The 51464-nt window shown below is 45.7% G+C and overlaps 1 protein-coding gene and 1 long non-coding RNA gene across 2 annotated transcripts; one reads left to right on the forward strand and one right to left on the reverse strand.

The window, feature by feature from the left end:
• Positions 1-12791: 12791 nt before the first annotated feature.
• On the reverse strand, positions 12792-34767 carry LOC116104457 (cytochrome P450 4F3). The gene is made up of 13 exons (XM_031390949.1): positions 34733-34767; positions 34220-34415; positions 27412-27556; positions 26456-26509; positions 26236-26363; positions 23332-23453; positions 20407-20677; positions 18010-18076; positions 17689-17818; positions 14170-14303; positions 14017-14081; positions 13395-13477; positions 12792-13074 (listed from the first exon to the last, which is right to left on the reverse strand). The coding sequence occupies exons 2-13, from the start codon at positions 34412-34414 to the stop codon at positions 12897-12899; spliced, it is 1572 nt and encodes a 523-aa protein (XP_031246809.1). The 5' UTR covers position 34415; positions 34733-34767; the 3' UTR covers positions 12792-12896.
• Positions 12934-14692, forward strand: LOC116104458. The gene is made up of 2 exons (XR_004123916.1): positions 12934-13558; positions 13910-14692. It is a non-coding gene; the product is annotated as an uncharacterized LOC116104458 (long non-coding RNA).
• Positions 34768-51464: the final 16697 nt, after the last annotated feature.

Below are 51464 nucleotides of genomic sequence, written 5' to 3' on the forward strand. Positions count from 1 at the left end.
CCCCAACAGGTCCCCTTTTCTTGTATACAGAAACAAGGCATACTTGGGGTGGCAATGTCTACATCAACTTGGCCCTAGGGACTCCAAGGGGACTGAGCCTGACTTAGGTCAGAGAGGTTGTAAGGATGCCCAGAATGGTCTGACCCATCATAGGGAGGAGCCCATCAACTTAGCCGGGTTCCCCGTCTTAGGTTGCCCATCACTGGCTTGCCAGTCCATCATGCTGGAAAGGTGAAGAGCCAAGCATGAGCTGGGTTATTTTAAGAGCTGTTTGTAAGAATGTCATCAAAACCATCTCCCAGATCTGACATTGCCAGCTGGTGGTAATCTACAAAGGCTGGGCCTTAATTGCATCTACCTGTCCCTTAATAAAGGCCATAATTTTATTTAAAAGAAAAGGTCCTAGTGATGATAGAATTACTAAGCCAAGCCCTGGGCCAAGGAAGGGGAGAAGACAAGGCAGAATTTCATTCCAGGTGCTCTACACGATGTTATCAAAGAGTTCCTGACATCTCTAATTCTTGTTGATGTTTTCAGATTCAGTCGCACACCATTCTGGACTTGTTTGCATAAAAACAGCACTTTTCCTGTAAAACCAAGCAGATGCCTTCCTTGTCGGTGGTAAGTAGATCTAGGCCACGTCTATTTTGGAGAACCACCTCAGCCAGGGGATCTACCTGATCCTGCAGGTCTTTGACAGACTGGTAAACCATATTCACATCTTGGGGTTTTTTGTTGTTGTTGTTGTTTTTGGTTTTTTTCAAGACAGAGTTTCTCTGTATAGCCCTGGCTATCCTGGAACTCACTCTGTATTCCAGGCTGTCCTCGAACTGAGAAATCCACCTGCCTCTGCCTCCCAAGTGCTGGGATTAGGGATAGCTTATTGTAGGTATCTGCAGCTACCCCTTTGCCAGCCGAGCTGGTGGCAAGAGCTCCAGATATCCCGAGCCTGATTAGAAGGGGGATAAACAGCATTGTCTTCCTATGCCTGGGGGAAAAGGTATCAAAGCTGGGCAAGGGAACAGGCTGATCTCCTGGGAGGATCTTAATGTCTGGTAAAAGCATCGCAGGGAGGCAGGACCCAGTCCAGTTTAAAGGGAGAAAAGGATAGGCCATGTTGTCTCCACACACACAAAGATCCTACCTTTATCCAGGCAAATTGGCTCAGAAATAGTAATATAATAAGTACAGGAGGTAAATACTACCAAGCCAAGATCTATATCAAAACAATTACTTTTATAGGGGCTAAAGAAGCATGTAGATGCATTAAAACCAGTTGGTAGTACCCTGAAGGGCCTTAGAAAGTTACAATCTTCTTTTTTCGAAATAAGGGACAGAATCAATAAGCTAAGGAACCACTAGGGGCCAGGAGGCACCCAGTGCAAGGCACAACCATCAGTCGTTAGCTAGAGAGGGACTGGAGACATTTAGGGCAACATGTGTAGCTGCAATGATTTCAGAGTTTTGGGGATTCATATCAAAGCATCTTGGTTTGGGCAATAAAAGGGAGTGATAATGAAGACAGGGTACAAGGCTATCAATTTGGGCAGATTGTGCCCAACAAGCCTGTCTGACTATTGGTGCATGGCAAGGAGCTTGTGCATACTTCTGTTCTGAGCCGAGCACCTGAGGAATAGTGTACCAATCTCCACCAAAGGAGCCCAAATATTTTTTGAGGTACAGCAATAAAATAGGGCACTCCATCTCTGGAAGTATTCTGTGAATGATGTATAACAGATGCCATTCATTTGATCCACAAATGTACAGTCCTTAGGACATTTGTCATTCGGTAGAGCAGGCAGAGGCTTTGGCTTTGAGACACAGACCCAGTTTTGGTGAAACTTCCTGACTGTGGAGCTGTGAACGCCCAAATAGACAGTCTTATCTCCACAGTCAGTGGATTGATAATAACGTAGAGGAGGAGCCTGACTGTCTCCTTGACAATCGCAGGAGTTACCATATAATGAGGTCAGGAGCTGCTGCTTATCAAAGGGTCGATCGAGTCTACCCTCAACCTGTTTTATCATCAGAAGTAGTCCGAGGGTAATCAGCAATCTCATTTTCTTTTGCTTTTCCAGTAGAGTGAAGAAGAGAAAGGTTCTCAGAGGGAGTTTTCCCCTCTGGAAGAGGCTTGTTAAATTGTCTCACGAGTCTTTCAGGGAGTCACTTGGCAGAGTGTGCTTTTTTAGAATAAACAAAAACAGACTCTCTTCCCCAGATGAGCACTGGGTCTGGGCCGTGCCAGGAATTATCTAAGGGATCCCTCCACATAACCGTGGAGAAGTCAGTTTTGGGATCTCTCTGCCAAAACTGAGAAGCAGCCGATTTTCCTTCCTGGTCCGAGGTCAGGCAATTTATGGTGAATAATTCATGTACCACAATATTTCGTGGCATTCCTCGGGTCGGATACCATTCTCCTCCCTTTATTCTGTTAACGGTGTTTTTGAGGGTGAGATGGGCTCTTTCAACAATACCCTGTCCTTGTGGACTGTATGGAATGCCTGTAATGTGGACAATTTCTAAGGTAGCACAAAAATCTAGAAAGGCTTTGATGGTGTAGCCAGGACTATTATCAGTCTTAATCTGGTGTGGCAAACACCATTACAGAAAAAGCTGCAAGGGGCTGGTGAGATGGCTCAGCAGGTAATAGCACTGACTGCTCTCCCGAAGGTCCTGAGTTCGGATCCCAGCAACCACATGGTGGCTCACAACCACCCATAATAAGATCTGATGACTTCTTCTGGTGCATCTGAAGACAGCAAGCAAGGATGGAGCAAGCGGGTTTGATTGGAGCCAGCAGAGGTCCTAAAATCAATTCCCAACAACCACATGAAGGCCCACAACCATCTGTACAGCTACAGTGTACTCATATACATAAAATAAATAAATAAATCTTTTAAAAAAATAATAATCTCAGTATAGAGGTCTCTAGCCAGCCTCTACCCTATTCAGTGAGCTCCAAACATGGTAGTCTCAAAACATGAGGTGAATGGCTCAAAAAAAAAGAAAAAAGAAAAGAAAAAAGACAAAAGAAAAAAGAAAAGAAAGAAAAGAAAAGAAAAGAAAAAGCTGCAAGATGACTGAGAACATGTTTAGAGGGCTCTCCCGATTGGACAGAGGCAAAGATAAACCCAGAACAAGTATCAGTAATTACATGAACATATTTGAAGTTACCAACTCAGACATATGAGTGACTTCCATCTGCCAGATGGCATTACGGACAAGGCCACGAGGGTTGACACCTAAGTGGGGTACAGGGTCATGTCTTATGCAATTCTGACAACTTTCAACAATATGGCGAGCCTGTTCTCTACTTATCTTATATAACAGGCATAAAGAGCATGCATTAAGATGATGCAGAGAATGAGCACTCTGAGCCGCTTTTAGACCCTGTGTTTTGGAAAACTCAGAAGAAACCAGAAAAGCTAAACAGCGTGTGGCCTGATCTGCTAGATGATTACCAGCAGATAGGGCCCTGGGAGCCCAGAATGAGCTCGTAAATGTCCAGTAAAAAAGGGAAATTTTCTGGATCTGATAAGGGAAGCTGGTTTCTGAAACAGCACACTGGCTTGGGGTCCCCCTTTTATTTGGCCAACTGTCTCTAGCAAGGGGATAGATTGGGCAATATAAGCACTACCAGTAAAAATATTAATGGGACAATCGTTAAAGGCTTGGAGAGCTGCCATATCAGCATGAAGTTCAGTAATCTGTGCAGAGAAAGAATTGGTTTGGAAATTAAAAGCTTGATCTCTCCAGGCATAGGCTACCATCCATTAGCTGAACCATCTGTAAACACTGAAAGGGCTCCAGGGATGGGAGTGGAGTTAGTCAATCTTGGAAAAATGACTTCTTGCCTAGTGACAAAATCAGTGAGTTTATTTGGTGGATAATGATTATCCAGAGTGCCTGAAAAGCCAACCAAGGCGAGAGGCCAGTCATCTGTGGTCTGCATTAACCAATCAACCTGATCTTTGGGATAGGGTTGTATAATATAATCAGGCTCTTTTCCAAAACAAACTTTTGCTTGTTTTCTGCCTAACATTATACTATCGGAAACAAGTTGATACTATGGATTCAATACTCTTTGGGGGCTAATAGGCAGATGAAGCCACATGATAGGCACAGTCTGCCAAAATAAGGCAGTGGGAGTGTTCAGTTTTACAATTAGCCATAAAGGTTCATCAATTTTTATAGATTTCATTTGTTGATTTTTGAATCGATATCTTAACCAGCTTAATAGCCTATCTGCCTTTTTCAGTAAGAAAGTGAGGAGATTCAGGATTCCCATTAAGGATTTCATAAAGGGGCTTTAATTCATCTTTACAATTTTAAATAGGGCAACAGCCAATTGATATCTCCAAACAATTTTTGAAAATCACTTAAAGAGCAAAGTCCATCCAGTCTGAGAGCAATTTTCTGTGACCAGATATTACCACCTGATCACTTAAAACCCAAATAATGAAGTTTATCAGGAGCCACTTGTAATCCACTATCTGAAAGGGTCCTCCAAAGATCTTCATAGCAAGAGAGAACCTCTACATCTGCTCTTCTTGCTAATAAAATGTCATCCATACAATGGGCCATGGAAATGTCAGGCCAAATGAGCCTAACTTCCTTTGTGGTGGAAACAACAAAGGACTGACAAAGGGTAGGGCTATTAGCCATCCCCTGGGGGAGCACCCACCATTGAAAGTGTTGCATCAGGTCCGCAGAAATTAGGTTAGGGGAGACTAAAGAAGAAGCACTTTTTATCATCAGGGTGTAAAGGAATGGTAAAGAAACAGTCTTTTAAATCTATTACAATCATATAATACCCCAGGGGTATGGCGGAAGGTGAGGGTAGCCCAGGTTGCAGGGCCCTCATTACCACCATGGATTTATTAACTGCTCAAAGGTCTTGGTGCAGCCACCATTTGCCGGATTTCTTTTTAATCACAAATATAGGAGTATTTTATGGGGAATTGCTGGGTACTAGATGGTCTGCCTCAAGCTGCCCCCTGCACCAGCTGTCTGACAGCATCAAGTTTTTCTGAAGTAAGGGGGCCATTGAGCAACCCAAATAAGATCATCTGACAACCAAGTAATTTTGTCAGCATGGGTCACAGGAGAGTCAACAGCCCCTAGGAAAAATGTCCAAGACCCAGACGATTATGATATGATAGAGATAGGCTCAGTGATACCATCTTCATTTACTCCTCAGCCCTTACCAGGCATATGCCTCTTTTTTATCATCTGGAGAGTAACTATATCATTAGAGCTACACATTATCATCCCCAACTGAGAAAGATCTCGGCCCCAAAGATTTACAGGGAGGCCAGGTATAACATAAGGCTGAATTTTTCCAGAATGTTCCTCATGATGTTTCCAAATAAGCGGAACTATGCTCCTCATGGGATTGGAGCTTTGGCCTAGGCCTTGGAGGTGAGTCAAGGTGACTTCTGTGGGCCAGGCTTTAGGCCACTCAGCCACTCGAATGATTGCGACATCTGCTCCTGTATCTACAAGGTCAGAAAATATTTTACCATTTAATGTTAAAATCAAAGTGGGCTTATCCTTGGATATAGCCTGGATCCAAAAGGCATCAGAGGAGCCAGGGCCATTTTTGGGTTTAACTTTTTAGAGACTTATGTGAATTTGACTGAAAGGGTAAAGGAAGCAATTGAGCAATTCTTTGCTTCAGAGGAGGCAAAAATAAGAATCTCCCTTTGAAAATCATTATCAGTAACTCCTGGAAAAATATGTAAGCCTTTCAAAAATGAACTGCATTGACCCAAAATAATACCAAACCTGTCTGGGGGCAGCGGTCCATAAATTCCAGTTTTAATGGTCTGGACCCCCATTTCAGGAGGTAAGGTTACACAGGAGGAGGCACAGAGGTCCAACCCTGGGCTGCGGGGTGTGGCTCGGTAGAGTTCTGAAATGAGCTGTGGCTTGGTGGGACAAAGCTCACTGCCCCAAATGGGTTTTTGTTTTTCGGGGCCTGGGGCTGTCCCTGCCGCAGTGTCTGCCCCTGGAGATCTATCTTAGCTCAACAGTCATTAACCCAGTGGCAGCCCTGTTTGCAACGAGGGCACAGGCTGGGAGCTAAGGGGCAAGAAGGCCCAACACTGCCCTGTCTTTGGGGGCAGTATTTTGAGAGATGGCCAGCCTGTCCACAAGAAAAGCATTTACGTTGGTCACAGCGGAATTTATCTTGGCATGCAAGGAATTGTTGGACTGTAGTACCTTGCATGGCCAACCCTTGTTGGTATGCCCTGCCAATTTCAGAACACAGACAAATATAATCAGAAATATCACCCTTTTTACGATGGGGATGAATAGCAGCTTAACAGGCAGCATTAGCATTTTCAAAGGCAAGTTGTTTAATAAAATCAGAACAATCTGTATTTCCAAAAGTACATCCCGCAGTCATGGTGAGGTGATGAACAAAATCCTTAAAAGGCTCACCAGGTCCTTGTTTAACACTAGTGAGGGGCAAGCCCACGCGTTCTTTAGAGGGCAGGTGTTCCCATGCCTTAAGAGCAGCAGACCAAATCTGCGCAAACAAGCCTGGTTGATAATTAAGCTGTTGTGCCTCATCCTGATAATCTTCTATACCAAGAAGCATATTAGCTGTCCAGGCTACCCGTGCCTGGGCATTTCTATGGCCAAATCTTTGCAGGCATCTTTATAATCACCCTCCTATAGATGAAAATCTCCCCCTCCAAGGGAGGATTGGGCAAGGGTACACCAATCTTGGGGTGTAAGCCATCTTTCAGCAACTGCCTCAATTAAAGCCAGAGTATATGGTGCTGTGGCCCCATATTGAGAAACTGCCATTTTTAATTCTCTGAGCACACACATTTCAAAAGCAACATGGTGGTGGACAGGTCCTGCATTTCCGCCCTCCCGGGGCGGGTGTCTCCACCACTGGGAACACAGTAATCAGAGGAGAGACCTGAGTTGGGACCACAGAATGAGCTAACTGAGGGAGTATTCGAGGTTGTTTACGTTGTTTTAAGAGTTCTTGGTGTTCACATTCAAGACAGATTTGATCTTTAAGGTCTTGATTTCGCTTTTGAAGGGAAGCCAAATTTTGTGCCAGTGGTGGAGCCAACAGGATAGGGGCACAAGGAGGTGGCAGCCTCCGAAGAGGAGGCCGGTCAGAATTATGATACTGAGCGGCTGCTTCATCTATAGATCTTTTCACTCGCTGTCACTGAGGTCATCTACTGGGATCGCCTTTTTAGATTTTTTTTTTGAAGAGTGGATAAATTCTTTTAACCTTAGGGTGAGTGTCTGTGGAATTTTTTTTTATCATCTTTAGAATTTGTAAAGGAGTAGGACTACATTTTAAATTATTTGTGGAGACTTTTGTAGCCCTGATATTTTCCTCAGTGTCACTATCAAAGGACATCAAGTCCTTGCCTGCCTGTTTTGGTGGCCGAGAGATCAGCACCTCATCATCAGGGGCATTGCCCTTATTAGAGGCAACAGTAACAACACTCTTTTTAGCAGCAAGGCATTTTTCTCTCTCTTTAACAACTTCTGCAACTGAGGGATCAGATGGTTTAAAAGAAAGAACTTCCTTAATAAGATTCCAAAAGGATAATGTCGTTACCAGGAACTTTTCAGGCCCCAAAACTTTACAATAATCTTTAATACCACTACCTACACATTCGCATCTATTAAGATCAATGGTACCTTCAAGAGGAAACCATGCGCAAATCTCTTTAACAAAATCAAAAACTGTAAGCAAATCATATATTTTAACCTTTATCCCTCGATCCTTTAAAGCCTTTTTCAACCCTTCCACAAATAATTCATGGCTACTCAATGCCTGTCCCATGATCACCGCAAACTTACCAGGATCCCTAGTCCAGGCGGCAGGCTCCTGCCCAAGACATCTTCCACACAGAATTCGTTGGTTGACCAAAAACACTGTGATGATCTTCACTGGTCCCACATACTCAAGCCCCACGGCTGGGCACCAGCTGCCCTGACCTGCAGGACTTAAACTTCAGGGGTCTCGAGGAAAGGGAGCAACAACAACAAATTGGGATCAGGAGACTCAAAGGAAGGAGACAAGACAAAAAATTCTGTTCAAGTCTCAGTTTACTCTAGAGAAACAAAGGGCTTATAAACCACAAAGGTATTTGCCCAGGTGCACAGGCCAAACCGGTATTATCGCTTGGTTACACAATAACAAAAATGGAATGCCCTCATTGTAAAAAGTTGGAAAGGAATGCCCCCATTGTAAAAAGTCTGGAAAGCCCCCTATCCTAAAATTTCCTGAGTCAATTATGGGAACAGAAGCATGATAGTGGAAGAAACAAAAGAGTGTTAGTTAATAGATGATGGGCCAGGGACAAGATGGAGACTGAGATGCCAGGGGCTTTGGGGCCCCAACACTTATTCACTTTACATCCCACTCACTGCCTGCCTCCCGGTCAGCCTCTCCCACAATACATCTCCCCTCCCCTTCTCCTCTGAGAGGAGTGTATTCACCCACTCTGGCACACCAAGTCTCTGTATGGCTAGGTGCTTCCTCTCCCACTGAGGCCAAACAAGGCAGCCCAGCTAGAAAAACATATCCCACAGACAGGCAACAGCTTTGAGATAGCCCCTATTCCAGTTCTTCAGAACCATGTGAAGACTAAGCTGCACATATGTGTGGGGATACTTAGGGTTGGCCCGTGTATGTTCTTTGGTTGGTGGTTTAGTCTCTGAGAGCCCCAAGGGTCCAGGTTAGTTGATTCTGTTGGTCTTCCTGTGGAGTTCTTAACCCCTTAAGAGCCTGCAGTCCTTCCTCCTATTCTTTCATAAGAGTTCTCAAGCAGCTGGGTGGTAGTGGTGGCGCACACCTTTAAATCCCAGCACTTGGGAGGCAGAGAAAGGCAGATTTCTGAGTTCAAGGACAGCCTGGTCTACAGAGTGAGTTCCAGGACAGCCAGGGCTACACAGAGAAACCCTGTCTCGAAAAACCAAAGGGGGAAAAAAAAGAGTCCTCAAGCTCCCTCTACTGTTTGGTGTGGTATTTTTATTAACAAGCTGCAGACCTAAGCTGGGCATGTTCTGAGCTACTGTAACCTTCTAAACTATTAATGTCCCAGCCACAGGCCCCATGTTACTTGCAGTTTGAGTCTCGCCCTGGGTTCCTGTGCTCCATGTGTATCCTCATGGTGAATGCCTTGGTGACCTGTTCATCACAACTCCTCCTGGATTCTCTGCCTCGTGGCCACCTCTCCCTTCACCCTCATGGTCCTGCTCTACCTCCTCTTCTCTGTTCTCTCTGGGATGCCCCTCCTCCAACTAGAATCAGAAGTCCCTCCCTATTCTCTTCGGACCAGCTAATTAGCTAATTCAGCTCTTTACTGACCAACCAGAAGGTGATGGAAAAGAATGTTTATGGAAACACTGAGGCAGGTGATGCTTCATAAAAATAACAATACCTGAGTCTGGATAGTAGTCAACTCTTTGCAGCTATAGATCTCAGCATTTGAATAAAGCAAAGACAACATCTGCACAGTGCACAAAGAGATTATCCCTATACATAAATATATGAGAATCACGTAAAAAATATTTTATATTACAAAATACTAAGCAATTAAATGGCTATCCCCAAAATGAAATAAAATGAATAATAATCATATAAAATACTAAATAGCAATAAATTTATTTACTATATTCTATATGCAGAACCACCAAGGTAGGGAGCGTGAGTCAGCAAGCATTAGACAGCCTGCCTTTGAGGTTTGTTTTTTTTTTTTTTTAAGTGCAAAGAGTCAGGTTTATGATGGCCACTTAAACTTCCCAAGAGTGGAGGTTACAACAGCTCTGTTTGCTGAGCACTTGTTATGTACCAGGCACAGCTCCAAGTGCTCACTCATCAGGATTGTGTTCTATTTCTCCCTGTTATGTGATGAGGAACCTGAAGAACAGAGAGAGGGACTAACCTGCCCCAGTCACACAGCAGAGCTTATGCTTGCAGCCAGCATCTTCCAGGTCCCTGGCTCTTCAGAGGTGATTTTTTTTTTCTTCCCAGTCATCTAGTTTTAAATCTCAGGAGTCAAATGGAATGGCTCTGAGGCCCTCCCCCACCATTCTACCCCAAGATTGCTCTGTGCAGAGACGAAGACAGAGAATTCTGAAACTAAGAGGGGGTGGGGGAAGAGGAGAGGGCACACCCTCATGACATTCATAAAGGCCCTGGGCAGACAGTTAGAGTTGCCAGCCATGCCTGGCCAGCATGTAGCATCAGAGGCCCAGAAAAGAAGTGAACAGATCTCTGAGGGCAGAAGGAATCACAGATCCAACTGAGAGGAGCCAGCAAAGGGACAGCAAGAGCTGGAAAGGAGCCATCTGTCCTCTACTGGCCAAATCTGAACTGGCCAAAGACTCCTGGGGCCAAATGGTCCCCGGATGAGCCCTTTGTGAGCTTTCCTTTCTAAGGCAGAGGCTCTGACATGCCCTGTTCCTTGGTTACATACTGCAATGGCTATTCCTGTTTGTTCACTTGACTACATCTGGAATGAACTGCAATCGAGAAATGGAGGGTGCACCTGTGATCCAGATCCTGAGGCTAGAAAACACAGGCTTTTGACCTAAATCTTGAGGCCATGAAAAGTTCAGGCCCAGGCAAGGTGGCACATGCCTTTAATCCCAGGAGACAAAGGCAAGATTTCTGAGTTCAAGGCCAGCCTGGGACAGGGCAAATTCCAAGTAAAGAACAGTTAGGTCCAGGCATGGTGATACACACCTTTAATCTGGTTGTATTCTGTTGGAGGCCTACATAAGGACAATGAGAAAATGTAAGGGTTCCTTTGAGTGGAAACTTCTAGTTCTTTGGAAAGTCAGTTATGCCAAATGGTGGTTTCCTGGGGCACACAGGTGAAAGGATGTCTTGCTAAAGCAAACAGGTGAAAAACTGTTTTCCTGAAGCAGACACAAGTGAAAGGATGCTTGGATAAAGCTGTCATATGAAAGGACACTTGATGAAGGAGTATAAATGTGACCCCACAGACAGTGGGAGACGAGCACTGAGCTTTGGTTTGATTTTCTCTGCCTCGCTATTCTTCAGTAACCACACGCATGTGTTCACCTTACATAAAGTCGTTGAGCTCAGCATATGATGACACTGACATTGAGAGAAACTCACCAAAGAACAGCTCTTGAGGTCCCTATGGCAGCTTGCTGCTTCTGCGGCCTCACCTTGAGCCAGTCGGCGAACCTGGCGATTTCTTTAGGATTGAACTATAGCTACCTGGTGTCTGCTTGCTGAAAGGCCTGGACTGTAGCTGCTGGTTCCTGCCTGGTGTCTGCCTGCCTAGAGGACTGCTCTGTATCTGCTGAGTCGTATTTAGTGTTTGCTATGGGACTGAACTGCTGCCCAAGAAGATTAAGCTCACCACCAAAGAGCTATTGCTGAACAGGTCCACTTCCCCCATATCCTAGTAACTTTTCTCTTTCACTACCTCTGCTGGGTGGTGGACTAGAGGAGAGGTTGAACCCTTATTAAAAGTAGGTTGCAAAAAATGTATGCTTACGTTCCTTCTTTGCCTGCCTGCACTTACTTGCCAGCACATCTGTTGGAGCGTACTTCATGATTCCAGCTTACACAGAAGACCAGCTGAAACAACCAGTCTTGTGGGACTGAGCAACTACTAGACTCTTGAACTTCCCATTCACAGCTGCCCATGGTTAGGTTAGTTAGGACTGTAATGCTGGGGAACGGTTGAACCCCCAAAACACAGACAGGAGCGGATCACAGCAGGGTCTTTATTCTATTTGACCTAGCTCGGGCCCCTCCAATGCTCCACTGTCATGCAGGACAGTTTTGGTGGTGAGCCTTGAATATCTATGGGGTAAGGCTTAATAGTAAGCAGCAAGGGGCTGGGAGATGTGTGTGCCATCATCTAACTGGAAAGCTATTGTGGCCTTTAACATAATTGGCACGTGTTGGGAATCACATCATAAACCTAATTTCTGCTTCCCTCAGAATTGGTGGTCATTAGGCAGGGGGTGGGTTTGTAACCTGGGGATGTGGGTTTGTTGGGGGGAATAACCTGGAGATGCTGGTCTTGTTGGGGATTAGCTCAGAGACTGGAGCTAGGCTCGGGCTTTTGTTGGAGGCAGCTTGGAAACTAATGCTAGGTGCCAGCCCGTTAATTTACCTGAGTTCAAACTTAGGTCAGGTTCTCTAAAATGGAGTCTGAACTTAAAAGATTTGGCCTCTCAGTACTACAGACTGTAAGTCATTCCAATAAATCTCTTTAATATATAGAGACATTCCATAAGTTCTGTGACTCTAGAGAACCCTGACTAATACACATGCCCAGTTGCTGTAATGACACACCCTCAAAAGCTAAGGGACTGTGGTGATTTGGATAAGGATGACCCCTAAGCTCATGTGTTCAGATGCTTGGTCCCACATTGGTGGAAATGTTTGGGAAGGGTTAGGTAGTCTGGCTACCGTGGCCATTCTTGGTTTTCAATTTGACTACATCTGTAATTAACTAAAACCCAATCTGTTTGGCACATCGCTAAGGGATTTTTCTTGATTAGGTCATTTGAGATGGGAAGAGCAACCTCTAATCTAGGCCACACTTTTTTCTTTTTTTATTTTTTTATTTTAAATTCAACCCAGAACCAAAATCCCGGTAATGGCGCCACCTACAGCTAGGATTAGGACGGATCATTCCACTTCAGTTGATTTATCCAGATAATCACTCACAGGTGTACCTTGCCTCCTGAGTGACAATATTAATCTTTATGTCAACCTTCCATGGCTCCCTGTGGCTCACATAAGGCATGTAACCTGGATGTCTGGTGAGGCTCAGACAAGGTGACAAGAGATTTTTATTCCTGGAAATGCACAGGCGGGTGGATGGAGGGGCGGTTCCACGCCAGCTCTGGGATCACTGCGCGCCTGCGCTGAGCGGCTCTACCTTCAACCACAGCCCGCCCTCTGCGCGCAGGATCAGTTCTGGCTTCCTGCGGGGCTCCTTGTCATCCGGCAGAACGCGGAAGCGCTGCAGAGTCAACGCCAACGCCACTTTCATCTCGTTCATGGCGAAAGTCTGTCCTATGCAGTTCCTGCAGGAGGGCGGGTGGGAACTCTTGACTGTGCCCTAGACCCTACCCAGGGCCAACACAGCACTAGAACCTGGCCCGAGTCTGAGGTTTCTGGGACCACGCATGGGCATAGACATCCTCAGAGCCTAGCCCAGATTAATAACCGAACAGGTCAGGGCGGGATTCTGAGCACAGAGAAGGACTCTTCACCTTCTCCTCCCGGGTTCCCCAAACCTTTGCACAATTCTGTGCAGGGCGGCAGGAAAGAGACGCTAACCTCCAAATACCCGAACTGCCCTCACTGTCAGCCCTGAGCCCCTCCCACTCAGTTCTAGCCTCACCTGGGCCCAGCCGAGAAGGGAATAAAAGCCAGGGGTGACCTGCCCTTGACGTTGTCTGCCTCAAAGCGGAAGGGGTCATAGACCTGCAGGAGACATAGAGCCATGGCGGGTGAGGACCAATTGCCAGCGAAGCCAGGAGCAGAGTCCTCAGTGTGCAGTGGAAGGTCAGAGTTGATTTATCTACCTCCTGGGATGTAGTGAGAAGTAGTTGGAAACGCTAGGTTCCATCCCAGCACCAGCATAAAACTGATGGCCGCAAACCTGCCATCCCAGCAGGAGGCAGGAGGATCCTCTCCCAGTCAAATGCTGTACACGGACTTCCAGGCTGGCCTGGGATACCTGACACCCTGCTTCATAAAACCCTTTCCTGGGGCTGGGGAGGTAGCTAAGTTGAAAGAGCAATTATCTAGTAGGCAGGAAGTCCTGGATCCCATCCCCAGCACCACACCTGTCATCCCAACACTGAGGGGATGGAAGCGGGAGGATCAGAAATTTATGGTTATCCTTGGCTACAGGTTAAGTTGAAGCCAGCCTGAGCTACATAAGACCTTATCCAACAAACAAGCAAAAAGACTGTCCTCTTGAGAACTGCAGCCCATAACAGAATTAAGAGGGACAGCACCTCCGGGTCTGGCCACACAGCTGGATTGTGATGTGTTCCGAAAATACTTATTCGGCAGATGACACCTGTGGGGAAAAGGAAGCAATGAGGACAAACTGCTGCAACCTGGATCCTCTGTCTGTCCAGAACCCTCCTCCTGGTTGCTTCCGGCACCTTTAGGGATGATCCGGCCATCTGGGAGCGTTATGTCCTGAGTGCAGCAGCGGGAGATTGCCGTGACCGGAGGATGTAGCCGTAGGCTCTCCTTAATGCACATGGTGAGGAATGGCAGCTGGGCCAGGTCGTCCCTGAGGAAAAAAAAAAAAAAACAACAACTAATAGTTAACCAGATCAAAAATGAGAGAACTTCAGAGAACTTCATCTCCTCTGTGACCCAATGAAACCTGCCTGTTTTAAGTGCTAAGATGGATGAAGTACTTGAGAACTGGAAAAACACAGGCTGACTAGATGGCTAGGAGAGGAAAAGAAGCTGCCAGTAAGTCTGAAGACGAGTTCAATCTCCAAGAAAGACATTAATTAACTAATTAATTAGTGCAATTAAAAACAAAAACAGAATCCCAACAATGGAAAGACAGAGACAGGAAGGATTATGAGTTCCAGTCCAGCCTTTGGCACACAATGACACTCTTGTCTAAAAAAACATTCATTATTAATAAACAGTTGGTTAGCTTACTGACCAGTTCGTTTAATTGTGTCATTCTTAGTGACTAACTTATTAATCAAAAGCTTTTAAAAATCAGATAATTAAGAGTACCAAAGAAAGGTTAGCCAGGTGGCTTTAAAATCTTTATCCTGAGAGAACAAAATTGTAATGCCAAGGGTATAAAAGTTAACAAATGGGCAGGACAGCTGGCTTAGTGTTTAAGAGGACCTGAGTTCAATTCCCAGCACTACAGGCAGTTCACCACTGGCCCATACACCCTAATTCTAGAGGCTCTGACTCACTCTTCCGGCTTCTGCAGACTCCGCACTCACACACAAGTACGCACACACATACACATATATAATTTTAAAATAAACATAATTTTAAAAAAAGATTTATTTTTATGTATATGAGTACACTGTAGCTGTACAGATGGTTGTGAGCCATCATGTGGTTGCTGGTAATTAAACTCAGGACTTCTGCTCACTCGGGCCCCACTTGCTCAGGCCCAAAGTTTCACTCACTATTTATTTATTTATTTACTTATTTATTTATTTTGGTGGGTTTGAGACAGGGTTTCTCTGTATAGCCCTGGCTGTCCTGGAACTCACTCTGTAGACCAGGCTGGCCTCGAACTCAGAAAACTACCTGCCTCTGCCTCCCAAGTGCTGGGATTAAAGGTGTGCACCACCACCGCCTGGCTTCACTCACTATTTATTATATGTAAGTACTGTTGCTGTCTTCAGACACATCAGAAGAGGGCATCAGATCTCATTACAGATGGTTGTGAGCCACCATGTGGTTGCTGGGATTTGAACTCAGGACCTTCAGAAGAGCAGTCAGTGCTCTTACCCTCTGAGTCATCACTCCAGCCCAAATAAAAATAATTTTTAATTTAACAAGTGGCATAAAAATTATTCGTTCTAGAAAAAAAGAGAGAAACCAAACTACAAAACAGTAGAAAGAAGATAACTAGATCTAAAGCTTTGCTTTTGTCATCATTGCACTAGAGACACTAGAAATGCAATTAGCCAAGGAGTGGGGAAGGAAAGAAGGAAGGAATGCAGCTTGCGGTGTAAGGGTGCATGTGCCCTTGCAGCAGAGAGGGGCACTGCAGGTGCTTGTTTTGGTTTCCCTTTGTGTCTTAGTTAGGGTTTTACTGCTGTGAAGAGACACCATGACTAAGGCAACTCTCATAAGGATATCACTTCACTGGGGCTTGCTTACAGCTTCAGAGGTGCAGTCTGTTATCATTGTGGCAGGAAGCATAGCAGCGTCCAGGCACTATGGCACTGGAGGAGCTAAGAGTTCTACCTTTCGTTCTGAAGGCAGCTAGTAAGAGATTGGCTTTCAGGAAGCTGGGACAAGGGTCTTAAAGCCCATGCCCACAGTGACACACTTCCTCCAACAAGGCCACACCTCCTAAGAGTGCCACTCCCTAGGCCAAGCATATTCAAACTACCACAGTTTGTTTAGTTTTGGTTTCGTGGTACTAAGGATCTAGCCCACGGCCTTTTACAGTCTAGGTGAGTGGTCTACCACCAAGCCACATGCATAGCTCCAGGCAGAGTCCATGGGAAAACATTAACAACCAATGAGCCAATGATGTAGCTGAAATCTTTAATCTGTCTTCTTTTGGTATGTTGTGATTATTTAAAATTTTAGGACCTGGTGCTGCTAAATCTGCAGCTGAAAAACCCCACAGCACACCACTCTCTCCTGTGGCCAGCACCCCACGTCTTCCCCAAAGGCTGCCTGGCTGCTAGCTTTTTGTTTCTTTGTTTATGTATCCCTCTGTGATGGTTTGTATAAGCTCGACCCAGGGAGTGTTACTATTCGAAGGTGTGGCCCTGTTGGAGGTGTGTCACTGTGGGTGTGGGCTTTAAGACCCTCATCCTAGCTGCCTGGAAGCCAGTATTCTGCTAGCAGCCTTCAGATGAAGATGTAGAACTCTCAGCCCCTCCTGCACCATGCCTGCCTTGATGATGATGGACTGAACCTCTGAACCTGTAAGCCAGCCCCAATTAAATGTTGTCCTTATAAGAGTTGCCTTGGTCATGATATCTGTTCACAGCAGTGAACCCTTTAAGACACCCCCTAAGGATGCCTCTTTGTTTTGTTTTGTTTTTGCAAGTTTTAAATTGTGTATGTGTGTCTGTGTGTGTGAATGTATACATGTGTACACGTGTTTTTATGCAGGTGCCCAAGGAAGCAGGTAGCATTGAATCATCTGGTGCTAGAGTTACAGGCAATTGTGAGCAACCCAACATGGGTTCTGAGAACTAAAGTAGGGTCCTGTGCAAGAGCACTGTGTGTTCTTAAGCACAGAGCCATTTTTCCATTTTTGTTTTTTTGTGTTTTGAGATGGACAGGGTCTTGCTATGCTTCCCAGACGTATCTTCAATGCTTGTTTCAAGGGATCTTCTCGCCTCAACTTCTCAAATGAAGGGACTAAAGGTGCTCCCCAAGACACACAACTCACCTGACGCTTCTAAGAAACTCCAATAAACTAAGTTAAAGATTTTCTGGAAGACTAAAGACTTGTACAGTTAGGTCAATCTGAAAATGAAAGATTAAGGAAAGCCCTGAAGAATCCTCCAAGGACCTTTATGATACACACAGCTGACCTGCCTCTCCTTTGCTCAAACACTTCCCCTGGCTCCCAGTTACCCTTGGGTTAAAATCAAAGTCACTAACATCACCTTTCCAGTCAATTGCCACTGGCCTCAGTTGCTGCCATCTTGATTCATCACAGCCCTACCACAGGAACTCATGTACAAGAACACTCACATGCACGCTCACACACAGGCACGCGTATGTACATGCATACACGTGTGTGCACCTGCACACCTTCTTTCTGTCTCCCACCCCTTCATTCCATCTCCTCCCTCTTCACCTCCATCTCTCCAAGCCTTTGTACCCCATGCAAATGCAGGCCTGCTCTTCTCTCCTTTCCTCTGCCATCTTTCCTCTTTGCTAGAGAAAAGAGCCAGGAATGGGGCTCTGAAGCACTCCAGCACCCGACTTACCATTCAATCTCCTCAGGCTCACGGTCCCTCAGGAGCTCCCGCACCTCCTGCCGGCAGCGCTCCTGGTATTCCGGATGCCTTGCCAGGTTGTACAGGGTCCAGGAGAGCCCACTGGCCGTGGTGTCATGACCTGATAGGCAGACAGACTGCCTTGGGGTCTCTAAGCTGCTTCAGCACCACCAAGAGGACAGCAACTAAGGTGGCTCGCCCCACCCCCACCCCGCCAGGAAGGACTCAGAAGGGGAAGAAATAGAAGGATCCAGGGTCCACAGCCCGAGACATCTGCCCTCTCTGTAACAGTTCACAGGAACACTCGCTCACCTCCAAACATAAAGGTGTCAGCCTCCGCCCGGATGTCCTCGTCCGACAGAGCCTTTCCATGTTCATCCTGAAAACGAGGCAAGACACCAAATGGCACTAGTTGTAAGGGCTCCTGCATCTAACCCAGGGCAGTCTCTGAAGACCCCCGATTCTTCTGGACACCCACACCCACTACACCCCTGCACCTGTGTTCATCACCAGAGTCCCCACACCAGTAACACCACCCCTGGCTGCCAGCCTCCAGTTCTGACCCTAGTTAGAGAAACCAGCAACTCGTCAGTGTCCTTTATCCCTGTGCTACAAATGTCTGGAGACATGAGTGGGAATCTGGGATACAGGAGTTGGACAGGGATTGCCTTTGAAGTCAGCAGCAAAACTTTACTCCAAAGAAAATATACCAGAAAGCTCCTGTGCAGATCCAGGAAAAGACCAGTGAGAGGGTTCTGTGCATAAAGGCTCTTGCCACCAAGCCTGAAAACTTGAGTTTAATCCCTGAGATCTACATAGAAGGAGAAAATCTATTCCCTCAAGTTGTCCTCTGACCCTGCTATGTGCACTGCACACATAGGCAACCCACACACATAGTCACCACAATTGATGGTAGCCACTGCCTGTGAACCTGGCACTGAACAAGTGGAGATGAGTGGATCCCTGGAGCTCATTAGCTAGCCAGTGTAGATGATCTGTGAGCTCCAGGTTCAGTGACAGATCATGCCTCAAAAAACCTGGTGAGGTAGCTCAGCAGGTACAGTCAGTCAGTCACCACCAACCCGGAAGACCTAAGTTAGATACCAGGAACTCACTTAATGGAAGGAGAAAAACAACACTCTCAAGTGTTCTCTGACCTGTGAGCACAGACACACATGCACCCATGTGTGTGCACATGTACACTTTACCAACCAACCAACCTATCAAATAAAATGCAATCGAAAGGCAAGGAGGAGGGGCTGGAAAGATGGCACAGTGGTTCACTTGCTGTTCTTGCAGAAGACCAGGGTTCAATTCCCAGCACCCAGTTACTGGCTCAAACTCCAGTAACAGGAGATCTGAAGCCATCTTCTGACTTATGGACATGCAGACAAAACATTCATAACATAAAATGAATAAATCTAAAGCCATTTAAAAAAAAAAAAAAAAGCAAGATGAAGAACAATGAAGGAAGACACCCAGGGCCAACCTCTGTTCTCTGTATGAACATGCACACATGAGCACAGACCCTCCTACACATACATGCAAATATGTGCACACCTTTAAAAAAAATGCCACACACACAGGTGAAAGTATTGCACTGCCCACTAAGGGGACCTTGGAATGGGTTTGTCATCCTCCTAGCTGCTGTTACTGCAGAGACAGCTCTTCTGACCCTGGGCAGCGAGGCTACTGTTCACAGTGCTGTAGGAAGGTGTACATACTGCACAAAGACTCTGGCTTCTAAAACCCAAAGTTCTCCAGAGCTTCAGCTCTGGAGGTTCCTGTACTATCACTGCTAAGTACAGGGATGCATGCTGTCCCCACGCCCCTGTCCTCAGATACCTCCTGTGGCTGCCCACTGCCCAAGATCCACCTCTTTTCTTTCCCTCAACTTTTTTTCTTTTTTCTTTTCTTTTTTTTTTTAAAGGGTCTCACATAACCCAGACTGATAGCAAACTCATTCTGTAGCCAAGGATGGCCATGAACTGCTGATCCCCTGCCGCCAACACAAGGGATGACCAGCAGGAGCCACCAGGCCCTGCTTACCAAGTGGTGGAATGGAACCCAGGGCCTTGTGCATGCTAAGTGAGCACAATACCATCTGAGTCCTGTCCTCACCCCCAGAAGAGTGGGGGATCAGCTCTCACTGTCACGTCATATGTGCAAAACTCTGTCCCTGGCTGTGGTAGGAAATGTCACTCACCCATCATGACTGGGTCTCTCCTTCTGATGTATGACCCTCTCTAGTTTTTAACCTTAACAACATCAAAGGCAGGTCACTCTGGACTTTATTCCCTTCTCAGCCAGCCCCAGATGAGTCCAGGGACTTGGGGTGATAGCTAGGGTCTGGGCCTGACAAATGGGGGTAGGGAGAGTTGGCATGGTTGGTATTCAGGGTCTCCATCCTGCTCTCTGTGAAGGGTTTGTGCAAAGGGTTAGACTTAGAGTTGGAATGTTAAGAACAGCCTCCCTGGCCCAGAGCCCCTCCCTAGTCTGAGTTGGCTCAATGGATGTAGATACCAACGCAGAGTTCCAGACACCTTAGCTTGCCAGGTGATGAAAGGCTTGGGGCCAGGTTCCAGTGAGTGGAGCCTACATAGGGTCTAGGACATAGTAAGGGCAGAGCATGCTCGACTTTGTCATGTCACGTTGTCATTCCAGCCCCAGCATCTTCCGACCCCAGTCTGCCCCGCTTTAGGACCCCACCTTGCTCAGCAGCAGCACATCAATGAAGTCCAAAGTCTTGGCTTTGGCCTTAGCCTTGAGGACATCATCACCACCCTGATCAGGGAGGGTGTGGCGCCGCTCCCGGATGACAGCATCAGTGAAGTCATGCACTAGACGGCAGGCCTTCCGGAAGCGCATCCCATCGCCGGTGAGGTGATAAAACAGGTCCACATGCAGAAGCAGGTTCTGGTGTCTTCTGGCCACTAAGGCACTAAGTTCTAAGATGGCAGCGATGTATTCACTAGGCTTCCTGGAGGGTGTGAGCAGAGCAGAAGTGATACTTTAACATACGTTGTGAGCTACCGTAAGGGTGTTGGGAGCTGAACACGGGTCATGCACAAGACCAGCAAATGCTCTTAACCATTGAGCAGTCTCTCCATCACCCACAATTTATTACTTTCTTTGTTCTGTTATCATAAAAACTTCATCAAATTGTTGTCATGGAGTTTGGGAAAACCTGAACCTGTTTCCAGGCCACGATCATTTTGCCTCATTGGTCTCACAGAGGTGAACTTTATTAGGGTCACACTTTTGTCTGTCCTGAGTGCCCACCTTTGGGGAAGAGGTTTTTGGTTGAATCTCCCAGGGAAAAAGCCAGTTTATCGGCCACAGGGAAGAGCTCTCCGGTGTCCAGTTGTTTATTGCATTTCTGTGAGCTGACTCCTCCATGCCCCACAGTACAGTGTGGACACCAGGCTCCTCCCCTTCCTCCTCCGCCCAGTATCCAGACTGTCCCACCTCCTTCCTTAACTCTGTACCCATAGTGCACAATTATCTCCCAATAGTCCTGGGCTCGATCCTGTCCCACTTTTGGTGGGAACTCATTTGTGCCTTTAGAGCAGTCAGTGTCTGCAGAGCTCAGCTCAGACCCTGCCCATCTCCTGTCCCCAGAGCTCTGTTTTGTATGTGTGATGGCCAGCCTTGGGAGCCTTGTGGGAGGAAGTTAGGTCATCAAAGAGGACATTGGGATTGTCATCGAAGAAAACATCTGACTGTTTCTTATTTCTCTTTTTAAAAACCTTTCTCCTAGACTGGGCTGTGGTGGCACACGCCTTTAATCCCAGCACTTGGGAGGCAGAGGCAGGTGGATTTCTGAGTTTGAGGCCAGTCTGGTCTACAGAGTGAGTTCCAGGACAGCCAGGGATACACAGAGAAATCCTGTCTCAAAAAAAAAACCAAAAGAAAAAAGAAAAAAAGAAAGAAAGAAAGAAAGAAAGAAAAGAAGAAGAAAAACAAACAAGCCAGGCGATGGTGGTGCATGCCTTTAATCCCAGCACTTGAGAGGCAGAGGCAGGTGGATTTCTGAGTTCAAGGCCAGCCTGGTCTACAGAGTGAGTTCCAGGACAGCCAGGGCCATACAGAAAAACCCTGTCTCAAAAAAAAAAAAAATCCTTTCTCCTGCCATCTGTTGTACACAATGATGGGTTTCCTTCATTGTGAGTACACACTTTCACTCACTCTTGTATATTATCTACTTTAACCATCTCCACCCCAGTACACTCTCTGCTTCTATGTCTATAACTATTAATTATTACCGGTGACTCAATGAGTTTAATGAGGGTTTATTTATAGGAAATGTGGACACTGGTAAGTAGCTACACCACTGAAAAATATGTTTCTCTGTCTCCAGCAATCATTAACTGCCTTATCATATAGCAATTTCCTCTGAACTGAAGAGTTCCATCTTGGAGCAAGATTCATTAAGGCTTAGGAAGTGGGGGCTGGAGAGATGGCTCAGTGATTAAGAACACTGACTGCTCTTTCGAAGGTTCTAAGTTCAAATCCCACCGACCACATGGCGGCTCACAACCATCCATAATGAGATCTGATGCCCACTACTGGGGTGTGTGAAGACAGCTAAAGTGTACTTACATATAATAAATAAATAAATCTTAAAAAGAAGAAGAAGGAGAAGAAGGAGGAGGAGGAGGAGGAGGAGGAGGAGGGGAAGGGGAAGGGGAAGACGACAACGACTTAGGAAGTAAACAACTCTCAAGCCTCAGGAAATCCCTGAAACTCACCAGAATCACAAAAGTCCCTCTTTCCCCAGAGTTGCATAACTGGTAAGGACTGCTGGGGAGAGGAGATGCTCTGACCTGTGGAGCTGCAGTTCTTGAGTTTCAGCTTTGTGAGCTGTCCCTCATGCAGGGGTGGGCTTTGGTGATACAGCTGTCATTTCTGCTCCTTCAGAAATGGGTGAACCCCAATAAAACTGATTGGTTCACCAAGTTGGGCTTCGGCAGTGTCCATACTTTTTTTGGCCAATCACAAGTTCACTACCTGGGGTTTCTTTACACCTCCCCAGGAATAGTGTCACACAGGATAGCTATAGAGCCCTAGTTACTGTAGTCCCAGGTGGGGACTAGTGAGCTCCTCCCCATATCTCTACTTTCAAGCCCCCTCTTCCCCATACTCCAACTTTAGGTACTGCCTCATCACAGGAGGCAGATGAATAACTGAAGCCTATGAGACCCTGGCACCAACAAACCTTTCTTCTCTTGATGTTGACTGTCTCAGATATGTTGTTACAGTAAGATAAATCTGACTATGATAAACCCAAACAAACACCTTCAGTGTTTTCCTTGAGATCTCGTAAAGAGGTTCACATCCCTTGGCCTAGCTTTCCAGGGTCCTTAATATTGAGCTACCATCTCCCGTCACTCCCATACCCCCTCATCTGAAAGGTGCTACTTCACTGTTTGATGCAGACAGCATCTCCATGCTGTCATCTGAACAATTGCACCTCCTGGAAGGACCACTCACTCTCTCCCCTCCAGGGTCCTTTAATGCTAATTCATGAGGATCTGAGCTCACCTCCTCCAGAAAAGCCCTTCTCCTCTCTCTGTCCAGGCCTCCCTCCCTTGTGTCTATAGGCCAGGTTCCCAGGCTAGGACAAGTACTCACTCCTGGCAATTGCTGTCAAAGCCGAAAACACACTTCTGCAGACTGTCCAGGGTCATGAGGCTGACGTGTTCAAACATGTCCAGACGGGCACTGCCCTTGGAGGCCAGGCGCTGCCACTTGGCCTGGCCAGAGAAGAGGACAGGAACAAGGCTTGGTTGTGGTACTCAGAGCCTCCTCCCAACCCCAGTCACCAGAAAGGAGCCCCCAAATAGCCTCAGATTTGACCTGATTTTCTGTGTGCCAAACCAACCTAGAACCAGTGCCCCGCCATCTCTAGATTGCTTCTTTAGCTGGGTGGACTTGAACAAGCTCCCTGATGTGTCAAGCCTTTAGATTCGCTCTGGCTGAGCAGACATACCCTCTACTTCACAAGCTTGTGAAAGTTAAAGAAGACGGTGGCTATTACAGAATCAGCATGTGAGACCGTGCTTGGCACACAAGGTGTTCAGCCAGTGTTATCTTCCCTGTTATAAATGTACCTCAAAAATATCCCTGGTCACTGGTGAGACAGCTCGGTCAGAAAAGTACTGACTGTCCAATCATGAGGATCTGAGTTCAATTCTTAGAACCCTCGAGGTTTTTTCTTGTTTGTTTGTTTGTTTGTTTTTAAATAGTATGATGACAAGGATCTTTAGTCCTAGCCCCAGAGAGGTGGGGACAGGAGGGTCCCTAGGCCTCAACAGCTAGTTAGCCTAGCTTAATTCGTAAGCTTCAGGCAATGAGAGACCCTGTGTCAAAAAAGCATAGTGGATGGTGACAGAGGAAGGATACCCAAAGTTAATCCCTGATCCCTGTATGCATACACATGCACTCACACACATACACACAAACATACACATACACACACACACACACACACACACACACACGAAGTTGTGGTATGTGAGAGATGGTTGCTCCTGGTCATGAGAATCCTTTCTAGGAATACCAGTACTTTATTATCCTATTATTCTTTACTTAATCATTTCTCAGCTGCGTTTGCAGAGGACAGACAACTCAGAGGTGGCTAGGGAAACTAACTGTATGGATGAGCTCAGGGTTTGATTGAGAAACGCTGCCTCAATGAGTAAGGCTGAGAGAGATGAGAGAGAGATGGAAGATTCCCAACATCAAACTTGGGCCTCCTCACACATACTTGTGAACATGTATACATACATGCACATATGCCACACATACATATGAAGAGAAGGAAAAGATGTAAGCCTTTAGTGACTTCTGTCTTCTCTCATTCTAGTGGAACCCTGTGTCATGGGAACACCCCCCCCCAGATGCCTTCTGAAATGAAAGAGCTACAGGGACAAAAGTCCAAGAGTCCCTTCTGGAACCACTCCAAAAACTTTAAAAGAATTTTTTATTTTATGTGTGATCACTTGTGTCTGTGTATGTGCACATGGATGCAGAATTTTTTATTTATTTATGTGTGATCACCTGTGTCTGTATATGTGCACATGGATGCAGAATTTTTTATTTATTTATGTGTGATCACTTGTGTCTGTATATGTGCACATGGATGCAGAATTTTTTATTTATTTATGTGTGATCATCTGTGTCTGTGTATGTGCACATGGATGCAGTGCTTGTGGGGGCCAGAGGAGGGCATCAGATCTCTTAGAGCTGAGGTTACAAGGGATTGTAAGCCACCTGATATGATAAGAAGCCAACTCAGATCCTGAAGCTACTCAGTCTAAATCAGCCTGGAGCTGAACAAGTACTCAACATGAACGATCTGAGGCAGAATCGAGGGCCATTCCTCCTGCCCCTCTGACGGCCGTAGGCCATGATTAACATGAAAAACAACCCCCTGGCCGACATCACTGTCAGCATCCTCAGCCCTTATTGCTTCCAACCAAAAAGTTTAGAATGATTTGCTCCTCATCCACATTTTCTATGAACTCTTCTCCGTGACTGTTCTGATTTCAGGGTGACCATGTGGGAAACTAACTCCTTCTAAGTGCCCACTGTGTATGGGGACCTGAGTCCACAATATCATCACAGGCACAAAGAAGGAGATTTTTAACCCCATTTTGCAGTTGTGGAAACTGAGGGTCAGAGATAGTTGGCAATGACTCAGACAAATGTTCTGTGATAATTAATGTTGGTTACCAACCTCACAGAATACGGAATTACCTAGGAGACAAGCTTTCAGGCATACTGGTGAGGGATTCTCTGCACTAGGTTACTACCCTCTGGGCATGCCTGTGAAGGGCTGTCTAACTGTGGTGGCTAGTTTTGACTGTGAATTTGTCCCTAATTAGAATCACCGGGGAAGAGTCTCTCCATGCGTTTTCTAGATCAGGTTAGCCTGTGGGCGTGCAGATGGGAAATTGTCTTAACTGTTAACTGATGCAGGAAAGCCCATCCTACTGTGAGTGGCACCGTCCTCTAGGCAGAGTAGGCACAAATCCATGTTTTTGTTCACTCTGCTCTTGACACACTCAGTTCCCACTTTGACTTCCTTGTAATGACAGACTCGAGCCGAACAAGCCCATCCTTCCCTAAGCTGCTTTTCGTCAGGGAATTTTATCACAGCAACAGACATGTAGCCAGGACTAAACTTAGTTGGGTTAACTAATTGCAATGATCCATTCTAAAAGGATGCCTCATCCCTGGGCTGGGATTGATCCTGGGTTGAAGGAAAAGGGGAAAGCGAACCGAGCACCAGCATTCACCCTTGTTTGCTTCCTGAGGCCGCAGAGCAGCTGCCTCCCACTTGTGCCACTGTGACTCCCCAGACAGATGTATCGTGACCTTAAACTGTGAGGAAATAAACCCTTCCTCCCCGAAGTTGCTTCTCTCGGGGTATTTTATCACGGGCCTCCATCTGAATGGGGGTCGGAGACCAAATCTGTTACAGCACCTCCATTCCCCAGACTCCAGCTGGGGACCTAGGTCCCGGGGACTCACGTGCATGATGTTGGTGCTGTCATTAAAAATCTTCACATAGGGCTTCAGGATGTTGAAATGGAAGGCAGGCGTCAGCATGCGACGGTGGCGGCTCCACTTGTCACCGGTACTCACCAAGAGGCTATCCCCTGATGGAACAGCATGGCAGTAGGCAAGGACAGTGACAGCGTCTTCCCCACACCCCAAGGACATTCCCAGCCCCTCACCTGTAGGTACTCACCTAGCCACGGCTTCAGGAGATGGTAGAAGACTTTGTCCTTAGGGGCAACTAAAGCTGGTGTGAACAAGGACCATCAGGAGCCATGGCAGGAGAAAGGGCATGGGAGAAATGGGGCCCTCAGCCTGGTATCTGTACACTCCCCTCCCTCCAAGTCCACATGGTAGGTTTGGGGGCAGGACAGAGGGAGACAAGAGGGGCCAAACAGCACTAAAGAGAAAGCTCAGCCTGACATATGACATACACACTGCAGCACACCTTCACATGGCTACTACATGGTCTAACCTGCTTACCCGGCTGAGCACAGCATCACACTCTGCAGACCTTTACAGAGACCCAGTGTTCCTGTCCACCCCAGCATGTTCTGACATCTTCTAACACGGTCATATGACACAGACACGCATAGGCTAACATGATGGAAACACGCGTGACCTGACCTAACTGTGACACAGATGGCTAAACACACCTCAGCACACCCAACTGACAGGTCTTAGATGTGACTTGAAAGTCCATTTCTGGACCAGGCATGGAGCATGCCTTTAATCCCAGTACTCCGGAGAGAAAGGCAGGTGGCTTTCTGTGCGCTTTAGGCCAGCCTGGTCTGCATAATAAATTCTAGGGTAGCCAGAGCTACACCGTGAAGATAAAACATAGTGTTTAGGAAAATATAGTTTTAGAGGGGGGAAAAATGTTCACATGGGGGCCAGCACCTAACATGTCCCACAGAGAACCATTGTTATATGAGCCTATATGGGAACCAGGCCCAGCTAGTCAACAGCCACACCAGAAAGATGGACACCACCCAGAAAACATCACACAGCATGCTCCAAACAGAAGCCACATGGCCACGGATGAGTCAGAAGGGTCTAGATGAGGCCTAGCAGGGACATTTCTACCATAGCCCTTCTGTGGTAGACTGCACTTGAGGGTGTGCAAGCTGGGACCAGCATGGTGTCTACCTGGAGCCAAGATCACAGGCTTGATGAAGGCAGGGTGGAATATGCGGATGACAGGGTGGAATGGCCCCACCCACCAGCAGCACACATCCCTGAATGTTCGCACCAGGCTCTGGATGTACAGGAGTCCTTCCTCTGAGCTCTGGATCTGTAGAAAAGGACCAGATGTTTGCCTCTCTGGGCTGGCAGAGAGAACAAGTAGGGTAGAAAGCCACAGGGCATGCCAGGAATTCCATCCAGGAAGTCGTTCACAGTGCTGAGTCCTGCCTGTCCCCACACCCCCAACAACCCCCCCCACACACACAAAAACTCACACACACACACAACCCCTCCACAGACACACACATAACGCCCCACATACACACACACACATACACACAACCCCACACACACATATAACCCACACACACAACCCCCCATACACACATACAACCCCCTACATACACACACAACCCACACACACATACAACCCCCCCACAGACACACACACAAACCCCCTACATATACACATACACAACCCACACACACACACACACACATCTCAGTACTGAGACAGAAGACACATCCTCATTTCAGCTCCTGAACACTATATTTTATTTCATTTCATCTTATCTGATTTTGCTCTGTGTGCATGCTTGTGTGTGTGTGTGTGTGTATGTGTGTGTGTGTATGCATGCTTGTGTGTGTGTGTGTGTGTGTGTGTGTGTACATGATCATGTTGTGAACACAGAGACCAGAGTTCAACCTCAGGTATCCTCAGATGCCATCCAACTTGTTTTTTAAAAATATTTTTATTACATTTTATTTATTTTGTGACAGGTCATGTTCTATGGTGTACATTGTGGAGGTCAGAGGACAACCTGCAGGAAGGGACTGGTTCTCTCCGTCCACTATGTGTGTCCCAGGACTGTACTCAGGTCACCAGGCTTGAGGGAAAGCATTTTACTTCACTGGTGAGGTGAGTATTCTTGGGGAGTCTGTCTCACTGGGCTTGGCTCAGTGATTAGAGTAGACTGGTGAGGCAGCGAGCTCCGGGGACCCAGCTAGCCTGCACCTCCCCAGTGCAGGGATCATGCTTGTGGACCAAGCACTCCCTGCTGAATATCATGTTAACCTGTTCTCTTCCATCCCGTTTTCCATATGGAAGCAGTTACCTATGATGTACCTGGTTTCCCACATAGTAAGTGGTGTGTCTGGGACCTGAGCCTGGGACTGTGCATGCCCAGAGTCATAGATACTTAATGCAGACTTTGCCTTGTGAAAGACACTTACAGTCCTCTCTCATGAGCTCTCTTATAGAACTGACTCTCTAAGACTCATCATTGTGGGCATGCCTGAGGGGAATGTCTTGGTTGTTAACTAATGTAGAAAGACTCAGTCTTTTGGGGCAGCACCAATTCATGCTTCATGCGATCCCTTGTTCTATGATCTCTCTCTCTCTCTCTCTCTCTCTCTCTCTCTCTCTCTCTCTCTCTCTCTCTCTCTCCCTCTCCCTCTCCCTCTCTCTCCTTCCTCTTCCTCTTCCTCTTCCTCCTCCTCCTCCTCCTCCTCCTCCTCTCCTTCTCCTTCTCCTTCTCCTTCTCCTTCTCCTTCTTCTTCTCGGTTTCTCAAGACAAGGTTTCTCTGTGTAGCCCTGGCTGTCCTGGACTACATTTGTAGACCAGCCTGGCCTGAAACTCATAGAAATCTACCTGTTTCAGCCTCCCTCGTTCTAGTTTTACTCCGTTACTGTGATTTTTTCCTAGCCCCATTACTGTGATTTTTTTAAAGGAGAAAAGAAAAGAGAAGAGAAGAAAATAAAAGAAGAGGAAAGAAAAGAAAACCACTGTGGTGATTTGAATATGCTTAGCCCAGGGATGGCACTATTAGTAGGTGTGGCCTTGTTAGAGTAGGTGTGACCTTGTTGGGGGTGGGCTTTGAGACCCTCCTCCTAGCTGCCTGAAAACAGTCTGCTCCTGACTTCCTTTGGATGAAGATGTAGAACTCTCAGCTTCTCCAGCACCAGGCCTGCCTGGACGCTGCCATGCTTCCTGGCTTGATGATAATGGACTGAACCTCTGAACCTGTAAGCCAGCTCCAATTAAATGTCCTTAATAAGAGTTGCCTTGGTCATGGTGTCACTTCACAGCAGTAAAACCATAACTAAGACAACCATCCTGACCAAAAGCAACTTTGGGAGAAAGGGGTTTATGTGCCTTCTATTTCCAGGTCACAGTCCATCACTGAGGGAAGTCATGACAGAAACTCAAGCAGAAACCTAGAGAAAGAAACTGTGAAGGAAAACTACTCACTGGCTTACTCTGGCTTCTTCACTGGCTGATCAGGCACACCTGTCTAGAGACAGTACAACCCTCAGTGACCCAGGCTCTCCTCCATCAACTAACAATAAAGAGAATGCTCCCACAGACACCAAACATGTCCATAGGCCAGCTGTAGAGGCAGTAAGACTCCCTCTCTCATGGAGTGTCAAGTTGACAATCAAGATTATTCATGACTCTGAGTGTGTGTGTGTGTGTGTGTGTGTGTGTGTGTGCACATGAATACAGTACACACAGAAGCCAGGGAAAGGGTGTTGGATCCTGGAGCTGAAGTTGTAGGTGGTTGTGAGCCACCCATGTGGATGCTAGGAAACGAATCAGGTCCTCTGCAAGAACAGTCAGTGCTTTCAACCATCATGCCATCTCTTTGGAACCTTGGCCAAACTACAAATTTTCCTGTATTATTCTGTCCTGCTTTTTTTGTTCCTAACATATGAAAAAGCAGACATCGACACCATGCAACAGCCTGAAAAACCTGCTACCTTGACATTTCTTCTATCAAATAAATTAGTTTGCCATTTTTTAAACACAGTCTTAAGGCTAGAGAGATTGGTCAGTAAGTAGTTAAGAGCACTTGCTGCTCTTGCAGAGGATCCAAGTTTGAATCCCAGCACCCCACTCACATGGGGCAGCTCATAGCTACCTGCAATTCCAACTTCAGATGATGTGGCACCCTCTTCTGGTCTCTCCTCAGGCACTGCACATGCACACATGCACAGATACAAACAAAATAAATCTTTAAACTCAGCCTCCCACAAAGCTTCAAGCAGGAACAGAATGTCCATGAGCTCTGGGCAGTGTGCTACACAGGAGGTGAGTGTGAGTTTCCCTGGGATCATGGGAGCCCATGACAGATCCCAAGTAACCACTGCACCAATGCCCAATTTGGCAAACCAATGAGTTTTCCCAGGGTCACTAACAGGACTATGGGGTGGGGCTTACTTACAAGAAACAGGCATGACTCAAAAGCAGCTGCATCACTAGAAAGCCCATCTCACCACAGGTGATGTCCCCACCCTGACATCCCTGAACAAGTGCCACCCTGGAATTCTCTCTGAAGCTTGCAGGCAAGTCCACAATCCAAATATCTTTTTTTATGCAGTCTGGCTGGTCAGAGTCTCCACCCAGCAAATGTTTACCCCCTTGTATACTGTTCTCTTAGGGTCTTCAAGGATCTCCCAAGTGTCTATTCTTCTGATTGTGTGACCTTTTGTTTACTTCCTAAGGCTCTTGAGCCTCCTGGTCCTTTCTGGAGCAAACGTTTCAATTTGAAAAGAATGTTGCAATTTGGAGGAAAATACCACAAAACAAGTGTCCTGTACTCTATCAGCACAGTGGGTTTTTTTTTCCCCATCTAAGATTCATGAGCACAGACATTATCTCATAGATATAGGCATTACCTCATGAGCACAGACATTACTTCATGGATATAGGCATTACCTCATGGGCACAGACATTATGTCATGGATATAGGCATTACCTCATGGGCACAGACATTTACCTCATGAATATAGTCATTACTTCATGAACACAGTCATTACCTCATGGGCACAGATACTACCTCATAGACAAAGTCATTGCCTCATAGATATAGTCATTACCCCATGGGCACAGACATTACCTCATGGGCACAGACATTGCCTCATGAGTATAGTCATTACTTCATGAACACAATCATTGCCTCATGGGCACAGACATTACCTTATGGGCACAGTCATTACCTTGTGGGCACAGATACTACCTCACTAGTGAAGTCAATCTCTAGCTCATCAGATTCTGGACTTACGACTTCCTCCATAATTACCCATTAAGTTCTTTCTTGGTTATTTTTATGAAACTGTGAGCAGAGTACCTGAGAGGGCAACTGAAAGGAAGAAAGACTTATTTTGCTCACGAATTCAGAGCATTTAGTCCATGATGGATCATCCCCATCCACCTGATATTTTGCATCATGGTGACAAGAGCCTGTGGTGGGGGTTCTTTACCTCACATGGACAAGAGCAAAAAGAGATTAAAAAAAGAAACACAGAGGACGAGATACCCCCAATGATCTGTCCCTAACGGTCTAGGCCTTCCAGCTCCACCTCCTGAAGTTTCCAGAACCTCCAAAAGAGTTTCGCCAGCAGGGCACTCACTACAGGCAGGTCTAGTATATGTTGTTTAATTGTAGAGCAATAATTTTCTCTAAATTGAAACATTCCCTCTGGGAAGTTGGGGTATAGGAGACTGAGAAGATGGAAAAGGTCAAGACTTCCGAAGCCCTTTCCAGGTTACAGAAGTAGGAAACAACTGCTGTGGTGGATTCTGGCCAGCCTGGCACCTGGAGGACATTCTCTAACCTGTGAGCCACCCACAATTATGCAGGGAGCTCCTGAGTCACCATCCTGCATTTGGATCCCCCCTTGCTTTTCATTACCCTCATCCATATCTCTCTCAGTAACTCCAGTAAACTCACCAACTCCCCAAGGTGGACATTGGTAAAAATTATCACTTGAATCTCACCTAGTTTCCTCATCTGGGCTTAACAGACCTGTGTGGTGTCTCCCTGGGAAAGGACTCTCACAGAACTCGGACCATAGGCTGTGGGCTCGCTTCTTTCAGCTTGGAACACTCCCACTTGCAGAAGGGAAGGGTCACAAGACTCAGTAAGCTGGTGAAACTTAAAACTCAGGAAGCCTAAGTTAATGAGACTAACCAGCACACTCCCTAAGGGATAGCATTAGCAAACAGTTGCAGGGTTGGGGGAGGGGAACACTCTTTGGTGGAGCTGCCTGCACATTGAGTAGGAAGCTATGGCGATAGATAGCTTTCACGAGTCATCACCTATGCTGGGGTTGCCTCTTTAGTGGTGCAACTGCCTGAGTCACCTCCTGTATGGAACACCAACAAACCCCACAGATCATCCAGAAAGATTGAGTGAAGTTGTTTCATTACCCTGTCCTGGGTGCCTTGTCCCAGATGAATAGAAAATAGTTCATGTCTCACCAAGGAAAATAACTCGACACCGTGTTGTGAGCCTTAGCTTTGGAATGTGGATTTTTCTCATCCTGGTAGCAGTCCCAGCATCAGGGGCAAATAGCAAGAGGAAAATAGCGTTGAGGGGATAGCAGGTAGTAGTGTGGTCTCAGGATGCCCAAGGGATCCCGTATCCCTCCATGTCTACGCAGCCTCTTTTTAGATGGCACTCTTCCCTCTAGGCCTAAAGCAGTGTCCTTTTCAACTTCTCCTGGTAGTCATGGGAACTAGAGCAGCACACTAGAGTAGTAGCCAAGTCAGAGGGATGGTAGCAGAGCTGTCAGAACTCCTGAGGAAAGGTCAGGAGACCTTCTCCTGGGACTCCAGCTATGACTCTCTCCGCCAGTAAAAAGCGATCTTGGGATCTACTGCAGTAAGTACGAAAAGGGGTTTTAAATCAGGACTCTGTGGTGCAGCTTCCATAAGGTCGTCACCCACGATGGGTGGGACCTTACAATGATACAGCCATTTGGAGTCACCCATGATTCCATAAGTAACCCCTCACCTGTTCTCTGTAAAAGCTCTTAAGGAGCCCATAGTTCTCACCACGCTGGACACGGATGGATATGTTATGTTGGTGCCCACCTGGGGTAAGTACAGACTTGTTCTCATCTTCCCAGGAAAGTTAACAAGACACCCATGTGGTCTCTGGCTCTTCCTGTGAGGGAGGACAACCACATCTGGGAAACTTGTAGCCTTGGCAGACCCCAAGGGAGCAACGGTGACCTCTAAGTCTCCATCGGGGTGGCCACTCTCACCTGTCCTCTGCTGACACCAGGCTCTGGCAGAATCTCTTTGGCCCTCTGTACACCCGGCACTGTGCCACTCACAAGGAAAGCAAGTGTCTCCAAATCACACAGAGGGAAAACCAGACGGAGGTCTATGCTCAAGGTGTGCTGTGGAGGATGGGTTCTGAGAAGGCTTCCAAAAGAGGAAGTGAGTGGCTAGCTCATATCTAGATTGAGCAATGGAACTCATTGGTACATCTCAGTGGAGAAGCCAGACATAAGAGGAAGATGCTGAAGAATGGGGAGTTAGGAAATCAGCCCTCAAAGCTCCCCTGGACCAGTTATGCCCCTGGGTGTGTCTGAGTAGAGATTGCAGATCATTTCTGTGACCAATAGGAAGCCAGAGATAAGCTGAAAACAAATGGTATAGTGGAGACTGGCCCTGGTCTCCCCACAGGAGGCCCCAAGTCCAGCACAACAGAACCTGGGAACACCAGGGTCCTTACTCTGTTGGAGTAAGCCTTGCTAGGAGTCCTGCAGCATGCCCACATCTGCAGAGAAGCCAGGCTGGAGAAGGACTCAGAGAAGACTCAGTGTGGGACAGGTTTGGGACAGTGTATCTGCGGATGATGGCATTCTGCTGCCCTAGGCCCAAGCATACCCCTGTGCCCAACTCTCTGGGTTCTATTCCAGGCTCCTCACAATTCCTTTCACCCTGACACCCCAGGCCCACCTCACTGCCACACTCACCAGGCCTACGTGTCCCAAGAGCCAGTTTCGTTTGCAGGGCTGCGGGAAACAGCGGAGACGGTGAGATTTCTCAAAAACAGCATAAACTTGGGTCAGGATGTAAACCAGGAGGCAGGAGGCCCCAGCCAGCAGCAGCAGCCATGGAGAAGCTGCTGTGTGCCCCAGACCCATCCAGGACAGGCTCAGCTGTGGCATCCTGCAGGGCAAATGCACACAGGATGAGATCATGGGGCATGGAAGAGGGACAGGGAATTAAAGAGTTGAGGGATAAGGCCTGGGGAAGTAGGGAGACCCAGGGCAATCCATGGGGGCACGCAAGGAGGGGAGAAAGGGGAAGAGAAGGAGATGGAGAGAGAGGAAATGAAAGAGGAGAGGATGGAGGAGGGGGAGAAGGAGGAAAGGGATTGATTAGAGTCTGAGCCATGGATTATTAGCCAGAAATCAACATCTGCTGCTGACTTCGTGCCCTGCCTCAGCCTAGGGCCTCTCAGCCCCACTGGCCTATTCTGGTACCTTCTTCTCTGCAGCACTGTGTTTCCCAGGTCTGTCTCTCCCCTTCTCTGGCTCCAGACCAGGGGCACCTAGAGAAGTCTGGGCTGGACCAGCCAATCCCTTGCAGACCCAGCTGCCTCTCCCTGCCTGGATAGGTGGCCATGATGTGGGGGCGGAGCCAACCTGGAGCAGAGCAAGACTGCACAGTCAGGGTCACGAAGCTTGAGAGCCAGGTCCTCAGGACTATACACCTCTTGTGTAAGGACTTTGGAGGAAGCAGTGGATGATTTCATGAAGATAAAGTCCCAAGAAGAGGGTGTGAGGAGGCAGGCTGCTCACCACCGTGGGACTTTTTGTGGACTAAGAATCGGCTCTTGTTACAAGTGTGAGGAAAGTGCTATGGATCCTCTCCCTAAATCATGCCTCCCGTGTCCTGGCTACTCTCCATAAACTGTCTGCTTTCTTCAGGTGCCCAGGATCCTCACACAGCCTGGTGTTTCCCTACACACTGTAAGCAGTCTGGACCAGAATCCTGGGTGTCAACAGAACAACAAACTGAAGCTCAGAGAGGGCAAGCATCTAAGCTAAGTTACACAGCTTAAAACAATCTCAGACTTGTCAGAGCCTAAAGCCCAAAGCTTTTCCCTCTACAGTATTGTCTCATCCAACTGAGAACAGTGCCCTGTCAACACAGGGGCACTGATAATGCTGGGATCTCAAGGCACGAGGTAGTTCCGTACCGGAAGTACCCTGAAACATTTTTAATGGCCTTCTTTTTCTCCTCCTGTACTCAGCAGACTGCCCGTTCCCTTCGTGGCCTCCTGCGATTGCCCTGTAGTGCTTGAAGAGTTGGCTCCAAGCATAGCTTCTGAGAGCGAAGCTAAGTGGGAGATGACTCTCTCTCATCCTCAGTACCTCCTCCAGCCCAGACAGCCAGGATGTCAGGTAGCTACAGCCCTCCATTGAGTCACAGTGTCCTGTGCCTATCATCCAAACACTTGAGAGGCTGAGAAAGGAATGTAGTTCAAGGCCCACTTTGGGCTACAGTGAAAGCCTCCACCATCATCCCAACTCTCTTGTGGCTTCCCTGGGTACCCACACTCACATGTACACAGCCACACAAAGACACAAACATACATACACACAATTTAAAATAAAATCGTGGTAGTTCATATCTTAGTCACTGTTGTAGTGCTGTGAAGAGACACCATGGCCAAGACAACTCTTAGAGAAGAAAGCATTTAACTGGGGGCTAGATCACAGTTTCAGAGGTTCCGTCCATTGTCATCATGGTGGGAAACGTGGCAGCACATGTGGCCGTGGAGCAATAGCTGAGAGCTTTACATCCTGGTCCACAGACAGGCAAGCAGAGAAAGACTGGACCTAGCATGGGCTTTTGAAACCTCAAAGCCTCAGTGACACGCTCCCTCCAACAAAGACAAACTCCCTAATGATGACAATACTTTCAAACAGTTCCACCCCCTAATGACTAGGCATCCAAATTACATGAGCCTCTGGGGGTCTGTGACAGCTATTCCTGGTTGTCAACTTGACTATGTCTGGAATCCAGAACTGGAGGGTACATCTATGATCCAAATCTTGAGACATAGTGGCACATGCCTTTAAACCCAGGAGACAGAGGCAAGCGGATCTCTGAGTTCAAGGCCAGCCTGGGACAGAGCAAGTAAGTCCCAAGTAAAGAACAGTTTAGATCCAGGCGTGGAGGTGCACACCTTCTGCTGGAGGCCTACATAAGGGCAATGAAAAAAAGTAAGAGTTCCTTTTTCTTTGCCAGCACATGGGTTTTTTTTTTTTAAAAAAAAGATTTATCTATTTATTTATTACATGTAAGTACACTGTAGCTGTCTTCAGACACTCCAGAAGAGGGCGTCAGATCTCATTACCGATGGTTGTGAGCCACCATGTGGTTGCTGAGATTTGAACTCAGGACCTCTGGAAGAGCAGTCAGCACTCTTAACCGCTGAGCCATCTCTCCAGCCCCCCAAACTTGATTTTAAAAAAAGTGTGTCCCATCTAGGAAGGGGAGTTTTATGCCCAGGAGAGAGCAAAAGGAAGGAGAGTCCCTCAGCTATTGTCAGTCTCTTAGGTCAATTGAGTTGAGGTCTCTTTTAGGGTTCTGCTCATTTTCTCTACTTGTCCTGAACTCTGGGGTACAATAAAGTTGCCAATTAATCCCCAGAATATTGGCTAGTCCCTGATTTACCTGGGACACAAAAGCTGGTCCACTGTCTGACTCTATCGTCTGAGGACGTCCATATCTTGGCAGTCTGTCCTCTAAGAGCTTCTTTGTCATGTGGTTGTCATTTTATTCTTGGCGGGGAAAGCCTCAGTCCAACCTGAACAGGTATCTGTAGGCATCAGTAAATATTTACATCTAAATTTCCTGGTTTTACCTCTGTGAGGTCTGCCTCTCAGTGGACTCTGAGCTTTGTGTCTCTGAACCTATTAATGGAGTTCGGAGGAGACCCCAGACTGTGCTCCCTCCTCACCCCTGGGAGCAGGATCCTGTGGCTTCTCACAGTCCAGTGCCCGACTGGTGGTTCCATGAGGTCTGAGGAGCAGTCAGATTTCCCAAGTCCCCCTGCCCAGTGCCCCCAAGCTCTGGAGGGACATGGGTCAACTCCTTCCCCACCCCACCCCCAGCTTTATTTCCCCACATCCTGCATCCAACAGGTAACAGCACAGTCAGATGGTGGAGGCTTTGGAAGGAGGTTGCAAAGACCTGCTAGAATGAAGGACCATGCAGGACACAGTGATGGGGGAGAGGGACAAACCATGACCTCAGAGCAGAAACCTGAGTGACACAGAGGTACACATTGTCTAAGGCTGCAGCCAAGTTGGCGTCAGGTCAGCAGGCAGACCAGCTGAAACACACCTACATGCCTTCTGCAACCTTCCCCTGCAGAGCTGAGATAAGCAGTGTGCAGTAACTTGCCTTCCCATGGTAGGGGAAGGGGTGGGGGAAGGAGAAGCAGCCAAGCAGCAGACCACACTGCAGCACCCCAGGTCAGGCCAGAGTGCCTCCTGCATTCCCTGGCCCTCTGCAGTGAGGCTGAGAGCGATCCACCAGTCCAGAGGCCAGCCCAGGGCTAGACCTGCTGCAGGAAGCACCCACATCATTCATGGCAGGGATACCAGGAGTCGTATGAATGGCCTCATCAGTCTCGCAGTTCCTTTTTCCCCATAAATCACAAAGTCATCGTTTGGGGCTGACGAGATTGCTCAGTGGATAAGGGCACTTGCCACCAAACCTAGCAGCAACCTGTATTCAGTCCCTGAGACCCACACAGTGAGGAGAGAACTGTCTCCCACACGTTGTCCTCTGACCTCACATGTGATATGACACATGCACACACACACACACACACACACACACACACACACACACACGAGCGCACACGCACATGCACACGCACATGCACACACACACACACACACACACACACATATGTATTATTAATTTTTTTTTTAATTAGTCTTGGTTTTGTCCGCATCCTGTGGCTTCTCTGCATCCACACAGTGTTAAGTCCCGTCCATGAGCACAGCCTCCATTTGTGTGTTTCCATTCATTTCTCTAAAAAGCTTTTTTTAAGAGCCCATAAGCCTCTTTTAAGCCTATGTATCTTTTCAGTTTTTTTTAAATTAATGCATTATTTATTTTGCGTGTAGACATGTAGACTGTCAGCTCTCCTCATTGGCTTGATCCTGCACAGGCATTCACACAGTCTGTGAGGACAGGAAAACAATACCATGTCATGTTCAAAAGAGGATTTCGCAGCTATCCTCGGCAACCACAAGCTCTTGCATCCTTCCTGCCCAGTTCCCTGGGCCTTGCCAGGGTTGTGTAGCAGTCCTGGCTGCAGCGGGGTAGTCAATTCCTGGCAGCACTTTGCCAGTTATGAGTCTCTGTGGCACTTGCCGTCCTCAGAAGACAGTGACTCCTCTGGCCAAGGTTGAAACAGTTAATGGGATGCTTCATTTGTTTTTACCTGGTGGATTATTTTTCTTCCTCCTTTGTTCTGTTAACATTATAAATTACATTTGTGGGTTTCTTTTTTAATTTTTATTGCACTTCCTTATGATTTATCATGTAGCGCCTTTATAAGATAAGTGAGAGGGTACTATGCACAAATCTCTCCTCACCATGGATCCCAGGGATGGAACTCAGGTTCCAGGTCAGGCTTGATGGCAAGCACCTTTAGCTGGTGAGCTATCTTATCAGTTCAGCTTGGTGGCTTTCCAAATGACAAAAATGTCTGTTGGGGTTATTGTTCTTGAGACAGGGTCTCAAGAACCCAGATAGTCTTGAACTCCTGAATCTCTAGTCTCAGCCTCACAACTTCCAGCAAGACAGAAGTGCGTGGCCACACCTGGCAGTCTCTATTCTGAATGTCATGAAGACAGCTCTGTAACTTACCATGACATTCATCTTGGTGCCAAAGCTGTTGCAAACCTTGTGGAATGAATGAGGAAGGCGTCCATCTTTTCCTCCATTCTGTAAGAGTTTTAATGTCTGCCTCATTCCCTACAGGAGGAGCTCTTGGCAGTTAGCAGAGGCTAGGGAAGGGACAGGCATTTTCTTCAGTACTTTTGTTCATGCCCATTCTCCTGTAAACAACCCTGATAGACTCACTGGCTTTTCAAAGATCAAAAAGGACCAGGCAATGGTGGTACACATCTTTAATCCCAGCAGTCAGGAGGCAGAGGCAGGCAGATCTCTGAGTTCGAGGCCAACCTAGTCTACAGAGTGAGTTCCAGGACAGCCAGGGCTACACAGAGAAACCCTGTCTTGAAAAAGAAAAGAAAACAAAAGTCAAAAAAAATGAGATGACAGTAGAAAGTAGGGCTAGCTGGAAAGAGGAAGGAAGGAGACCAGTGGAAGTGGGAGGAGCCAAAGAGGAGTGACAGGGTCAGTGAGCTAATTCCGCTGATACCTGATACCGGTGCCACCACACTTCGCAACCTGTGTTTGATCCCTGGAACTCACATGAAAGAACAAGATGTAACTGGGGTAGATGTGATCAAATACATGCGTACAAAAGTGTCAAAATATGACACATTGTTACATGTGATTAATAAAAGCTGGTAAAATTAAAAAAAAAAACTAAACCAAGGGGCTGGAGAGATAACTCAATGGTTAGGAGTACTTGCTAATCTCACAAAGGACCTGGGTTTGGTTTCCAGAACCCCCATGGCAGCCCACAACCATCTGTAACTGCAGTTCCAGGGGATCCAGTGCCTCTTCTGAACACACAGACACACACAGACACACACACGCACACGCACATACACACACACACACCCTATAGAAAGCTAAAGATTATTTTAAGTAGAATTCCTTTTCCCAATAAATTAATTCAACAATGAGGCATCTGATCATAGGGTTGCCATTTTGTAGGGATGCTTTTAGTAGCAGGCTCAAAATAGTTCCTAGATCTGTGACCATTTTTCTTTTTCTTTTTTTCTCTTTTAAAAAAATTGTTTGGGCTGGTGAGATAGCTCAGTGAGGAAGAGCACTGACTGCTCTTTGGAAGGTCATGAGTTCAAATCCCAGCAACCACATGGTGGCTCACAACCACCCATAATGAGATCTGATGCCCTCTTCTGGTGCGTCTGAAGATAGCTACAGTGTACTTACATATAATAAATAAATAAATCTTAAAAAAAAAAATTAAATAACTCCAAACATTTAAAAAAAATTGTTTTATTATCACTACATTTGTTTACATCTCAAATGGTGTCCCACTTTCCCAGTTACCCTTCCACAAATCCCCCATCCCACAGCCTCCCTCTCCTCGCTCCCCTTTGCCTCTATGAGGGTGCTCCCCTACCCACCCACACTCTCCTGCCCAAATCCTCCAGCATCCCCTTACGCTGGGGCATCAAAACTCCACAGGAACACGGGCCTCCCCTCCCATTGATGTCAGACAAGGCCATCCTCTGCTACCTATGTATCTGGAGCCATGGATTCCTCCCTGTACACTCCTTGGTTAGTGGTCTGGTCCCTAGGAGCACTGGGTAGTCTGACCAGCTGATGTTCTTCCTATGGGCTTGCAGTCCCTCTCAGCTCCTCCAGTCCTTCCGCCAGCTCCCTGCACTGGGATCCTGAGCTTAGTCTAATGGTTGGCTCCCAGCATCCACATCTGCATTGGTCAGGGTTTGGTATCGAGAGACAGGATGGAGCCCCAGGTGGGGCCGTCCTCGGATAGACCTTCCTTCAGTCTCTGCCCCATTTTTTGTCCCTGTTCTTCCTTTGGACGGGAAAATTTCTGTGTTAAAAACTTTGAGATGGGTATGCGGCCCCATCCCGCAACCGGGGGCCATCCTATCTACTGGAGGTGGTCTCTACAGGTTCTATCTCCCCTTCTCTGCTAAAATCATCCCCGTTGGGTCCTGGAAGCCTCTCATTTTCCTGGCATCTGGGACCCTCCAGTGGCTATCCCCATTACCTCATCACCCCTGCTACATATTCTTATTCTATTTCCTGACCCACTGTACCTCTCTCCTGCCTCCTCCAGTACCTGATACTGTCCCCTTTATTTCCTTCCCCTTGTCTCTCTCCTTCTCAGGCCCCCCGACCCTCCACCTCCTGTGATGATCCAGTCCCCCACACACACCAATGCAGGCCTGAAGGATTCACACCCTGGCCTTCCTTCCTCCTAAGCTCTATATGATCTATGGGTTGTATCATGGGCATTGTGAGTTTGGGGGGCTAATATCCACTTATTAGTGAGTACATACCATGTGTTTTCATTTGTGTCTGGGTCACCTCACTCTGGATGGTATTTTCTAGTTCCATTCACTTGCCTGTGAATATCATGAAGTCATTGTTTTAGCTGAATAGTATTCTACTGTGTAAATGTACCACATTTTCTGTATCCATTCTTCTGTTGAGGGGCATCTGGGTTGTCTCCAGCTTCTGGCTATTATAAACAAGGCTGCTATAAACATAGTGGAGCATGTGTCCTTGTTATATGTTGGAACATCTTTTGGGTATATGCCCAGGAGTGGTATAGCTGGGTCTTCAGGTAGAACTACTTCCATGTATCTGAGGAACCCACAGAGCGATTTCTAGAGTGGTTGTACCAGCTCGCAGTTCTACCAGCAATGGAGGAGTGTGCCTCTTTCTCCACATCTTTGCTAGCATCTGCTGTCACATGAATTTTTGATCTTAACCATTCTGACTGATGTGAGTTGGCTTTATAATACAGCTTGAGGTCAGGGATGGTGATTCCCCCAAGAAGTTCTTTTATTGTTAAGAATAGTTTTTGCTGTCCTGGGTTTTTGTTATACCAGATAAATTTGCAAGTAGCTCTTTCTAACTCTATGAAGAATTGATTTGGAATTTTGATAGGGATTGCGTTGAATCTGTAGATTGCTTTTGGCAAGATGGCCATTTTTACTATATTAATCTTGCCAATCCATGAGCATGGGAGATCTTTCCATCTTCTGAGGTCTTTTTTGATTTCTTTCTTCAGAGACTTGAAGTTCTTGTCATACAGATCTTTCACTTGTTCAGTTAGAGTCACACCAAGATATTTTATATTGTTTGTGACTATTGTGAAGGGTGTCATTTCCCTAATTTCTTTCTTAGCCCATTTATACTTTGAGTAGAAGAAAGCTACTGATTTGTTAGAGTTAGGTTTATATCTAACCACTTTGCTGAAGTTGTTTATCAGCTGTAGGAGCTCTCTGGTAGAATTTTTGGGGTCAATTATGTATATTATCATCTGCAAATAGTGATATCTTGACTTCCTCCTTCTCAATTTGTATCCCTTTGATCTCCTTTTTCTGTCTAATTGCTCTGGCTAGAACTTCCAGTACTATATTGAATAGGTAGGGAGAGAGTGGGCAGCCTTGTCTAGCCCCTGATTTTAGTGGGATTGCTTTGAGTTTCTCTCTGCTTAGTTTGATGTTGGTTTGATTTGCTGTTTCTTTTATTATATTTAAGTATGGACCTCAAATTCCTGATCCCTCCAATACTTTTAACATGAAGATGTGTTGTATTTTGTCAAAGGCTTTTTCAGCATCTAATGAGATGATCTTATGGGTTTTTTTCTTTGAGTTTGTTTATATAGTGGATTACATTGATGGATTTCAGTATATTGAACCATCCCTGCATTCTTGGGATGAAACCTACTTGATCATGGTGAATGATTGGTTTTGATGGGTTCTTGGATTCGGTCTGTGATCATTTTACTGTGTATTTTTTTTGCATCAATATTCATAAGAAAAATTGGCCTGAAGTTCTCTTTCTTTATTGGATCTTTTCTGATTTAGGTATCGGTGTGACTGTGGCTTCATAGAATGGATTGGGTAGTGTTCTATTTCTATTTTGTGGAATAGTTTGAGAAATATTGGTATTAGGTCTTCTTTGAAGGTCTGATAGAATTCTTCAGTAAAACCATCTGGCCCTGGGCTTTTTTTGTTTTTGTTTTTGTTTTTGTTTTTGTTTTTTTAGTTGGGAGACTTCTAATGACTGCTTCTATTTCCATATGAGTTATGGGACTGTTTAGATGGTTTATCTGATCCTGATTTAACTTTGGTACCTGATATCTGTCTAGAAAATCATCCATTTCATCTAGATTTTCCAATTTTGTTGGACATAGATTTTTATAGTAGGATCTGATTCTTTTTTTAATTTCCTCAGTTTCTGTTGTTATATCTCCCTTTTCATTCCTGATTTTGTTAATTTGGATACTGTCTATATACTGCCCTATAGTTAGTTTGGCTAAGGGTTTATTTATCTTGTTGATTTTCTCCAAGAACCAGCTCCTAGTTTTGTTGATTCTTTGTATAGTTTTCTTTGTTTCTACTTGGTTGATTTCAGCCCTGAGTTTGATTATTTCCTGCCTTTGACAACTCTTGGGTATATTTGCTTCTTTTTGTTCTAGAGCTTTCAGACATGCTGTTAAGCTGTTAGTGTATGATCTCTCCAATTTCTTTATGGAAGCACTCAGAGCTATGAGTTTTCCTCTTAGCACTGCTTTCATTGTATCTCATAAGTTTGGGTATGTTGTGCCTTCATTTTCATTAAATTCTAAAAAGTTTTTAATTTCTTTATTTATTTTTTCCCTGAACATGTAATCATTGAGTAGATAGTTGTTCAGCTTCCAGATGTATGTGAGCTTTCTGTTATTTTTGTTGTTATTGAAGACCAGCCTTTTTGTTTGTTTGTTTGTTTGTTTGTTTTTCGAGACAGAGTTTCTCTGTGTAGCCCTGGCTGTCCCTGGAACTCATTCTGACCAGGCTGGCCTCGAACTCAGAAATCCGCCTGCCTCTGCCTCCCAAGTGCTGGGATTAAAGGCGTGCGCCACCACCGCCAGGTGAAGACCAGCCTTAGTCCATGGTGGTCCAATAGAATACATGGGATTAATTCAATGTTCTTGTATCTGTTAAGGTTTGTTTTATGTCCAATTATATGGTCAATTTTTGAGAAGATACCATGAGGTGCTGAGAAGAAGGTATAGTCTGTTGTTTTAGGATGGAATGTTGTGTAGATATCTGTTAAATCTATTTGGTTCATAACTTCTGTCAATTTCACTGTGTCTCTGTTTAGTTTGTTTCCATGATCTGTCCATTGGTGAAAATGTGGTGTTGAAATCTCCTACTATTATTGTGTGAGGTTCAATGTATGCTTTGAGCTTCAGTAATGTTTCTTTTTCAAATGTGGGTGTCCTTGCATTTGGGCTATAGATGTTCAGAATTGAGAGTTCATCTTGGTGGATTTTTCCTTTCACAAGCATTTAGTGTCCTTACTCATCATTTTTGATAACTTTTGGTTGAGAGTCTATTTTATTGGATATTAGAATGGCTACTCCAGCATGTTTCTTGATACCATTTGCTTGGAAAACTTTTTTTCCAGTCTTTTACTTTGAGTTAGTGTCCGTCTTTGTCACTGAGGTGTGTTTCCTGTATGCAGCAAAATGTTCGGTACTGTTTAGTATCCAGTCTGTTACCCTGTCTTTTTATTGGAGAACTGAGTCCATTGATGTTGAAAGATACTAGGGACCAATGATTGCTGCTTCCTCTTATTTTTGTTGCTAGAGGTGGAATTATGTTTATGTGTTTCTCTTCTTTTGGGTTTGTTAAGAAAAGATTGATTTCTTGCTTTTTCTTGTGTACAGTTTCCCTCCTTGTGTTGGACCTATCCTTCTAGTATCCTCATTTGAGCTGGATTACTATAAAGATATTATTTAAATTTGGTTTTGTCTTGGGATACCTTGGTTTCTCCATATATAGTAATTGAGAGTTTTGCTGGGTATATTAGCCTGGGCTGGTATTTTTGTTCTCTTGGGGTCTGTATGACATCTGCCCAAGATCTTTTGGTTTTTATAGTCTCTAGTGAGAAGTCTGGTGTAATTCTGATAGGCCTGCCTTTATATGTTACTTGACCTTTTCCCCTTACTGCTTTCTACATTCTTTCTTTGTTCTGTGCACTTGGTGGGGATTTTTTTGTTGTTGTTGTTTGTTGGTTGGTTTGGTTTGGTTTGGTTTTTGGGTTTTGGGTTTTGGGGGGATTGTTTGTTTTTTGTGGTTTGTTTTTCAAGACAGGGTTTCTTTGTTTTGTTTTCTTTGTTTCTCTGGCTGTCCTGGAACTCACTCTGTAGACCAGGCTGGCCTCAAACTCAGAAATCCACCTGCCTCTGCTTCCAAGTGCTGGGATTAAAGGCATGCGCCACCACTGCCTGGCATACTTGGTGTTTTAATTATTACAAGATGGGAGGAATTTCTTTTCTTGTTCCATCTGCTTGGAGTTCTGTGGGCTTTTTGTATGTTCATGGGCATCTCTTTCTTTAGGTTAGGGAAGTTTTCTTCTGCAATTTTGTTGAAGATATTTGTTGTCCCTTTGAGTTGGGAATCTTCACTCTCTTCTCTATCTTTTATCCTTAGGTCAGTCTTTTCATTGTGTCCTGGATTTCTTGAACATTTTGAGTTAGGAACTTTTGATTTTTGTATTTTCCTTGAGTGTGTTGCATCGATGCCTTCTATGGTATCTTCTACACCTGAGATTCTCTCTTCTATCTCTTGTATTCTGTTGGTGATGCTTGCATCTGTGACTGCTGATCTCTTTCCTAGGTTTTCCATCTCCAAGGTTGTCTCCTTTTGTGTTTTCTTTAATGTTTCTATTTCTATTTTTAGATCCTGGATGGTTTTCCTCAATTCCTTCACCTGTTTGATTGTGTTTTCTTGTTTTTTGTTGTTGTTGTTTTTTAAGGGATTTATGTGTTTCCTTTTTTTTTTTTTTTTTTTTTTTTTTTTTTTTTTTTTTTTTTTTTTTTTTTTTTGGTTTTTCGAGACAGGGTTTCTCTGTGTAGCCCTGGCTGTCCTGGAACTCACTCTGTAGACCAGGCTGTCCTCGAACTCAGAAATTCACCTGCCTCTGCCTCCCAAGTGCTGGAATTAAAGGAGTGTGCCACCACCGCCCAGCTGTTTGTTTCCTCTTTAAGGGCTTCTACTTGTTTATCTGTGTTCTCCTGTATTTCTTTAAGGAAGTTATTTATGTCTTTCTTAAAGTCCTTTATCATCTTTGTGAGATGAGAATTTAGATCTGAATCTTGCTTTATAGGTGTGTTAGGGTATCCAGAACATTCTGTTGTGGGAGAACTGGATTCTGATGTTGCCAAGTAGTATTGCTTTCCATTACTTATGTTCTTCCACTTGCCTCTCACCATCTGGTTATCTCTGGTGTTAACTGGCCTTGTTGTCGCTGACTGGAGCCTGTCCCTCCTGTGATCCTGTGATCCTGGATATCTCAGAACCCCTGGGAAGTTGAGCTGTGATTGCGGTGTGGGCTGATTGAACTGGGATCCAGAGTAGAAGTTCTGCTTCCAGAAAGAGTGTGGGTCTCTGGCTGGGCAGGATATCTGTGTCCTGGGGTCTAGGGGCCCAAGTTCTGCCAGATATTGGGGCGGGATTTGGAGTCTCACCTGTGATTCTGAATGTGTCAGAATACCTGGGAAGTCGAGCTGCAACTGGGGTGTGGGCTGATTTTTTGGGGGGGAATCCAGAGCAGAGGCTCTGTTCCCAGCACAGGTGCAAACCAGAAGCAAACAGACCTGTGATCATTTTTAATTTCCTGTTATAAATTATTTTGAAATGTCTTTAATATACATTTGTCTGTGGACCATCAAAGTATTTCAGAGTGTAAGAAAAGTCCAATCCCTAAAACTAATGGTAGAAGAATGAATGCCTCCCGGTTGCCCTCTGACTTCCACAACTGCACTGTGATGTGTGCACACCCATGTTCACACACACACACACACACACATACACATCAATAAATATAAACAATGTTTTTAAAACATTAAAAAATATGTCTGTAAGTGTTTGTACATTTTGTTGTCCCACTTTGGGCAAGTTGATTGCATTTATAATATTTCCATCACAGAGGCTGCAGTGATGACTCACAGAGAAACAGACATTTACACAAGCATAAAAATAACATCTTAACTAGACATAGTGCTGCATGCCTTTAATCCAGCACTCAGAAGGCAGAGGCAAGCAGACCTGTAACTTTAATTTTTTTCAAAACCTATTTGTGATGATGGTCCCTAAACACTTTAACCTCCCTTGTAGCCCATCACCACCAGAGGCATTGGGAAAGAAAGGGTAAGTGGGCCTGTTTAGAAATGATTTTACGGGGGCTAGAGAGATGGCTCAGTGGTTAAGAGCACTGACTGCTCTTCCAAAGGTCCCGAGTTCAATTCCCAGCAACCACATGGTGGCTCACAACCATCCATAATGAGATCTGACACCCTCTTCTGGTGTGTCTGAAAACCTACAGTGTACTTACATATAATAAATAAATAAATCTTTTAAAAATTCTTAAAAAAAGGAAAGAAAGGAAGGAAGGAAGAAATGATTCTTTGGAGGAACTGCCATCTGGGTTGTCTGGAAATCGGCAGTTCAGTTCACAGTCATCGAGGGAAGCTCAATCCACTCACAAACACTTCACAGATACACCAGCAGTCCAGTTTTGTAGAATCCGGTTGGCAAACAGGAATCAGCAATGGTGGCCCCACCTAGCAGAGAGGGCCAGGCCTCAGCCTCTGCACAGGTCAGCAGGAGGGACCCTGGAAGGATGCCAGGAACCGTTCTTGGCTGTGCCTCTCTCAGTGAAGTGAAAATTAGCGAAGTCAGGAGACCTGCAAGCATTGCACAGCTAGCTCTCCCTCCTTCACTGTCCATCGAGTCCTTTTTATACCCTCCAAACTTCATGTGTCCTCCATGTGTCTTGCATCTCAGCACATGCATCTGTCTCAGCTGACATCATTCTGCCAATCAACCCAAGTCCACAGAAGCAGCAAGAAACTTCAGCGCACCATCAGAAGGTTTTTGGTGCATTTTTCTCTATGGAGTCCAACAAATACAGCTCAACTACACAATGTAAAGCAGACCAATACATTCGAGTCGCTAGCGAAGAATTTCTCATCATGTGTCCTTTCACGTGCTTAACTGCTTCCTTCATGAGTTGGCCTTAGCCTTTCACCTGTGTCCACTTTAGGAAAACACTTCTTCAAGTGTTTACCCAAGCAAAACACCATCCAACACAACTGACCTTTAAGTTTCCACTTCACAGATCTCTGCAATTCCAAGGCCAGCTTAGACAACACAGAGTTCCAGACTTGCCAAAGATACATAGTGAGACCCTATCAATATAAATATATATAAATACATATATATGTATGTGCATATACATATATAAGGAGTAAATTTTCTATTTTATCTACATTTCTACACTTATTTGTATGACTTTCCATCTTTTTTATGTCTTTTCATTGTCTGTGGTTCAGGGTCCCCACACCATTCTGACATGGACCAGCTGTAATGTCTCATTTTCATTTTCCTCAGGAATTACATAAATTATATTAATCTTTTAAAATATTGAAATATCAACATGTTAGATGTCTTTATCACAAATTTGTTTTATATTTTACCATCGTTCCTTTTATTTCTCTTTCTGTACTGGGAATCAAATTCAGGATCTCGGTATGCTAGGCAAGCCCTCTTTCACTGAGTCTGGTCCCCATACCTCTTGACTTTTCATTTCCTCTTTTACTTATTATTTTAAGGTAGGGTCTGTTTTAGTCAGATTTTCTGTTGCTGTAGATAAAAACACAATGACCAAAAAGCAAGTTGGGGAGGAAAGGGTTTTATTGAGCTTGCATTTCCAGATCATAGTCCTTCACTGGAGGAAGCCAGGACAGAAACTCAAGCAGGACAGGAACGTGGAGGCTGGAGCTGATGCAGAGGCCATGGAGGGGTGCTGCTGACTGGCTTGTTCCCTATGGCTCACTCAGCCTAATTCCTTTTTTTCTTTTCATTATTTTATTTATTTTACATCTTGACCGCAGTTTCTCCTCTCTCCCCTCCCCCCAGTTCCTCCCCACCTCCTTCTCTCCCCGACTCCTACCCACTCCTCCTCTGTTTCTCTTCAGAAAAGGGCAGACATCCCATGCATATCAACCAGCCATGGCATATCAACTTGTAGTGGGACTAGGCACATCCTCTTCTATTAAGGCTGGACAAGGCAACCTCGTAGGAGGAAAGGGGCCTCAAAGACAGATAACAGAGTCAGAGAGCCCCTGCTCCTGCTGTTCACAAGAAGACTAAGCACATCCATAGCATACATGCAAAGAACCTAGGTCGGTCCCACGCAGACTCCCTGGTTGGTAGTTCATTCTCTATGAGAATGATAAATTCTATGGGTTTCCTTGTGGTGTCTTTTACCCCTCTGGCTCCTACAATCCTTCCTCCTCTGTTCCGCAGGATTCCCCAAGCTCTGCCTAATGTTTGGCTGTGAGTCTCTGCATCTGTTTCTATCAGATGCTGGGTGAAGCCTCTCTGATGGCAATTGGGCTAGACACCAATCTAAGCATAGCAGACTATCATTAGGAATCAGTGTATTGGCTTTTTTATTGTTGATGTTTTGCCAGTCTTGTTTGGTTCTATCCTAGGTCCCTGGCTTATCCAGCCTCTGACTACTGGCTATCCAGGCAATACCAGGGGTGGGATCCCTGTTGTGGCATGGGTCTTGGAGCTGGACCAGTCATTGGTTAACCACTCCCTCATTCTCTGTTCCACCTTTACTCTCACACACATCCTGTAAGCAGGATAAACTGTAGGTCAAAATTGTGTCTGGGTTGAAGCCTCAGTCCTTGCACTTAAAGTCTTTCCTGGTTACAGGCCATGACCAGTTCAGGCTCCATGTCCCCCACTGTTGGGAGTTTTAGCTAGGGTCCCCTCATAGATTCTTGGCAGTTTCCATTGCCCTAAGTTTCTAGCTCGTCCCAGAGATGTTCCCTGTTTCAGTTGTCTCTCCAGTACTCTCTCACTCCACGTCCTCCTCCCACCTGATCCCTCCTGTTCTCATCCCCTACCCATCAGCAATGTCTGTTCTATTTCCCCTTCTCAGTGAGATTCACACATTCTCCCTTGAGCCTTCCTTGTTGCTTAGTTTCTTTGCGTCTGTGGACTGTAACTCGGTTATGCTTTACTTTATGGCTAATATCCACTTAGAAGTGAGTACATACCGTGTTTGTCTTTCTGGGTCTGGGCTACCTCATTCAGGATGCCATTTTCTAGTTCTATCCATTTATCTGCAAAATGCATAATGTCCTAGTGGATGCCTGGGTTCTATTGCTGTTATGCAGAGGCTGCCCAGAGCTTTTGAGATGGAAAACACTGTAGAGAGACTCCTGCCAGGCCATGTGCTGGCCTTAAGAGTTCTAATAAGGAGCTGGAGAGATGGCTCAGCAGTTAAGAGTACTGACTGCTCATCAGAAGGTCCTGAGTTCAAATCCCAGCAACTACATGGTGGCTTACAACCATCTGTAATGAGATCTGACACTCTCTTCTGATGTGTCTGAAGACAGCTACAGTGTACTTAGATATAATAATAAATAAATCTTTTAAAAAAAAAAAGAGTTCTAATAATACCCAGCCTCATAAGCAAGAGAGTTCCAGGGAAGAACTCCATGAGGGAAGAACCTTAGGGAAGTGAAATAGGAATCCCTGAACTTTCTGTAGGCATTCTGGTGGCTTTGAATCCAAAGCACTGCATGATGATATTGTTGCCAGTAGCTTACATATACTGAGTGAGAATATCAAGAAGCCCTACATTTTTATGCCATTGCTGCTCTCTCAGATTGAAAAAAAAAAAAAGCCAAGTGAGAACTCGTGGGCATGCAGCTATGTTGTATGTAGCCATTTTGTGATGGTCTTTATAGATATAGGAGTTCTCTGGTAAAAGGATTTGAGTCATTTATGTATGCTATCATATCATCTGCAAATATACTTTGACTTCTGCCTTTCCAATTTGTAGCCCCTTGATCTCCTTTAGTTGTCTTACAACTCTAGCTAGAACTTTAAGTACTATATTGAATACATATTCTCCAGATCCATCCATTTCCCTAAGAATTTCATAAATTCATTGTTTTTTTTTACTATAAACATTTAATTTTATTTTTTTTAAGAAAGTACTTCAGAAAGAGGAAAATAATCTAGATCTTATATATATATATATGTTAATAAAAACCTGTACATAATCTTCATGCATAAAGACCCAGGGGTGGCCATATTGTCTGTGACAGCCCCAAATATCAGCTGTTTCAGGCTAGTGCCTGGAACTTCCTATAGCCAGCAGCAATTAGTAAAGGCCATCTCTATTTGCCCCTAGGGCCCATCCAGACCTGTCTCTAGGGCCCATCCAGACCTGTCTCAGTGACAG

Source organism: Mastomys coucha, unplaced genomic scaffold (assembly GCF_008632895.1).
Source record: "Mastomys coucha isolate ucsf_1 unplaced genomic scaffold, UCSF_Mcou_1 pScaffold22, whole genome shotgun sequence".
NCBI lineage: Eukaryota > Metazoa > Chordata > Mammalia > Rodentia > Muridae > Mastomys > Mastomys coucha.

What these genes read in the sequence shown, in the direction of transcription:
- LOC116104457 (XM_031390949.1), bottom strand. Translation starts at nt 34,414, where the DNA reads ATGCCACAGCTGAGCCTGTCCTGGATGGGTCTGGGGCACACAGCAGCT. An exon ending in TCTTGGGACACGTAGGCCTG is followed by an intron (nt 27,557 to 34,219) that starts GTGAGTGTGGCA and finishes CCTTTTCTACAG; the next exon opens with ATCCAGAGCTCAGAGGAAGG. An exon ending in ACAGCACCAACATCATGCAC is followed by an intron (nt 23,454 to 26,235) that starts GTGAGTCCCCGG and finishes TTCTCTGGCCAG; the next exon opens with GCCAAGTGGCAGCGCCTGGC.